At 34.7% G+C, this 72,089-nt stretch overlaps 2 protein-coding genes and 1 non-coding gene across 6 annotated transcripts; 1 reads left to right on the forward strand and 2 right to left on the reverse strand.

Annotated features, from left to right (window-relative positions):
* Nucleotides 1-2,654: 2,654 nt before the first annotated feature.
* Nucleotides 2,655-35,941, reverse strand: bcas1 (brain enriched myelin associated protein 1). Of its 4 annotated transcripts, none has more exons than XM_056450033.1 (13): nt 35,686-35,941; nt 33,839-33,915; nt 33,358-33,433; nt 31,016-31,344; nt 24,535-24,687; nt 21,159-21,215; nt 20,526-20,561; nt 18,916-19,095; nt 18,695-18,769; nt 14,666-14,791; nt 10,439-10,516; nt 6,965-7,174; nt 2,655-3,942 (listed from the first exon to the last, which is right to left on the reverse strand). In XM_056450033.1, the coding sequence occupies exons 2-13, from the start codon at nt 33,875-33,877 to the stop codon at nt 3,877-3,879; spliced, it is 1,425 nt and encodes a 474-aa protein (XP_056306008.1). In that variant the 5' UTR covers nt 33,878-33,915; nt 35,686-35,941; the 3' UTR covers nt 2,655-3,876. The 4 variants fall into 4 exon arrangements, with proteins under 4 accessions (XP_056306008.1, XP_056306009.1, XP_056306012.1 ...); XM_056450034.1 differs by lacking the exon at nt 18,695-18,769 and adding an exon at nt 16,077-16,115 and having other exon boundaries at nt 35,686-35,922; XM_056450037.1 differs by lacking the exon at nt 18,695-18,769 and having other exon boundaries at nt 35,686-35,922.
* Nucleotides 35,942-47,792: 11,851 nt separating this feature from the next.
* Nucleotides 47,793-54,501, forward strand: pfdn4 (prefoldin subunit 4). The gene is made up of 4 exons (XM_056450039.1): nt 47,793-47,893; nt 49,411-49,518; nt 49,594-49,734; nt 54,133-54,501. Exons 1-4 carry the CDS (start codon nt 47,867-47,869, stop codon nt 54,262-54,264), a joined length of 408 nt encoding a protein of 135 aa, XP_056306014.1. The 5' UTR covers nt 47,793-47,866; the 3' UTR covers nt 54,265-54,501.
* A 1,833-nt stretch (nt 54,502-56,334) lies between these two features.
* trnat-ugu (transfer RNA threonine (anticodon UGU)) lies at nt 56,335-56,407 on the reverse strand. Its single transcript has one exon. It is a non-coding gene; the product is annotated as a tRNA-Thr (tRNA).
* Between the last annotated feature and the right edge of the window lie 15,682 nt (nt 56,408-72,089).

A 72,089-nucleotide genomic window follows, 5' to 3' on the forward strand; every position in this document is an offset into this window, starting at 1 on the left:
TTAACATAGACAAATTCATATATAGGCTAAAGATGGATGAATGGATAGAAAAGGGGTAAGTGAGGGTGGATAGATTGATGGATTACTATACATTAATATATAGACAAATTGTTGTATAGGCTTAAGATGGATGATTGGATAGAAAAGGGGTGAGGATGGATAGATAGATGGGTGGATGGATTCCTATAAATTAATATATAGACAAATTCTTATATAGGCTAAAGATGGATGAATGGATAGAAAAGGGCTAAGTGAGGGTGGATGGATGGATGGATGGATAGATGATGGATGAACAGACGGACAGACAGACGGATTACTATAAATACATAGACATATTCATATATTGGCTAAAGATGGATGAATGGATAGAAAAGGGCTAAGTGAGGGTGGATGGATGGATTACTACACATTAATATATATAGACAAATTGTTTTATTGGCTAAAGTTGGATGAATGGATAGAAAAGGGGTAAGTGAGGATGGATAGATAGATGGGTGGATGGATAGATTATTATAAATTAATATATAGACAAATTCATATATAGGAAAAAATGGATGCTTTTGAGATAAATCATTATTTTGTGGGTATATAAATCTATAGATAGTGTGGAATAATTCTGGGTGTTTTTCTTCCGTGTGTTTCTGCAGTAATGGTGCCTGGGAACGTCTTGGCCCCCTGAGGCTCCAGGAATCTGATCCATACTCAGATCTCTCTTTCTATCAGCAGTGACACACATTAGTGCTGACAAGGGTCCCAGCAAACCCTTCTCTCCATCCCCAAACCCCCACTCCCATACAACACACTGCTGGACAGAGAAACACAAGCACACTCACGGTAAATGCACAGAATAACATGCAGCTTCTGTTATTATCTTCATTGTTTTCCAAACTTTTTGTTGACTGTGGGCGGTCCTGACAAAGACTGACATAATGCTCTCTGCAAATATCTGCCCTTTAAAAGTAAACTATTGCAGAAATGAGCTTTTGCCTCAATCGTAATTTATCATGAGTGACTAACAACCACATACACTGTAAACAAAAATAGTTTCTGCCTTCATTACTTTTAAGTTAAATCAAATTTATTCAGCTTACATTATTTTACTTGACATAAGTCTTGTCGTCATGGTTTGGGGTTACATTCAGTATGGGGGCATGCGAGAGATCTGTGGAGTGGATGGCAACATCAACAGTCTGAAGTAACAAGACATTTGTGCTGCCCATTACATTACAAACAACAGGAGAGGGCAAATTCTTCAGCAGGATAGCGCTTCTTCTCATACTTCAGCCTCAACATCAAAGTTCCTGAAAGCAAAGAAGGTCAAGAAGCTCCAGGATTGGCCAGCCCAGTCACCAGACATGAACATTATTGAGCATGTCTGGGGTAAGATGAAGGAGGAGGCATTGAAGATGAAACCAAAGAATCTTGATGAACTCTGGGAGTCCTGCAAGAACACTTTCTTTGCCATTCCAGATGACTTTATTAATCAGTTATTTGAGTCATTGCAGAGATGTATGGATGCAGTCCTCCAAGCTCATGGGAGTCATTAACAATATTCATTCTTTTTCCACTGCACCATGACTTTATATTCTATATTGTACATTATTTCTGTTAAGTGACAAGACTCATGTCTAAGCAAAGTCAGAACTTACTGTCCTATTTCAAAATCAAGGCATGATTATATTTTATTTTGGTAAAATAAGCGTAATCTAAAGGCCTTTGCCTTTTATATGAGCCACTTCTGATACCAAATGATCAACTAGATTAAAAAAATAACTAAAGTTATTATTTATTTATTTAGTTATAAAGTTACTATTTATTGTTCCTAAAACTTGCATTTGCGCTATATATATATATATATATATATATATATATATATATATATATATATATATATATATATATATATATATATATATATATATATATATATATATATATATATATATATATATATATATATATAAATAATTCTTTTTTAAATATTTCCTAAATTATGTTTAACAGAGCAAGGGAATTTTCACATTATGTCTGATAATAATTTTTCTTCTGGAAAAAATCTTATTTGTTTTATTTCGGCTAGAATAAAAGCAGTTTTTAACTTTTTATGAACCATTTTAAAGTCAAAATTATTAGCCCCTTTAAGCAAAAATTTTTTTCGATTGTCTCCAGAACAAATCACTGTTATACAATATCTTGCCTAATTACCCTATCCTGCCTAGTTAACCTAACTAACCTAGTTAAGCCTTTAAATGTCTCTTTAAGCTGTATAGAAGTGTCTTGAAAAATATGTAGTCAAATATTATTTACTGTCATCATGGCAAAGATAAAATAAATCAGTTATTAGAAATGAGTTATTAAAACTATTATGTTTAGAAATGTGTTGAAAAAATCTCTCCGTTAAACAGAAATTGGGGGAAAAATAAACAGGGCTAATAATTCAGGGGGGCTAATAATACTGACTTCAACTGTATATTTATATATATATATATATATATATATATATATATATATATATATATATATATATATATATATATATATATGTATATATATATATATATATATATATATATATATATATATATATATATATATATATATATATATATATATATATATATATATATATACAGTTTTAAATATAGAATGAGTCATTTTAAAGAGGAAACAAATGATTTTTTTATTTGTATAAATTGGTTAAAGATGCAACAAAGGAGATACAGAATGTCTAAGACTGATAGATATCGTCTGAATTAGGCCCATCTATTCTTTACAAATGTAGACAACATTAGAAAGGAAACCGTATAACATACAGTATGTGACTATAGAAGAGAGTTGGATGTACATTGTATACTGCATAACTGTATAACACTTTATATAATGTTCTAATAGCAAGTGACGTGTTCATGGGGGAAAAACATCTTGAACATTTAAAAAGCTTCATTTTCTATTAGTCTCCCCTGGTCAGGACAGTCAAGCAAGAAAAAAGACAAACGGATAAAGCTTTTTAACAAGATAAACTTAATAACCTATTTGCTAGCTTTTTATAAGTGGAAATGAAAGCAAAGTTTTAAAAAAAGATGAAATCTGGGTAGCAAATAAATGACATATATGGTTTTTCCAGTATAAATATCTAAACATTCTGAAAACAATTACTAAAAAAATGGCTGACCCCATTCATTGACAATGTTTTTCATATTTTAAGCATTACATGTTAGTACTAGAAAACAATGCAAGAAAGAAAAATAACAGTTGCATTGAAGCAAGTTGTAATATATGGTGTTTCTATGATGAGCAATTCAGGCTTTATGCACTTACAGTGGAGTTTCAATGAGCACATCGATTGAAAAAAGCTATTTATGGGTCATAGTTTTTGCAGTCAGATGTGTGTGATTACAGAAATACTTTTCACGTGCAAACAAGCATGTTACATGCTTTGTTCAGGTGAAAATGAAGTTTAATGTGCAATGCAAGTATAGCGTTAGTTGACATATCTTATATATTTTTACATTTGAACATGCACAGAATATAAGGAAGAGATTTGTATCTTAAAAGTAGAGTTACATTTTCACTTTCACTTTCCCATCAAAAGCCACATTACGCAACTCTGACATGTTTCTTTGTGGGCAAACACCACAAGTTAGTCCCTCCATTCAAAAACACAAATAGCACTTGCTTAACAGGAAATATCCAAACACTTACTTTTGCTCTCCATCAACAATGCATGGCGTAACTTCAGATTTAGATTTAGATAACTGAAATTAATTGCTTTAAATTGGGCCCAACGTTTGCTCGTGACATTTAAATGAATGTTTCTATTTGGAAGCTCGCCAAGGGTTTTGGCAAAGATGAACGTTCAGAACAAAGTCGGGGGTTTTATTTGGCCTTCTCGGGTGCCACAGGCTCCGTTTGCACTCCGGCATCAGAATGGCGTTTTTGGCCCTGTGAGACACACCAACGCATAATGCAACATTAGTGATCCCAATTCAGCAAGGAAGTGTTTGTTTTTTTACTGCTCGTCGTCTGTAATGCTGCCTGAAGCAAAACCCCTCGCAACCTGTCTGACAACTGCTGCCTTATTTGCTAAAGTGTCAACAGTAGATCCTGCTCCAACACGTCCCTTTAAGCGCAGATTTAGTATAGCATGTGAATATGTATGATTTATTATTTGGGTTATATATGAAGCGCAGGGTGAGAAATTAAAGTCCCTTGGGTAGTAGTATCAGTATGTTAGTGTTAAGGTTATTTATAAGCAAGCGTGCTCCATAAAGGCTGATTTATATTTCTGTGTCAAGTGATCAGCGTACCCCAAGGCGCATACTTTGCACGTAGCCGATGCTGTTTTGAGCATTTATACTTCTGCATTTTGTTTTACTTTCGAAGTGATTGTAGGCAGAGGAGTTTCTCCATAAGGAAACATTGCTAATATATGTATGGTCAGAAAAGTTACTAATTCATACAAATACTACTTAATTTGTATGAAAACCTAAAATATTTAAAAAGAGGCATGGCTCCATAGCCCACCCTAACCCTCAGTGGGGGATAGGCAAATCATACTAAAATATTCAAACGAGATTGTACAAATGAATACGGTTACGAAAGTTACGAATTGTCGACGAAAATGTTATGAAATATTCCACTTTTCAAAGTTTCTTTAACATCTTAAAATAAACACAAAACAAAGGTATCCATCCCATGCTTCTTTACTTGCTCCACCCCTTTGGGCTCTTGGTCCCGCCCACACTCGTTACTTTTATGTACAATTTTTTAAAGGGGGTGTGCCTCCAAAACCACACACCTAACCCTTATTGTAGGATGAGCAAATCATACTAGAGTGATAAATAAGACTGTACAAATTAATAGGAAGTAGCCACTAAATCAAAAAGTTACGAATTGCAGTAAGATTGTGTTGGATTTCCATGTTCCACTTTGCCTTTGTTTAATGTGTGTGATGCTACTGTAGCAGTAGCTCAAACTCATTCAGGGAAGAAAGAGGTGAAAACCAGTAAACATTTACCAACTTAAAATAAACACAAAACAAAAGTATCTATCCCATGCTCCTTCACTCACTCCATCCCTTTGGCTCTTGGCCCCACCCACACTCGTTACCGCTACCAAGCCAGCCAATTTCTCTGCCCGATCTCACAAGCAAAGTAACTATTTTACGTATTGTCAGAAGAGTGGCTAATTTGTACAAATTCATATCACTTAATTTGTATGAAAACATACTATTTCTAAAAGGAGGTGTGCCTCCAAACCCTACCCCTAGCCCTCATTGGAGGATGAGCAAATTGTCATAAGATGTACAAATGAGATTGAACAAGCTAAAACGAATTAGCCACTAAATCAAAAAGTTACGAATTGCTGTAAGATTGTGTTGGACTTCCATGTTCCACTTTGCCTTTGTTTAATGTGTGTGATGCTACTGTAGCAGTAGCTCAAACTCATTCATAGAAGAAAAAAGGGGAAACCAGCAAATATTTAACACCTTTAAATAAACACAAAACAAAAGTATCTATCCCATGCTCCTTCACTCGCTCCACCCCTTTTGCTATCAGCCCCGCCCACACTGGTTACCGCTAACAAGCTGGCCAATTTCTCTGCCCGATTTCACGAGGAAAAGTAACTGTTTTAAGTATTGTCAGAAAAGAGGCTAATTCGTACAAATTCAAATCACTTCATTCATATGAAAATGTAACATTTTTAAAAGGAGGTGTGCCACCAAACCCCACCCCTAACCCTCATTCTGGAAGACTAAAATGTCAGAAAATGTACAAATGAGATTGTACAAATAAATACAAATTAGCCACTAAAAAAAAACTTACGAACTGCCGAAGATTGCATTGGGTTTCTATGTTCCACTCTGCTGCAACTTTTGTAACATTAGTGGTATCGTGATTGGTTACCTCTGGCAATTTCTGGCCCTGATGCAATGATAATTTCATACCTTTAACACTTACTGTAATCATCACATAACTGTGCATAATTACACGACACAAATGACTTTTTATTTAGGAACTTGAAGCACATGGCAGCAAGAATTTGATTAATATACACAGATGATGAGATTTCATGCAATATTATTAGATTTCATGCAACAAAAATATAACGTAATGTTTAGTCTGCACTTTCTTTTACATTTTGTGCACTTAAGAAACTTCTAGTAGCATAAACCAGGTTAACATTAGCTTTAGGGTTAGTACCTAGTTATTACACAGCAAAAACAAACGTCTTACTCTGTACTTTTGAATTGCTTTACAGTTCAAAAATCGAAACATTTCTAAATCAAGATACAAGATGAGCAAATTAATCAAATGTAATGGATTTACATCTATATTTACAAATACCTAATAATAATTAATTATATTTATGCTTCTGGGGCCACTAGCAGACATTTCTTTCTTGTTTTAATAATTAAATGACTTAAAAAAATGAATAAAATGCATTAAGTTATTCTACTTGAATGCAAATGTATCTTGATTTAAGAATGTTTGTACTGGAAAAGCAATAAAATCACCATCTGCCATGAGTAATTAATACAACAAGTACACATAACTGCAAAATAGAGTGCTATTATATATATTTGTTTGTGCTTAGTTTAATTAAAGATTCTTACAAACCTTTTAAAATATTTGAATCATCATTTAATACACATTATTTAAATCAGAACTTATTAAAGCAGAATAATATAAATAAGGGCTGGTGTTTATGTGATGGTGGAAACTGATGCCATCTAGTGTCCATACACTGTCAATGTTGATTCTAGTGTTAAGTTCATCACCTCGAAGATCATTACGATTATTTTATAGCTAACAAGCACAAACCAAAATAATCAGGATGGTTAGATGTCGGACAGAAGGGCTAAATGTTTTCTCGACAGCATTTAACTACATACAGTTAAACTACACAGATTGCAGATGTGTCCTGGATCAACTCTCTCTACTCTCTTGTGTTTCTACTTAACCAGGTTTTTGAAGAAGAGCTGCAGCGAGTTCCTCTTCTCCAGTTTTCGGGGCATGTTGGGGGAGGCGTCTGTGCTTGCGACTGATTTGTTGTCCTGGGCCGGTTGTGGTGCTGATGGAGCGGCAGGTTTTGGCTCTTCTTTGGCTTTTACAGGTGGAGCAGCTTCTGCCACTGGAGCTGGAGCTGCCGTCTCCTTCTTGGATTCTGATGCCTGGGTTAATATACATTTATTATGGTTAATGAAATGCATACTATATATAGACAGAGTCAAACCTGAAATTATTCACATAGCTGGAAAATTCTGACTTGAAGTTTTTGCTCAAATCTAAATAAAAACTGAAATATATATATACCGGCTACTTTATTAGGCACACCTGTCCAACTGCTCGTTAACACAATTTCTAATCAGCCAATCACATGGCAGAAATTCAATTCATATATATATATACATACATACATACATATATATATATATATATATATATATATATATATATACATACATATATATATATATATATATATATATACATACATATATATATGTATATATATATATATATATATATATATATATATATATATATATATATATATATATATATATATATATATATATACATATATACATATATATATATATATATATATATATATATATATATATATATATATATATACACATACATATATATATATATATATATATATATATATATATATATATATACACACACACACATATATATATATATATATATATATATATATATATATATATATATATATATATATATATATATATATATATAAATATAAAATGATGCCTCTTGTCCATCATCTAAATATTTTTTGGGAGAAGCCTGTGTCATTTCTGGTCAAAAAACTTGCTGGTTGAATAAATGTAACTTTCACTCCGAATCTGCCAGGGGTGTGAATAATTTTGGCCTTGACTGTATATATATATATAACACAATCATGTTAAAAAGTTTGGTGTCAGTACAAGTTTAAAAAGAGCATAACACAAATATTACTTATAAGTTAAAACTGTTTACATCCTGTTTACAGGATGCATTAAATTGTGCAAAAAATTTATTTGACAAAAGATGGAATGTATTTTAAACTTCAAGAACTTCTAAGAAATATTGGAAATATAGAGAAAGCAGCACAGAATGAGCATATTAGATTGATTGAAATAGGGTACATGTATAGCAAGTGTTTCCTTCCATACCCATAAATTATCGGTATCAAAAATCACTGATTTTGAAAGAAAACAGACTTTAAAAGCGTCGATTTTGTAACTGCATATAGTTCACCAAAAGCGCTTGGCACAGGTTACTGAAAAATTAAAAGTCCTTCAGGATACGTCTGCATATACCCTATAATATTCAAATTTAATGGTATTTGAGAAAATTACCTTTTTTATCAGTTAAATGAGTCTTCTATGTAGATATATAATCTATGTGAAGCTGCTGACACAATCTACATTGTAAAAGCGCTATACAAATAAAGATGAATTGAATTAAAAAATGAATGTATCCTTTGTGAGTAAGACAAATATGTTTCAATTCAATTTTACCGACCCCAAACTTTTAACATACTGAAAAATAATGAATAAAATTACATGTAATGACATATATAATAGCATATTTAAAAAGTCACAAAAAGATAACAGCAAAGCTGCTGCACAAAATATACAAATATATTACACCAATTTCATTAGCAAACAAATCAAAGCACAAACACAAAAAGAAAAGAAAGCAAAAGAGAAGGAAAAAAAGGAAAATAATTAATTTTAAAGAATGAAAGAAACGGAACAAACCAATAAATAAATAAAAGAAGGAATGAGGAAATACTGATAAGTATGAAAGAAACGAATGAAAAAACAAATAAACATTAAAGAAAAGCCAGGAAGAACACAAAAGATAAATAAATTAGTGAATGAACACATATGAATGAACAAATTTAAGAATTAAAAACAAAGGAAAGAACCAAATGAAATCAAAATGAGAGAAACAAACTGCAGACAGGTGTATCAAATTTAAACAATAAAAAGTGAATAAAAATGCAAGATCAAATGAAGGAAGAGCAAAAACTGAAAAGAGTGAAATGGAAGAATGGACTGATTGATGAAAGACAGACAGACAGACAGACAGACAGACAGACCGACTATAGATAGATAGATAGACAGACGGAAGACAGACAGACAGACTATAGATAGACAGATGGACGGACAGATGGATGGAAAACAGAAAGACAGACAGACAGACAGACAGACAGATGGATAGATAGATAGATAGAAAGATAGATAAACGGACAGACAGACGGATGGAAGACAGACAGACAGACAGACTATAGAAAGATGGACGGACAGACGGACAGATGGAAGACAGACAGACAGACAGACAATACTGTAGATAGACGGACGGACGGACGGATAGAAGACAGACAGACAGACAGACAGACAGACCGACTATAGATAGATAGATAGACGGACAGACGGATGGCAGACAGACAGACCAACAGACTATAGATAGATAGACAGATGGATGGACGGCATACAGACAGACAGACAGACAGACAGAGAGAGAGAGAGAGAGAGAGAGAGAGAGAGAGAGAGAGAGAGAGAGAGAGAGAGAGAGAGAGAGACAGACAGACAGACAGACAGACAGACAGACAGACAGACAGACAGACAGACATAGATAGATAGATAGATAGATAGATAGATAGATAGATAGATAGATAGATAGATAGATAGATAGATAGATAGATAGATAGATAGATAGACAGACAGACGGATGGAAGACAGACAGACAGACAGACAGACGGATGGACGAACGGAAGGATGGATGGAAAACAGACAGACAGACAGATGGATGGACAAGAAAAAGCATAAAAAGTTAGACAGACAGACAGACTGACAGACAAACAGACAGACAGACGGACGGACGGACAGACGGATGGAAGACAGACAGTTAGATAGATAGATAGATGGACAGACAGACAGACGGACGGATGGATGGAAGACAGACAGACAGACAGACAGACAGACGGACAGATAGATAGATAGATAGATAGATAGATAGATAGATAGATAGATAGATAGATAGATAGATAGATAGATAGATAGATAGATAGATAGATAGATAGATAGATAGATAGATAGATAGATAGATAGATAGATAATTTGAAAAGAAAGTAAACATACAAGCTTAAATGGACAAAAGAATGACAGAAATGAGAGTGACAGACTTCATTAGAGCTGAATTACTCAGAACAGGCTCTGTTACACTGCTGAAATACTGACATACTTTTAATTATTAATAACTGAACCACTGACACTTCATATGAGGCTTGCAGCAACACAAACATGAGCTGGCGCAGCAGAATCAATCAATCAATTAATCGTTCAATCATTGGGTCAGTGAGTGAGTGTGGTTAGATCTGTGGGGCCACTGTATCTGGTGTGATTTACCGCTCCAGCAGACATGAGGGACACACGAGCGCTGGACGCCACTGCCTGGATCCTAGAGCTCACCTGACCTAGCAGTACCTCAAATTCACACAAACCTGTTACTGCACGCACACACACAACCTGAGACTCACTCACACACACACAGGGTTTCTGCAGGTCCCAGTTAAACACTTTTTGACACCATTCTAAAGTAAATTGGAGCTTTTTGTAATGTCAAATTCTGTGCTATGCTATAGCTTAGTGTGTCTGGCTGGCGCTTACAGTTTTGAATGACTTTTTAGTTCATTATTTGGCGAAAAACCATACATGGTAACTTCATTGACCATCATTACAATAGAATTGTTTTTTAGGTCATAAAAAAGTTTTGTAATATCCCTTAGTAAAACTCCAGGGTTTTTCCTGATTAGTATTTCAACGAGTGCCCTATAAAGGGCTAATATGCAGTGGTATAAAGAGTACTGGAAAATCATACTTAAGTAAAAGTACCGTTACTTGCCGAAAATGTAGTGCAAGTAGAGTAACAGTACTTCTGTTGTAAATATTACTCAAAGTATGAGTAAAAAGTAGACCTTTCAAAACTACTCAAGAATAGTAATGAAAATTATGTAGATTATGCTGTAAAAAGCTGGTGCATTTTCATGTAATTTATGGATGTGTGTAAACGTAACATTCTGTAGTGCATTTAGTTATAGTCCCGCAGGCACACAACGTCATAAGACGTTATTATTAGGTTTGATTTAGGTTTTTGACGTCAGGTGACCAAAATTTAATGTCTAGCCAGCGTCTAAGGACAATGTTGTTTTGATATTTCCAATAATGACGCCAAATGATGTTGATATTTGGTCAATTTTAGGTTGTTAGAAACTGACGAAAATCCAACGTCGAACCAATATCTTAAACCAACGTCATGTTGATGTCAGATAAAATTCAACATCTGATAGACGTCATAGTGGTAACGTCCACACAGCGTCAAGTTGTAACATCCTTAGACATAGATATTTGGGTTATTTTTTTTAGGTTGAATGTTGGACATTGACGTCAGCCTGACATTGAGTTCTGACCTTAAAGCAATTTTCCTTTCCAAATAAAAATGTTGGGGTACAACGTCAATCTGAAGTCATGTTGACATTTTGTGCCTGCAGGGTGTTTAGGACCATTTCAGTCATCATACTGTAAACATCTGTCATCTTCTCATCAGTGATGTGCACCTAAACAGTCTCTGGGTCAATGCGTGTAAAGATCTTGGACATCTTCTTGGACACTTTTAATCCTTCCAATCAGTTTGCTGCATTTATAAATCTCCCATGTCTTGAGGTAGTTCATTATAATGTGATTTATCTTCTATGTGTGATTTGATTGGACAGGAATCACAGGACTGATTTTTCTAATCCCCATAGCCAAGAACAAACAAAGTAGTGACTGCAGGTTGAAGGAAAATAATGGAATAAAAGTACAGATACTGCACTAAAAATGTACTCAAGGGAAAGTAAAAGTACACATCCTTTAAAACTACTTAGTAAATGACAACTCCTAAGAAAAACTATTCAATTACAGTAGTTTGATTATTTGTAATCAGTTACTTTACACCATTGCTAATACATTATTGCTGATCCAAGCTATTTTGCGGGTTTAAAGGCTCATGAAATTCTGGACTAAAGTTTAGATTAAGAGATTTGTGTCTGTTGAACATCAACAAACACAACAATAGCATCTGTCAGTTTTAATTGTAAGGAACAATTGGTTAATAGCTATTGCTTTAATGATGTGTATTACTGAGAGCAATTCTGATGGTGTGTCTGTGTCTAATTATTATTTATAAGAGTAAACGTTTTCTTATCCTATGAGATATGGGCCATGGTGATGACTTCTACAAGTCTGTACTGAAGCTTGTTTTAAAAAACAGGATTCCTGAACAGAGCTGATTGGCCATTGTGCAATTGACCGCCGGTTAAAAAAAAAAAATCACAGACACTGGAGCTTTCGAAAGCTGTATCTATCAGCTGATCTGACAGAGGATTCACACGCCATTCAAATGCTCCAGTGGGTAAAGTCTAGAAGGGATAAGGCTGTAGATACTCACATCAATATAGCATTATTTTGGTAAATCTGTACAACAATAATGATTGTGTTTACATTACTGTGAGGGTTGGGTTAATGCTTGGGGTAGACATTAATACAATACAATTTAATAGATAATTTATTAAATAATAGGAACAATTCTCTGTATAGGTACTGTTTTTATATTACTGTGAGGGTTGCATTTAAGGTTGGGTTGGGGATAGACGTTAATAAAATTCAAATTTTGTGTAGTTTAATAAATAATATGAATAATTAGGGTTGGGTATCGTTTGGGGTTATTTCGATACCGGTGCTAAACCGATACTTTCAAAACGGTATCGGTGCAAAATCGTTGCCTGAACCGATACTTTTGAGCCACAAAATTATGGTGGATGACTCTAGGAAAATCTTTTATTTGACAAAATCTTTTTAAAAATAATTTTCAAAGAACAATATAATTAAAGTAAACATCAATTCATATTTTATATATTTGAGTTACATTAATATATTTCCTTTGATCATTTGTTTGTTAGCAGGAATTTATGATTTGCATTATGAAATTACATTAGCTTACTACTAACCTGTGAAATAGCAAAATACTGAACTCCTTTTTTCTAGGGTTGGGGCTTGTGACTATGTTTACATGGTTATCAGTGATCTAATGATTTGCCTTAATCTAAATAAGCCAATAATATGATGAAGGTGTTTACATGAGTTGCTTTTTGAATGTTCCTTTCATGATCCCGTCTTACATGTTATAGTACATAGCGCGGTAACGCAATGACATTAATCGATCTATCCATGTTTCCTCCAGAGTTTCATGTAATTTCAGGTGTTTCATTTTTAATTTTTCGAGTTTAACTGCAGTTTTATTTTCATTCAGGAACATTTCATTCATGCCCCCGTGACAAACTGAAGTATTTGATGCGAGCATTAAGTAAGGACTGGTGGAAGAGTGCTCTTTTAATGGAATTTGATACCACACGGAATAGAAAGAAAAAAAACGTGTCTGTGGTCCTTTAAGGTAATCAAAAATCACTGTTTACATAGTAGTCTAGACTCTTAATCAGAGTATTGTCTAAATCATATTAAAATCAGAGCATTGGTGTCCATATACAGACTCATTGAAAAAAGTGCCAGATGATGTCGCAAGCTTTCAGAGACAGTGCATTCCTCTGCCTTTAAGTTGATTCCATGAGGCCTCAAATGTTTCTTTAAGTTTGACGTGTTTCCCCTTACACAAAACTTTTGTAAAGCGTCTGCTTCACGTTGCTGTGTCAGAATCCTTGCTTGTAAAATACTCTTTAGAACGCTTAGTTTAAGAGAATTTGATGAACGCGATGATGCGTGTTGATCTGAAGAGAGTCGCTCTCCGAATGCGCTGTCTGCGTGTGTTGTGTGTTTCTGTTTCCTAAGCAACAAGAGCAAACACCTTACATCACCTGTCCGTATTCCTCAAAGTTGTTTAGAACTAAATGTTTAGAGATGGTGGGACACAATGCGTATCTATACGTGCCTTTGATGGACCCCTTGATGCTTCTTACGTCCTTGTCGCAGCACCAATGACACTGAAATTCATATGCTGATTCGGTGCGGTACATACCGGTTACAAAGGTACCAGTGCTATAATGGCACTGGGTTTCGGTACCCAACCCTATAAATAATTCTCATCAACTTCCTCAACTTTTAGGTACCTTAGGTATGTAAGTATGCATGTATCAATTTTCTTTTTAAAATGAGCACTCTTTAAATTGAAAAATCTTGCATTTTCCTCACATATTGGTATTGGTTCAGATTTTGCGTCAGTATGGGCCACTGATAAATGACGGTTGCTTGCTCTCCTCTTTCTTTCTTCTTCTCACAGGTTTCCACTCATTTCTCAATTCTAAGGCAGACTTGAACTGAAAGAGGGGGGCTTTATGATCCTTCAAACAACACCATTTTAGTAAAAAAAAAACTAAAACTGGAAGACTGTTTTATTTGATAAAAAATCTATTACCCAGCTATAATTTGTGGTTCTAATGTCAAATTTGTAAAGGTGACTTAGGTATTAAATAATTGGAAGAATTTTTAAAGCCAAATAATTTTTTTTGTTCTTCAAATTTAGACTTTTCTTAAACACCACAGAAACCCTGCACACAGATGCGCTGGAGCTTATGAGGGATTTACCTTGGGTTTGAACATGTTCCCGAAAGTCGACTTCTTCTCCAGCTTCTTCTCTTCTGGTTTTGGCGCTGGAGGCTCTTCAGGTTTGGCGGCCGCCTCAAGAGTGCTGCTCTTAGATGAGTCTACCTGCTGTCATAGACAAACAACAGACACGCACAAAAAAGATTATTTCAGTAGAAGCACATGAGAAGAGCAGGATGAAAGAAGGAGGTCAGTTGATTGTGGAGAAGTTTATGATTAAATGGTCAGTTAAAGCAGAGGATAAAGCAGATCACATCCCACTAAACTACTGATTACTGATGCACTCCGGCAGATGTTGATTTGTTCATCTAAACGAATACTGCTGTGGCACTTTCTAAATGAGGGTTAAAAAATGTTTATACTATACATATACAGTGGGGGAAATACGTATTGAACACGTCACTATATTTCTCAGAAAACATACTTCTAAAGGTGCTGTTGACTTCCTTTTCACCAGATGTTGATAATAACCAAATGAATCCATATATGCAAATAAACTATTTTAACTTAGTTTACAAATAAAGTTATGTGCAATCAAATTAAATGAGGCAGGGAAAGATATTGAACACATGAAGAAAGGGAGGTGTAGAAAGGCAGTGAAAGCCCAGACAGCTGACCTGAATCCAATAGAAAATACAAAATAAAGCTCAGATTTGATAGATGACACCCACAGTATGATCAAGATTTTTACACTGTTGAAGTCTGTGAAAAACGGACACCTGAGCAATGCATGTGACGTCATTCTCTATTTGAGAGGCGTCTTTAAGCTGCCATCACCAAGCCTTTTATATAAAGTATTTAATATGTTTCAGTAGTTCAGTACGTTCAATTCCATGTCAATAGCTATCTATCTATCTATCCGTCCATCCGTCCGTCCGTCCGTCCGTCATTTTATTTGTCTGTTGTTTTGTCCAACCATCCATCTTTCTATCCATCCTATAGTTCTATCTATCTATCATTCTATTCATCGTTACATCCACCCATCCATCTATATCTATTGTTCCAACCAACTATCTACTGTATATCCCTCCATCCATCCAGTTTCTTTCTTTCTATCTATCTATCTATCTATCTATCTATCTATCTATCTATCTATCTATCTATCTATCTATCTATCTATCTATCTATCTATCTATCTATCTATCTATCTATCTATCTATCTATCTATCTGGTAATCAACAGACACTATTTTTTTACACTATTTTTTTATCCTAGTCGGTCTGTCTGTCTGTCTATCTACATATCAGGTAGAAAACAGACACTATTTTTTTACCCTGCTTGTAGAAAGTGCCCACTGCATAAATACGAAGAGCAGACAGATGATTTTATTCATGAAGACATTCCCAAGCACCGCAGCCCACAAACAGACAATCGATCATCTTAATGTATTTACCTGAACCTCAACCGGCTTTTTCTCCTCCACCTCAACAGGCTGCAGGCAAGCAAATATTAGCATTAATTTGGCAATAACCTACATCTCCCATGGCACTTTACAGTGGCCATTTCTTCTAGCAGAAGCAAACACAGAGTCACTGGTTATAAAGCGGCTGAATAATCTGATGTAAGGATGATGGTTTAGTTGGCCGACAGTTGAGCATGAGGTAATGACGGCTGCTAACATGAGCTCACCATTACAGACATTCACTCATGTTTATTTACACTCAGCTTCCTGTGCTACACAATGGCATTACTGCAGACACATTTAACACTGTAGCTGGAAATAATCATATTTGAGACTAACTTGACCACTTAAAAATTCTAAATTTGTCAGATTTTTTTAGATAAGGCTTTGAGAAGAATGTTAATATTTGCTTTAGGTCTGATAGCATTTCTTTTTTTAAATAAAATAAAGCTTTTCCCATTTAGAGCATTTTTTCCCAAAAGGCCCCAACTGTTTTTTGTTTGTTGTGATTGAAAACAGATTTATTTATTGCCATTTAACACTCAGAAATAAAGGTACAAAATCTGTCACTGGTGCAGTAACTTTTTAAAAGGTACATATTTGTTTCTAACTGGTCCTTAAACGTGCATTTTAAATGGCACCTATGATGAAAATCATCTTTTGTAAGCTGTTTGGACAGAACTGTGTGCAGGTATAATGTGTCCACAGTTATATTGGGGTGATATAAACACAATAAGTCTCTTTTTCAAAATTTCCTGACGTTAAAATTGGATCCAAATCCCTCCCATTTTGAGGCCCATTGCAACGTGATGTAGGAGACAGCCGCATACTGCCGCATATTAAAATGTCTCTGTAGGAACGCTTATAATCATATAAACAAGACAGAACGTGTGCAAAGCAACTGGGTTTAAAAGATCTGTTCAGCTCTCTGTGATCATCAACCATTATCAAATGTGATCAAGAGTCAGTTTAAAACCTTTTTAAATGTATTTGTAAGGAATTACAGCGATTTTACCGTCTTTATCACCACAGCCGCATGTTCAGTTATGAAAGATGTTTCAATCACGGTTTTTAGATGTAAATCAGGTTTATTTTGCTATTAACATAACGGATATCCATAAAGCAGTGGATATTAATGTGTATCCTGTCACATTTCGCTGTGTAAAAACAGTGCAAAGGTAAATGCGCGCACTGTGTGTGTGTGTGTGTGTGTGTATATGACTCATTGTTGCAGAAAGGCTTGAATGAACTCCACAACAAATACATCAAATACTCATTAGGGAAGTTCTTACTGTACTATTGTACGATCTGCTTCCTTCATGTCTGTCACTGTGCTGTTTATCTAACACAGCCAAGACAGAGATTGAGGCACACTCTGACAGGCATGTGGGAACGGTGGTAGGGGAGAACTTGCATTAAAGGCACAGGCCACAAAAATTCCAATGTTCTGAAAGGTATAATAAATAAACTGATGGGTTTTGAGCTGAAACTATAAAACCCTTTAATACCCAAAAAGTACAAATGCTTACCTCATAGTAACTTAAAGGTACAAAAGTGAACCTTAAAGGTACAAAAGTGTATCCTAAGGGTACTAATGTCCACCTGATTGGCACAAAAATGTACCTTTTGAAAAGGTACCACCCTGGTGACCGATTCTGTACCTTTATTTCTGAGTGTGTAGCATCATTGGCTATATTTGTGGTGACAAGAATTCAATATATAATTTACAATAAAAACTTTAAAAAACACAGGTATTGTGTCTAAAAATGAATATAAACAAGTCTGAAAATTTTTTGCGCTAAAATAAATACTCTAAATGAAAACAATTTTTGGTTCACATTTGTAATAAAAATCTACTCAAACACATAATTAATAAAGTGGTTTCCACTGGGTCATTGAGTGTGTGTGCGTGTGTGTGTGTGTGTGTAAATATACAATTGAAGAAAAAATCATTACCCCTCCTGCAAACTTTCTATTTTTTTTTATATTTCCCAAATGATGTTTAACAGAGCAAGACCAATTTCACAGTATTTCCTATTATATTTATATAATATCTTCTGGATAAAGTAATTTCTTTTAGTTTGGCTGAAAAAAAAAGTCACATTTTTAGCATTTAGACATTTTTTTTTAGAACAAACCACAGTTGTCCAACGACTTATTCAATAATTAGTTAACCTAATTAACCTAGTTTACATTTACATTAAATTTAGTCATTTAGCAAATGCTTTTGCCCAAAGCGACTTAAGCCTTTGAATTGCATTCTAAGCTGAACACTAATAGCTTAAAAAATATCTTGTAAAATCTTCTGTACTGTCATCATGTCAAAGGCAAAAGAAATAATTCAGTAGAAATTTGTTATTAAACTATTATGTTTAAAATGTATTGGAAAACATTCTCTCAATTCACAGCATTGCTAATAATTTTGTCTTCAACTGTATAAATACACATATACACACCTTTTAAATTACATGAAATAGTTGACATAAATATATCACAACTTTCTCTTGCAAAAAAACAAAATGGGCAAAATAATAGTAGCTCTTTTGATTAATTTGCCTTGAGACTTGAGTAATGAAAGTGTGGTCAGTTCTGTTAATATCATCATTTACCGCTCCTGATGTCTGAGCGCGGCCTCCACCGGTTGTCACCGCCTGAACTTTTGACACCATCTTGCCTAGCAACACCTCAAATTCACATTACTCTGTTACGGTGTGCCATTTACATTAAATATGTATATATATGAGATGAGTGTAATCAGGGTGTCAGGCTCAGCTCAGAGGTAAAGGGGGAGGTTTATTCCTGTGGTTTTCTGTCACCTGTGTGGCCTCACCTTTGAGCGGAAGAGTTTGCTAAATGCACCGTCTTTAGTTTTGCTCTTGGCAGAGGGCTCTGCTTTGACTGCTGCTTTACTTGCAGACGTTTCCTCTTTCTTCACCGCCGGCTCTGCTTTGCTCTCCATCTTTGGAGGTGCAGGGGGAGGAGGAGGAGGAGGAGGAGCCTTCGGTGCTTCCTGTACCATGCAAAACAAGCACTTCTGTTTATTGGGTGAAATTAGGACAAATATGGACAATATTTGATACATCAATCAATAATTCAATCAAATCATTACAAATTTCTTTTTTTGGATGTTTGTTATACTTTAATCTTTCAGAACATCAACCAAAACCAAGCCCTTAAACCTAATAACAACTGGAGTTAAATGTTTTCGATAACTTCCAGTCTGTTACAGCACTGTGGAGGAATTTTGGCCCACTCATCTTTGCCACATTGAAGGGGTTTTCGAGCATGAACCACCTTTTTAAGGTCACGACACATCATCTCAATTGGATTCAGGTCAGGACTTTGACTAGGCCACATCAAAGTCTTCATTTTGTTGTTCTTTGGCCATTCAAAAGTGGATTTGCTGGTGTACTTTGGATTGTTGTCCAGCTGCAGAAACCAGAGGTCACTAACAGATGGCTGGATATTGTTCTTCAGCTTCCAATATAATCACAGCAAGTCTTCCAGGTCCTGAAGCAGCACAATAGCCCCAGACCATCACACTAACACATTTTACTGTTTCTATGGAGTTCTTTTTGTGAAATACAGTGTTACTTTTACACCACACATACTCCAAAAGTTCAACTTTTGTCTCTTTAGTCCAGAGAGTATTTTCCCAAAAGTTTTGGGGATCATCAAGGTGTTTTCTGGCAAACTGAGTCGAGCCTTGATGTTCTTGCTACCCAGTAGTGGGTTTTGTCTTAGAATTCTGCCATACAAAGCTTTTTTTGCCCAGTATCTTATGGCGGAGTCATGAACACTCACCACGAATCAGGTCTGGAAGTGACTAGAGAAATTGAACTCAGGTGTGATAAACCAGAGTTAAGTTATGTTTTAACAGGGGGGCAAATAATTTTTAACACAGGGCTATGTAGTTTTGGATTTTGTTTTACCCCAACAATAAAAACTTTCATTTAAAAACTGCATATTGCATTTACTTGTGTTATTGTTATGCCTGGGCTCTCTCAGGAAGACAAAGGATCGCAGGAGTTTATCAAACACGTAGATTTATTGATAAACACTCACATGAAGGACATAGGAAATACTGGAGACTCAGGAACGACATGGGGTGCAGACAAACATCACTAAGAATACGGGACAATGACTAAACAACACACAGGACTATAAATACACAGGACATGATGACTCTAATCACACACAGGGGATAAACACAGGTGAAATCTAATGACACAGCGGGAAATAGAACAAAGGAGCACATGGGGAAGGTCACATGATGAAAACACAGAGCATGCCTGACAGTTATCTTTGACTAATGTTTAAATTTGGCTGATGATCTGAAACATTAAAGTGTGACAAACATGCAAAAGAATAAGAAATCAGTAAAGGAGCAAACTTTTTTTCACACCATTATTGCAACATCATATAAATGAAATTGCTCACATTTGTTGATGGTGCTGGTGGGGTTTCTTTTTGTGACTGAAGAACAAACGGGACAATAAATAAATCAGGCAGCTTCTGTATTTAGGAGAATAATCATACTGTATGCATTCATTCATTCATTCTTTCTTTCAACCATACTTAATACATTTTTATTATTATTATTATTATCTGTAATAATTATTACTTTTAATCAAGAAATGATTTTTTATTCATATTTGCTAATGTAAACATTAATGCATTTCTTTATTTGTTATTTAGTTATTTTTATTTAACAATAAATATATAAATAATACATTCTTTAGTACATTTTGATTTGTTTTTAGTTTTTTATTTGCATGGTTCATACATACTGTACATACATAATATATATGCACACACATATAAGTAATAACTACATATATTAATTATGCATCTCAAACTTAGCTCTGTATATCATTGACAACAATTCTATGCAGAAATTGAAAGATACTGGGACAATGACTACATAAATAATATAATATAATATAATATAATATAATATAATATAATATAATATAATATAATATAATATAATATAAAATAATATAATATAATATAATATAATATAATATAATATAATATAATATAATGAATAAGCAATGTTGTGCCAGTTACCTGCTCCTTTGAAACATCGGCAGCGGCTTTGGCTTCTTTGCTTGTTTTGGTGGGAACCTTCGAGCGCAGAAAAGAGAAAGGAGACAGATGAACGTTAGAGTGACTGTGAAAAAGCGTCACAGTTGCGTGTTTAAGCGTATATTGCTCCTTCAGGTACTCCATGTCGCACAAGCGGGCCTTCTCATGAGCACAGAGACCTCAGAAATGCATCTTTTGTCAGGATAATGCATGACTGTCAAAGTCAGACGCCGTTTCGGACGCACAAAGAGCTGGCTGGCAGGGGCTGCTGTGCATGTGTTTGTCGTATTGAGTCACTCATTGTTTTGTGGAGATGGCGTAGGCCTTCCCGTGCTTTATCACAACTCCGAGCGCACAGGCCTCTCTTGTGAGCTCACATTATGCGACAAACAAAAGCCTGCCACAGTCGGACAGGGCCAAAGGCTTGATTTAGCAGAATGCCAACGATAGTTTAACAGATTAAAGACGCAGGGCAACAAATACCACAATGATGGAGTGAAAAATGCACCATTGTGGTCTAGCACACTAGTTAGTTGTAGAGCAAAATGCTTGCTTATGTTAATGTTTTTAAAGTCTCTACTGCTCACAAAGGCTGCACTGAAAAAAAATGATTCATTGAATTTACTCTATTATTTTTAATGTTAGTGGTTGCAAATGATTTACATGGGATAAATTTACACAAACAAACTAAATTTAGTTATGTTCAACTTAAATTGTTTGTTTAAATTCAGCCCATATAAACCATTTAAAAACTCTAACCTTAATAAAATTGAGTAAATCCAATGAATACTTTTTTCAGTGTGCATTTATTTGATCAAAACTCCAATAAAATGCATCAGATTTGGATGAAAAACCCAGTTTCTATGTGATGAAAAGCAGGTACTAAGAGGTTGCTTTTTTGCCATAATCATTCAGAATGCATTGCAACATAAATGTTCGTTCACTATAAAAAAATGCTGAGTTATGCTGGGGACAACATAAAGGAATTAAGTTCACTTACTAGCTTCTACAAATTTAAATGGATTGAACATGGAACAGTAAAGTCGTCCCCCTAAAAAACCTCAAGAATTGTGTTGTTTCCGCTTATTTTATATAAGTAGTTTAAACAAACAGCAAACTCTCTTTTTGAGCGTGTGTCTGTTTCTAATCAAATTAAGCACAAATAAAAATGTGGTCCACAATTCAACTGATTCGCTTTAACCCTTTGAGTTTTGAACCAATTTTCTGGTTAAATTGTGTTCCTAACACCACCAGGAAATTTAGAGTTTTCAGATTTAATGATAACCTATATGCAAAAAAATCAAGCAGGCTGTTGTGATGCCTGTTGAATAGTTAAAAAGGTAAATTCCTGTCTTTCAAGCAGTTAATTCAGCATGTGTGAATTTAGAAAACCATCCAATTTTGACCAGGATTGATAAAAACCCTAATGTACCTTATATAAATATGGAATTTGGCACAAATTAGTTGCCAATAAAACCCCATTTCCATTAATGTGTAATAATGAAATGATCACCTCCTTGAACTAATGATCAAAAATAAATAATTGACATTTATAAACCAATGTAGCTTTTTCACTTGCATTACAAATGAGATGACACATGCAATGAGAAACGTTTTTTTGTTATATTGCATTCATATGCATGTTTTTCTGAGGCGATTCTGGAGATTTTATATTGATTCATTGATGACAGACTTTGGATTGTGCAATTCAGAATGACTAAAAGAAACTTTTTGAGATGTTGTGCATTGAAATCTAATTACTGGTTAGCCCAGTTGTCCAATCATCGCCGCGTCATCATTTTTTTTGGACATCAAGGAATAGGGTATATGCAGAAGTATGCAGAACGACTTTTAATTTTAAGTAAGTTAGGTCAATCGCTTCCGGTGAACTGTATGTCGTTACAAAAGCGACACGTTTAAGGTCTGTTTTCTTTAAAAATCAACAATCTACACTGGCTAATTGATATACGATATAAAGTGGGTCTCAGAATGTGCAAGAAACACTGCATTAAATTCCATATTTCTGTGTCATGTCTTTAAAAATATGAACATTACTTTACTATTTTACTAATTTACTTGTGGTTTTAGTTTCTGCGCTAGCCTGCTGATACTGACAGTGCTTGCATATAAACAGCTTTTCATCTCGTTTTACGCTTGAACAATTAAATGAATGCTTTAGTCATTGTATTTTAATTACATTACATTGTCAATGCTGTAAAAGGAACCTTGAAAATAAAAGTCACATTAACCAATCTCTGGAAGTTTATTGGTATGGAAGGAAAAACTAGCTGTGCATATACCCCATTAAAAGAATGTCAATGTTTATTGGCATGCCTTCTTTTTATATTAACAGTGCTGGGTAGAATATTTAAGATATTGTAGTCCACTACTAATTACAGATTACATTAATGTATCATTGTAGTTAGGAATGTAATCTAGGTTACTTTAGATAATGCAATATGACTACTTTTAGATTTTTTTTTAATGTAACTTATTTTAAAGGGAACAATTTGTGTACCCTGTTTGTATATAAAAAGCAAAAATATCAACACAAAAAAACCAAACAAATTAAACATTACATCAGAGTTTTCCAAAATGGTGTTAAATATAAAACTGCAGCTTAAAATTAATTAAAATGTACTCATATAGTATTTAAATAAAAAATAAATTTATTATTTTATTTATCATTTCTCTGCAAGTCAATTTAATAACATTTAGCAGCATTAAATAAACTAAATGTGTTGTTAAATGATTAATCTGGGTATATTGAGAGGTGTTTTTTTTTCAACAAATTCAGAAGCAATGATTGCAAATTACTGTACATGACTGTTCAATATTGTGAATATTCCAACCATAAAAATAAAACTGATAAAGTAGCATGTTTAGAAAGGAAGTTTTAAAAGAGAAAATCATGCAATAAATTATGAATAATTTACAGCTATTGTATGAATCACATGCACTCATGTAATTCACAAAAAAAGTAAAGATAATCTGATTATGAGCATTTTAAAATGTAATATACCGTAATTGCTGTTTATTTAAAGGGATAGCTCACCCAAAAAGAACATTTCCAACCATATACTCACACTTAAGTGGATCCAATTTCTTTCTTGAGTTAAACACAAAGAATAAAAGCAGCCATTGACATCCATAGTAGGAACAAAAAATACTATGGATGTCAATGGAGGATTTTTGGGTGAACTATCCCTTTTCACTAACTTTTTTCCCAAATGCAAGCTATAAACCACTATATTATAACTCAACATAGCCAGCAAAGCACTTGAAGCACTAATGTGAGTGCTTTCAAACCCCCCAAAGCCATTAAAACATTATAAACGAAGGTACATGTCATACTTACAAAAGTTTTGAAAAAGTTCATAACTGTCTTCTCTGCTGCTTTGGCCTCCTCTGACAGGTTGTTTTCTTCTGTGGTTTGCACAGGACTGGGTTCGAGGGCTTCAGCCTTGGGCTCCGGCTCAGGCTCTGTGCTGATCTTTATGTCCACTGGATCCTATAGACAAGTCCAGAGAATTAGCCCTTGGAAATGTGTTACAAGCCTTACAGCTGATGTGCAATAGATGCATTGAACTGGAGGCACAATTCCATCCATGCCTCTGCCTACTCGATCCAGCGGCAACAATCAGCCTTTTATTAACGCCGTTTCCCCCCCTCACTCATTGATATTCAGCAATGCGCAGGACTTAAAGTCTGTGTGTGCTTTATCTGAGAAAGTCATAATTACAGTTGAAGTCAAAATTATTATCCTCTATTTTTATTCAATTGTTTTCAAGTAATGTTAAATGGAGGAAGGAAATTTTGACAGTAATTCCTATAATATTTTTTCTTCTGGAGAAAGTATTTTAGCTATTATTTTAGCTTGGTTGGAACAAAAGCAGCTAAACTAATTTAAGGTTAATATTATTACCCCCTAAATAAATAATTTTGTTTGATTGTCTACATAATAAACCAATGTTAGCTAATAACTTGCATAATTAACCTAATTAGCATAGTTAAGCCTTTAAATTGCACTTTAATCTTGCAAAATAACAAGACAAATAGTATTTACGATTACCGTGGCAAAAAATAAGTTAGTTATTAGAAATGGGTTATTAAAACTATTAAGTTTAAAAATGTGTTAAATAAATCTTGTTAAACAGCACTTTGGAAACACTTTTAAGATAATTAAAATGTCACAGAGTTTGAAAAGTTGGTGAAAATAAAATGGTGGATAAAGATGACTGGTGTTCAGTTATAGTAGTTTTTTCATTTGCTATTAGATATTATTTGCAATTTATGCAACTGAAAAACACACAAGAAAAAAGACAAAATATTTACACCTGAGACAGTTTGAAATAATAATATATATATATTTTTTTTTAAAAAGATCAAATGTATTTAGCCAAAATCACAGTAAAATAGTAATACTAAAACATTGTTAAATTTTAAAATAAAGATTTTATATTTAATAACATGTACTGTAATATTTTTAACAATATGCAATAATAATATTTTATTTCTGATATTCTCAGATATATTCTCTGTGAATATCAGAAATAAATCATATTATTCAAAAAATGTTGCAACATGATTCCTGAGAAATCAGTCTAATTCTAATTTACTGCTCAAGAAACGTTTGTTATTAATATAGTTTTTTAAAATATTATTATCATATCAATGTTGACTAAAGTTGCTATGATATAGTACTGTTCAAAAGTTTGGTCAGAAAAGAAGAAAGCGAAATCTTTAATATGACAATAAAATTGATCAAAAACTCAACAATAAAATTGATCAAAACGGCAATCATTTATTTATATGTTAAAACAGATTTGATTTAAAAATAAATTAAGGAAAGAATGAACTTTCTAATTCAAAAAATAATCCTGAGAATTAAAATGTTTCACAAAAATCAACATTTCAAAAACAAATTAAGAACCACAAATAATGACTGAGCACCAATAATAACTGATCATAACACAGCAGCAAATCAGCTCATCGGGATGCTTTCTGAAAAACACTGAAGACTGGGGTAATCAGCCTGAAAAATAAGCATTTGATCACAAGAATTGAAATATAAATATACATTTATTTATTCATTCATTTTCCTTCAGCTTAGTCCCTTATTCATCAGGAGTCACCACAGCAGAATGAACCATCAACTATTCCGGCATATATTTTACGCAGCGGATGCCCTTCCAGCTGCAACCCAGTACTGGGAAACACACTCATATACACTCATTCACACACTTACACTACGGATATTTAGTTTATCCAATCCTATACTGCATGTCTTTGGACTGTGGGGGAAACCAGAGCACCCGGAGGAAACCCACGCCAACACAGGGAAAACATACAAACTCCACACAGAAATGACAACTGGCCCAGCTGGGACACGAAACAGCAACCTTCTTGCTGATTAGAATGAACTTTTTATTCATGAAATAATCCTGAAAATTTAAATGTTTCATAAAAATCCAAAAAAAACAAATTAAGGACCACAACTAATGACTGAGCACCAATTATAACTGATCATAACACAGCAGCAAATCAGCTCATAGGGATGCTTTCTGAAAAACACTGAACACTGGAGAAATCTGGCTGACAAATCAGAATTTGATCATTCATTCATTCATTTTCCTTCGACTTGGTCCCTTATTTATCATGGGTTGCCACAGTGGAATGAACCGCCAAGTATTCCAGCATACAATTGAAAACAAAATTAAAAGCCCCCCTTTGAATTTTTTTTTCTCTTTTAAATATTTCCCAAATGATGTTTAGCAGAGCAGGGAAATGTTCACTGTATGTCTGATAATATTTTGTCTTCTGGAGAAAGTCTGATTTGTTTTATTTCAGCTAGAATAAAAGCAGTTTTTATTTTTTAAAAATCCATTTTAAGGTCGAAATTATTAGCCCTTTTAGCTATTTTTTTCAATAGTCTACAGAACAAACCATCATTATACAATAACTTGCCTAATTACCCTAAACTGCCTAGTTAACTGCCATCATGGCAAAGATAAAATGAATGAGTTATTAAAAGTATTATGTTTAGAAATGTGTTGAAAAAGTCTTCTCTCTGTTAAACAGAAATTGGGGGAAAAATAAACAGGGGGCTAATAATTCAGGGGGGCTAATAATTCTGACTTCAACTGTATTTTTTTACACAACGGATGCCCTTCCAGCCACAACCTAAAACTGGGAAAAGCATTTGATCACAGGAAATAAAATATAAATAATTAAACATATTAAAACAGAAAACACTCATTAAAAAGAAGATTTCACATTATTACTGACTTACTTTTCAGCAAATAAGTGCAGCATTATTTAAAAATAAAAATAAAAAGTTATTTCAAACTTAGCCAGAGTATATGAAGAAATAATCAAGCATGCTGATATATTTTGAGGTAGCAAGCATCAACATCACATTCAGCAACAACTCGTGTGCATTTTCTGTTAATGGAAGACAATCATCTTGAGGAAAGGCATCAGTTAAGTCACGGTGAGTGAGTTATCATCGAAGGTCTCGTAAATGACCTTATTTCTTACAAGTGAACTCATCCAGATGAACCCCAATGGTGATGTGAATACTGTTTTCATCAGCACACACATCTATACCGAGCGGTTCACATGAAGCATCCTCTAAAACCTTAGTGCAAACAAACCTGAGTTGGGAGAACAGTTGAGCAGAGTCTACAGAATTGCATTTACTTTCAGGTTCTCCAAAACGTTGAGCTTGTTCTTCAATAACCACCCAACTTTCTTCATCTGCAGCTGTGGCTCTGCTAGCAGTTGAAGCTAACTCAAATGCAGCAGGAGTGGCTTCTTCTTCTTCTTCTGCAACCATTGCTTGTTCAACAGATGATGTTAATGGTTCTTCTGCGACAACCCTGAGCTTGTTTTTCTGAAGATCACCTGATTGTTCATGTACATGGCTTATGGTTTGCTGTTCTTGAGTAATCTGGAGAAACTGTTCTGGAGGAAATCTCAAATCTTCAGTTGCACTGACTGGTTCTTCAGCATGAGATGAGATCTTCGAAGGCTCTTTAGAAGCATCTGCATCAGTCAGATGCTTGGCATCATTTGGCTCATTCTCGGATGTTAATTCCTCTGATTTTATGCTTTCAACTATTTTTATAAGCTCTTTGTCTTCCGTCAAGGCTTTTTCGGCATCCAAAGTGTTTGGTTCTTCATCTTCTGGAACGTCAGGATTCACCATTGCAGCTTCTTCAGACTTCAGATGTCCCACATGTTTGGCTTTTCGTACAAATGGTTCTTGATTTTGTAGCTCTTCAGCAACAACTACTGGACTTTGTGCAGGCAAATCTAGTATAACCTCCAGGTAGGTCACAGCTTTATGCGTGCTTGATGGCTTCTTGGTTGAGCTTGAACTTATCGGTTGCGCAGGAACACCGTCAACCGTCTCCGTCTCCTTTTGGTCTGTGTTAATGAAGACTTTATCCTTTTAGAATGAGAAATTGGTAGATGTGAATCAGCATTATCAGTATGTGATTTTGCAATTTGTTGTTGTTGGATGCTCTGGTTGATGCTCTGCTGAACACTTCAGGTATCCATGTAGAATGAACCATTCTCAATAGAAATGCAAAGTAAAAGCAACAGGTTTGGCTTGCAGTATTATAGTGAATGTGCTTTTCTGTTTGTGGCTTATTGTAAATGATCTGTTTCATTGCAGCTATTTACCAAGGAAATACTTTTCATAGGGATGTAAAATACGTTGGCTACCATATTGGTATCAGTATAACTTTTTTTAAATTAGGTTCATTTTTATTAGATATCTTATATTATGTTATTGGACTAATATTATTTTATACAGTTAAGGATTTAAAATAAAATCATTTGTCCACTGTATTTGTTTGCCTTTTGTTTTTGCAAGCAGGCTAGAAATAGGCCCAATCCCAATTCTACCTCTTAGCCCTTCTGCTTTTCCTGTCCCAATTCTCTTTAGCTTGAAGGTGTAGGGCTAAGGGGAAGGGCTAGATAGCCCTCGTGAAAGAGATTTTTCAGGACCACACTTGAAATCAAAAGGGTAGGAAACTTTCCCAGTATACACCATCTACAACGGCAACAGGGCTGCACATGGAAGTCAGGAGATGCATAAATTAGTATTTATTGTCATTATTGTACATTTAATTTTTACAACAAAAAAGCACATGTTTAATACATTCATAAAAGTATTTGTGTTTTACCGCAATGCTTTAATAAAAAAAAAACGATTTAAAAATGTATAATCCATAATAATAACTCCTGTATAGCAGTTCCACAACATTCTGACACTCAATGACACTCAAACACCCTGTCAGAATAGTTTAGTGGCTGTGAATGAGCTTTTTACAGTGTCTGCTATAACATTAATGTTGTTTTGTGTGTTTACATTGATGAATATGGCCATGGTGTAAATACACAGTACAATTATGATCTTATTGCCCCATTGTATTGTTACGATAACATGATATCGTTGCCTTCAGTGATGTCCTAAAGATAAATATGAAAAATGAATGCAACTGGAATAACTACAACAGTCGCCATCATCCGTCTCATATGAAGCAAGAGATTGCGATGACATGATGACGTGTGCAGGAGTTATAGTGCTGTCCCATTACTTAGCGGTAAAATTTCAAGCCTTTCCCCTTCACACAAGGGCCAAGGGGAAGGGTTAGGAGTAAAAAATGGAATTGGGCCATAGTTTACCTCCAGACTGGCCTATATATCGGTTATTGGTAGGATATCGGCTAAAAAAAAATCCACAAACGTACGTTCCCAATTTCTAATTTTCATGGAGCTGAAGTACTAAAACTAAAATTGAAGGGGCTATAAGACAAAGTATTAATTACTTCTTTAAATTGGCTAATATGTTAACAGCTTACAACAAAACTTTATAAACAAGCATTTTTTGTTGCTTGTTCATACTGCTTATGTAAAATGAGCTGAAACGACACAATTCTTGAGACTTCGTTGGGACAACTTAATTGTTTTATGTTTAATCCACTTAAATTTGTAAAAACTAATAAGTTTTAACTTAATTCCTTTATGTTATCCTAACACAAATCAATTGTGTGGAACCCAGCCTTTTTTACAATGTAGGTCTGAATGTTTGTTTTCAATATTTCATTGCAAAGTATTTTAGACTTCTTTAGATCTTTACCGTGAAATATCAGAACATTGAATCACATTCATTCTCTTCTATGCATAAATGAAAGCACTAGAAATAAATTTGTGACAACCACCAGGGTCACTAATAACAAGGGTTTTTGAATTAGAAATAAAGGTACGAGAGCTGTCACTGAGGTAGTACCTTTTCAAAAGGAACACATTTGTGCCTAAAGGGTACATATTGGTACCTCAAAAGTACTATCACTACCTAAAGGTTACAAGAGGTACAGTTTTGTATTTTTTAGGTACTAATATTCAGTGTTGGGGGGAACAGGTTATACAGTGTGTCGTTAAACACAGATCTCCTTTATTTAAGAAAGAAAAATACCCTAGAAGTTCTGAAAGAGATCAAGCCTCAGCCAGGTCAGAAAAAGTAACTCAAAAGTAACATAACTTATTATTTTCCATAAAAAGTAACTAAGTAACGCAACTAGTAACTTTTTTGGGGAGTAACTCAATACTGTAATGCATTACTTTCTAAAGTAACTTTCCCCAACACTGCTGATATGTATGGAGATACCAATATGGTCCTTTTAGGTATAAACATGTTCTCTTCTGAAAAGGTACCACCTCAGTGACAGCTCTCGTACCCTGATTTCTGAGAGAAAAGTGAAAATATAAAAACATTCTGGTTTTTGCAAGGCTTTTGTTTTCAAGTATATGCAAGTTGTACTTACAGGCTGTGCATCAATTTTCAGCTCCAGCACGGTCACTGGTGCGTCCACTGTGTCATTCTTTTCTGATGCAGGCTTTACTGGTTCAGGCTTCTTTTTGAACATTTTACCAAAGAAGTTGGGAGTCTCATCTCCACTAGACTTTGGGGCTTTTTTTGGAGGCTCTGAATCTGTTGCGACTGTGATTTTTTTCTCAGGTGTTGTTTCCACGTGTGCAGGTTTGTTGGCTTTACTGTTGTCAACCTCCTCCTTTTCTGGTGGTTTTGGTTCCTCTTTGACAGCCACTGGTGGAGCTTCACTCTTTTGCTCTACCGGGGCTTCTTTTTTAGCAACTAAACAAAAGATAAACAAATGAACTTATATACAGTTGAAGTCAAAATTATTCTCCCTTTTTTTCTTTTTCAAGTATTTCCCAAATGATGTTTAACAGAGCAAGGATTCAATAATAATTCAGGAGGACTATTAACTCTGACTTTAACTGTATGTAGTGCACAGGAATACACCTTTAAATGTGGCATTGATGGTTCAACGAGGTAGCTTTAACATTCACAGAATAGTCCATTTATGAAAAGACTTATTAATAATAATAATAAAATATTCTTTTATAAAAAAATATCTTTAAATCTTTTTTTTGCAGAGTGCACTCTTAAAAAAATAAAAGATATTTATCTGTATCTATACTTTCATGAAGAACCTTCAACATCTATATTAATTTTGTATTACAAAAAATATATATATATATATATACATATTTAGAAAGTTGTTATTATAAGAAAAAAATAATTCTTTAAGATCTGTTGAATAAAAGGTTTATTAGAGAACCAAAAAACATAATCAAGATTCCAATTGGGAATTTTGTAACAATGCTATTGAAGAAATATTTTGGGTTCTTTAAAGAATTTTCTTAGCATGAAGAATATAAAATATATCTAAAAAGAACCCTTTTCAACAATCTAGAACCTTTTGTGGAATAAAAAATATTGATGTTTAAAGATGGATGTTAAAGATTTTTCATGGAACTATCAATCCCAATAAAGAACCTTTATTATTTACTTACAATCTTATAACCTTTATTAACTTTTTAAAGGTTCTTTACTGGAATATATACAGAAGGTGTTTTTTATAGTGGGAGTTTCTAAAAGTAAAAATGAACTTTTATAATCATCTCAACTTACATCAGTCAAACTGACTAAAATGTTAAGTTAAACTTTGTATAATTAAAAAAATTGTACATTCATTCTTTTTTTTGGCTTAGTCCCTTTATTAATCTGGGGTCACCGCAGCAGAATGAACTACCAACTTATTCAGCATATGTTTTACACAGCGGATGCTTTTCCAGCTGCAACCCATCAATGGGAAACACCCATACACTCTCATTCACACACATACACTATGGACAATTTAGCCTACTCAATTCACCTATAGCGCATGTCTTTGGACTTGTGGGGGAAACCGGAGCACCCGAAGGAAACCCAGGCAAACACGGGGAGAACATGCAAACTGCACGCAGAAATGTCAACTGACCCAGCTGAGGCTCGAACCAGCGACCTTCTTGCTGTGAAACGACAGCGCTACCCACTGCGTCGCCCTAAAATTAGTAGTTAACTTATTAGAATAAGTTAAAGTAATATAAAAACATTTGTCATAATTCTTTCAGTGTATGATTTTTTTTTTTTATAAAAGCTTCTTTGAGGAACCAAACAGTTTTATCTTATTATTCTTTCGTTAATAATGTTTATTTTTTGTAATAGTAAATAATTTATTTTATCTTTTTAGCTATCAGTTTTATAATATGTCTGACTAATAATAAATCTTTACACACACCCACTTCTTACAGCTTGGGCGTTATTTATTTTCAGTTTAATGCTATTGACAATTGAAAGTGACTATATTGCTTCCTGAAGTTACTGCCAAAATAACACAAATATGCTCTCAAACAACGCTCAGCATTTGCATATTGCATAAAGTATTTTTGGCCTTATTTCAACAAGTATAATAAATAAGGGAAGCAGGAAAACATCTACTGCACATCTAGCTAGTCGACAACAATCAGAAAGCATGGAAAATATACATTACTTCAGCAAACGCTTGAAAGCAACTACAGTACAAAGTAACAACGCACACAGAAGTCAAATTAAACATTGCTTTATCCACTACAACACCCATAGTTTATACAGAGCTCTGCAGCATGTTCTCAATTGTGGGTGGACTTGCTGAGGTAATCCAAACAATGTAAATGTCAGGTTAGTTTGAAATTACTCGTGCAGATCTTTATTTGAAGATTATAAGCAAAGACAGATGTAGTCATAAGAACACAATAAATGTGCCATGTATCACATACATACCAGGTTCAGTTTGATCTGGAGTCGGTACAGCGTGTCCATTTAATTCTCCATTATGGACTTTTTTCTCAGGATTTGCCTGGCAAACAATATTGATTAAATTTATGATGTGTAGTTGTTTTACATTTCTGGCAAGCACTATGGATGATGGGAGCTTGTTTTTAAATATGCAGAGTTGACTTAGTAAATAATACGCCGTCACCTGATCAATAAAGTCAAGAGTGTCAAAGAGCAACCAACAAATATACAGTACCAGCCCAAATTAGTTTACAAGTATATATACATAAAATGTAGACATAAATCTTAAAATAAACTAAAAACAAACTAAAACTAATTTAAACAAAATAGTTTTAGATCTATACAAATAAAGACTATTAGCTTCTGTTCAGAAATTCTAAATAATAGATCAATAACCTGATAAAAACAGATCAAAAAGATAATAAACAATACAAAAATAATAAAGAACCACTTCAAAACAATTCACCTTTTGTCGTTTTTTCTGGGCTGATTGTTCGTTTCCCATGTTTGCTTCAAGTCGGCAACTGAATATTTGCACTGGCACTGAAAATATGCAAAACACATCGTTACTGAACATTAATATTAAGAAAATACCCACAAAATATTTGTTTCACACTGTTGCAAGTCTTGAATTAGATCATAAAATCGTAAAAAAGACAACAAAATCACTGTAAATTATTATATTTTGCTTTGTATTTTTGACTTCTTCTGCATTAAAAACACGACATATTCTTACTTGAGAAGCCACAATAAATCAAATCTTGTTTTAAAATAAATAAATAAAATACACCAAATTTGCTTAATAATAAATAATCACTGTAAAAAAAAGCTGGGTTCCACACAATTGATTTGTGTTGGGAAAACATGAAGGAATTCAGCTAAATTTAAGTGGATTGAACATAAAACAATTAAGTTGTCCCCAAAAGAAAAATCTAAATAAGTAGTTTGAACAAGCAGCGAATGTCATTTTTAAGTGCAATTCACAAGAAAACCTATTAATTTTCTTAATCGAGTGGCAGGTATTTTCTCCCATTCAAAGTATAAATGCACTTAATACTTTTTTATTAGCATTTTAAGCAAATTTATTTTAATTTAAGGATGCGCAACCAACAAATAAATAGATTTGATCTACTAAAATACACTCAAAAAAGTTGTTCCTAGTTTGAAATACTTATTAAAAACGAGCTAAAACAACAAAAATCTTGTTCAATCCATATAAATTTGTAAAAACAATTAAGTTAACTTATTTATTTATTTTTATTTCGAACAATTAATAAAAATCATACACAAAACAATTCTCAAAATGGTCAAAATGGACTGAGATGAAGCGCAAGCTTATTATTTTCCCCACCCTATTACCACACACATCAACTCATTTCTTCTTTTACTTATCTCTACTGTTTACATGAGACATAAATCAGCTTTACATGAGACATATTTCATCCTTTTGGCATCTTTAGCTTATTATATGGTTACTTCATTTGTACATTCACATTTTATAACATAGACCCAAAAAATACGGTCACACTTTATTTTGATGGTCCGTTTGTTGAATTTAAGTTACATTGCATCTACATGCCAACTAATTCTCATTAGATTATAAGTAGACTGATTGTGGTTAGGGTTTGGGTTAGTTTAAGTTGATATGTACTAGCAAAGTTACAGTATCGTCAGTTAAATCTGTGTTTAGCAGCAGTATCAGCAGATATTAAGCAAACAGTCTACTAATACTCAACTGGACCATCAAAATAAAGTGTTACCCAAAAATACGTAGTATTGCAGACAGCCATTAACTGAAATGTCATCATTCCTTTCTCATGTTGTTCTTATTTCAATCATCTCTATTCATCAAAATATTTCTTTAATACTATACATTTACATTTTTATTTGATACATTGTCCCTATTTTTACAATAACCTCTATTAATAATTATATTCCTTTATTAATATATATCTATACAACTTTTTAAATGGATTAATATGCTGACATTGTTTGAGTATCTGGTCCAGACTGTTCCATACAGGCATACACAAACTATTTAAACTTGTCTTTGTTTTCAACCTCCTAAGATTTTGTTCTTCTTTTAGATTATATCTGAGATAACTAAGTAATCTAACTTGTGAGGAACCCAGCATTTAATATACACTATATCAATCCCTGTATAGGGTGGAGTCGCTAATAATGTTTTTCTAAAATATATACATTCAATCCCAAGTAAGGATGATAATTAAACACTAATCAATATTTCAAATTATTACATCCCTTAAATCTCTCACATTAACATTCGATTCATTAAAAAATATCTGTATTTACCTTTCCAGCGTCAATTATATTGTCCGTGTACAGTTTCCACAAGCTGTATTAAAGTACTCTCAGTCAGCGCGAGTGTGTGTGCACATATACCTGTCCTAGTAGAGGGAGGAGCTCAAAACTGATCACCTTAACAAACCCGAGAGACCAAACAGTGGGACGAAAACCGGCCTGTGACCCCACAATCACTGATCCACTCACAATCATCTCCTATTGTTCAGCAGTGATCGGCTCGTCCACCTTCAAAAAAAGTGACAAGATTATCAGTGATTAAGCATCTGACTGTATTGAAAGCAGTGGAGCAGAGAAAGCGTGGTGCTGATCTGAGAACAGCCTGTTTTTTTGGTAGGTGTGGTTGGCCCAAACAGGATGTGTGTAGAGGATATAAAGCTAAAAAAGTTTATTTGTGCAGTGTGACTGTGCTTGAGTACAGAGTACATGTTGCCGAGCTTATAAGACTAAGCCTTTGTTTGTTTAATGATACCTCAAGCTGTTGGGTACATGGGGAGGGATGTGAAGAACTGCTAATTGCAAGGGTGCTGCTGTGAGTAATGAGACAGGAGAGTGTGAAGACGTTTCGCACATTAAAGAGGATTTGATCAGCATGCAATAAGAGTTTACGAGTGCCTTTCTTAAGAGCGAAACAGAGAGAAAGAGAGAGACTTTTACTTTTGGGTCAAAACTAAGAGACCTAAATTAAAAACTTTTGAAGAATTGGGCAGCACGGTGGCTCAGTAGTTAGCACTGTCGCCTCACAGCAAGAAGGTCGCTGGTTTAAGCCCAGGCTGGGTCAGTTGGCATTTCTGTGTGGAGTTTGCATGTTCTCCCCGTGTTCTTGTGGGTTTCCTCCGGGTGCTCCGGTTTCCCCCACAAGTCCAAAGACACGCGCTATAGGTGAATTGGGTAAGCTAAATTGGCCGTAGTGTATGTCTGTGACTGAGTGTGTATGGGTTTCCGCTGTGTAAGTTCAGTCTGCTGTGGCGACCCCAGATTAATAAAGGGACTAAGCCAAAAATTAAATTAAATGAGAGACTTTTACTTTTAGGTCAAGAAAAAACAAAACAAAACAAAGGGACCTAAATGAAAATCTTTTGAAGAATTAAAAACACAATCAAAAATAAATTAACATTTTCATACACACGCACGCACGCACACACACGCACACACACACGCACGCACGCACGCACACGCACACGCACACGCACACACACACACACACACACACACACACACGCGCACACACACGCACACACACACACACACACACACACACACACACACACACACACACACACACAGACACACAGACACACAGACACACAGACACACAGACACACAGACAGACACAGACACCGAAAAACAAGATCGAATTCATACAGAGGCACAATTTCATTTTTGTCATATCGTTTTGAGACAGAGAAAGATTTTTTTCATAAAAATATTTATGCAGTAAAACTACTACTACATATTACATATTTATTGCCACATCAGCAACTTATGGCTATTTCGTGGCCAAATGGATATACATTAAAATATTACATGATAAAAACAAATTCGTATTATATTAAAAGAAAAAATTAAAAAAATTACTTAGACAAATATATAAAATATAAATAAATAAAATTTACAAAAAACATTTATTCAAAGTCAAATATGTTTTTTTTAGTTTTATTTTTGATAAAAAATGTAAAACTCTTCCTGGTGGTACCTTTTTAAAAATGTCCATCAAAGTACTCTCCTTATAAAAATTTTGTCTAAGGGAATTTAAACTTCTACATTTATGCAGTGAAACAATTCATAATCATTTTAAATAGTATATTTATCAGAATTATTTCTTTTTTTTTTTTTTTACTTTATTTATAGAAGTTTTTATGAAAACATAACACCCAATAGTGTACATCATGTATATGTCAACAAAATTATCTCAGTGTTATTACTTGATACAAACTAGAACTTGCACCAAAACTGTAGCAAACAATACAGTAATTATACAGCACCATCTAAAGAATCTGAGCCAGACTAAAGGAATAAGAAACAAAATATAATGTGTGAAAAAACTTCTACAGAAAAAAAATAATTACAGAGGCATTGTTAACATATCCATCTAAGGAAGGGGCCCCATATTTTATCATATAACTTCTGTTTATGCAACTTAGAGAAACGTAACCTTTCCAGCTTGAGGGCAGAAACCATTTCAGCTGAAAAAACTTGGGTGTCATGGATTTCTACTCCATCAGAATGACTCTGTTGGCCAGCACCATGCCAAACATATGGGAGAGTTGTTAAAGCTTGCTGTTAGAGGCTGAACATCCAAACAATGCTAATTCCACATCAATTTTAATTTCCATTTCAAAAGCCTAAGAATAAAGTCCAAAGACACTTTTCTAAAATTCATTTCTAAAAAGTATCATGAGACACTGAAGACAGAAATAATGATACTGAAAATTCATGGACTAATGGGGTTTATGGATCAGTTTCCCTGACCTTTACAGTCTGTTAAACTGATCAAACGAAGCTTGTTAGGGAATTTTGATTATTTGTTTGAATACTGTGATGAACGATGGGTTGGATGAGTCAAATAAATCTGAAAGTAAAGTAGGGGAGAGCGGGGATGAAAGTAACATCTAATCAAATCAAACTCTAATGTGGAAGTAATGAATAAGGTATGGCTATTAGCAGTGGGACATAAATAACAGTGTTACTTTCGTCCACACAGGAACTCTTGCCATTTAAACCTGATTTACTTTTAAACTGAAAAACTCAGACATTGCAAACTCAAGGATGTGTCATTGCACTAAATAATCTGTATATTGATTATTATTGTGATACATGAAAAGAGAAACACAACTTGTAATAAGGTAAAAAGAAGCACTCCAATAATTTACTTTCAGCACTTAAAAACTGAAATTAAGACCTAACCGCGGCACACGGTCCCGAAATCACATGATATTTGGCAGCTCCATCAAGGGTTTCATGCAGAATGTGCTGTTATAGCCTGGAAAGCAAATGTTGTCAGAGCTTCGAGAAAATTGCTTTGTTACTATCATCCCATTAATCCCATTACATTAATTCACATTAAATAATCGGTATATTAAATAAGACTAATACAGACAAACTACATTGATACAAGATTTGACAAGAAGAAAATATCTCTGATAAGGAAAACAGACAAATGTATGTAAACTTACACAAATAAAAAAATTATAAAGATTTTGGACTAAGAAACAGACATTTACTGAATTTCTTGTGTAAAGAACCATTTTGCATAAAGTATATTAAGTGTAATGTAAAAGTTTAATTGATTTTAAAGGTTTTTTATGGACCATAAATGGCAATAAAGAACCTTTATTTTTATATTTACCTTTATTTATTTGTAGTATTTTCTAAAGAACCTATTATCCACTATAAAGAATCTGTTGATGAAGAGAAAGGTCCTATGGATGTTAAAAGTTTATGGATCCATCATTGGAAATTAAGAGCCTTTATCTTAGGGTTTTTAAATGAATCTTTTTTATAACAGATCTGATGATCAATGGAAATGTTCCACTGAGGTTAAAGGTTCTTCAATAGTATATTGAATCTTTATTTTCAAAAGTGTATTGTTTATTTTTGATGTGTGTTAAGTAATGTTAAGACTTCACTGATGCCCCGTTTACACTAATACATTTTAGTTTTAAAACGCACAAGTTTTGCTGCGGTTACGCCATCCGTCCACACTATGCCGTAGTATTCAAGCCCTGAAAACGAAGCATTTTGGAAATGCTGAAGATGTCGTTTTCATTCTAAAACGCTGCTGCTCCGTGTCAGTTTGGATGGGGAAAAACGAAGACATCTGAAAACGAAAGCGCGGCTGCAGACATTCTGATTTGGACTTTTCCCTCAATATTAAGTAGTCTACACACAGTTCAGTCTTGCATCCTCTCCTTGTAAGTTCAGAATTCGCAAGTTTGATATGGAAAACAAGCTCCTGAGGACACGTCAGGTAAATCTTCAAAGGGAAACGTGTACTTTATAACCTCATTCACATCACCCAGGCTATGCTGTTTTACTATCTTAACAATAAAATGAAAATATGATGTGAGGAACTGCCTATTTTAATTTTGATATTAGCACCTTAACAGACACCAGAAATGTTGAGGCGTCGTGTAGCTGCATAATATGACCGTCATCTTCATGCATATTTTTAAAAAAACGGAGCCTATAACATTACTGCCTCCTTTCATTTACATTGAAAATACAAAACATACCCTCTCTCTCATTGAATATCAGTTTTAATAATCAATAATGGCCATTATAAAAGAATAAAGTACAATAAGTTCTCTCATATGGGTATGTGCTTAAAGCACGCTGCAGTGCATGCTAGAGTGTGTGTATGGTCACGTGATGTGCGTTTTCACCGTATTAATGTGGACGCAGAGTTGTTCAGAAACGCTGGGTGAAACGCTAGTGTGTCCCTCCCCTTAGCAGGGCAAGAGGGCAGTTTGAGCTCAGGTAGATCTCGAGAACTCCCCTGCGGTTTGAAGCTAGTGAGCAATTAGGGATTGATATGAAGATAAAACTACTAACTAGGAGCACGTCTATAGAGGCGGTTTGGATTAGTCAATTAACTTAAGTTGTATGTTTTTGGATGGTGGGAGGAAACCGGGGGAAACCCACGCGAGCACAGGGAGAGCATGTAAACTCCGCAGAGAAAAGTTGACTGGCTTGGTAAAGACTAGAACCAGTACCGTTCTTGCTGTGGGGCAAGAATGCTAATCACTGGGCTACTGTGCCGCCCATCTTAGAAAGGAGGAGGAGAAGGGGAGGAAGGGGGGATTCTTCAAAACAAAGATGACTATGGTATGGAACTTAGGTTGTTTATGGAGACTTAGGAATCGTCTGATTGGTGAATCATAAATTGAATAATGTGGGACCGGCCGCAAGTAAATTAGTTTACAAATAAACTTCAATTATTTTAGTGATTAGTAGTATTTTAATTAACCATTTTCCAATCTAAACAATCTGTTAATCAATGGAAAGGTTCAACTGATGTTAAAGGCTCTTCACAAAAACAATGTTGGCAATTAAGAACTTTTATCTTAGTGTTCAGTAATGCTCTAAAGAACATTTTTACCACTATAAAGGATCTGATGATCAATGAAAATGTTCCACTATTGTTAAATGTTCTTCAAGGGCAATAAAGAACCATTCTTTTCAAAAGTGTAGCGCTTACATTGTCCTAAATAATCTTTTTCCACTGATAAATATCTTCATGTTTAGACTCCACCGATGTTAATGTTCTTTACGGAATCATCAATGTCAGTAAAGAAAGTTTATTTTTAAATAACCTGTTTTCCAATATAATGAATATACTGATAAATAAAACAGTTCTACTGATGTTAAAGGCTTTTCACAGAACCATCATTGGAAACTATAAGAACCTTTATCTTAGTGTCTATTAATGTTCTAAATAATTTTTGATCTGAAGATCAACAGAAATGTTCCACTATTGTTAAATGTTCTTTAATGCCTATAAAGAACATATTTTTTCAAAAGTGTAATGTTTACCATTGGTCTAAATAATCTTTTTCCACCAATAAGTATCTTCTAACCAATGTTTAGACTCCACTGATGTTCATGTTCTTCATGGAATCATCGATTCAATTCAATTCAATTCAATTCAATTCATCTTTATTTGTAGAGCGCTTTTACAAAGCAGCTTCACATAGAAGATTATAGTTAATTGAAACAGTGACAGTTCAGTTTTCAGAGTTTAAGTTCAGTTCAGTGTGTTTTAATATTTACTGCTGAGAGTCCAAACACTGAAGTGTAATCCATCGATGTGCAGCTCTACAAGTCCCAAACTATGCAAGCCAGTGGCGATAGCGGCGAGGAAAAAACTTCACCAATTGACGAAAGTGAAGGAAAAAAAAACCTCGAGAGAAACCAGGCTCAGTTGGGCACGACCATTTCTCATATGGCCAAACGTCGATGCCAAAAACAAACCTGTATTTCAGCGTTTATCATTGTTCTAAAGAACCTTTTTTCCCCAAAATCCTATGAGTGGAATGTTCCACTGACATTAAACATTCTTCAATGCCAATAAACACCTTTTATATTTAGTGTTTATTGGTGTTCTAAAAAACCATTTTACCAATTTAAAGAATCTGTTGATCAATGGAAAGTTAAAGGCACTTCACAGAACCATCAATGGAAATTAAGGACCCTTATCTTAGTGTTTATTACTGTTCTAAAGTATCGACCCCTGATAAATAAGGGAATAAGCCGAAGGAAAATTAATGTTGATCAATGGAAAAGTTAAAGGCATCTCATGAAACCATCAATTGAAAATTAAGAACTTTAATCTTAGTGTTATTAGTGTTCTAAGGGATCTTATGATCAATGGAAAGGTTCCACTGATCCTAAACACTCTTTAATGCCAAAAGAACTATTATATTAAGTGTTTTTTAACATGCCGATTTTCCACTTTCTGTTGGTCAATGGAAAGGTTCTATTGAAGTAAAGCCTCTTCATGGAACCATCTATGCAAATTAAAAACATTCATAAAATCTAAGACAAAGGTTCTAATGGATCTTATAATCAATGGAAAAGTTCCACTAATGCCAAACGTTCTTCAATGCCAATAAAGAACCTTTATATTAAGGAGTTCAACATAAAGCTGACTGTTCTCCTGCATGAAACCCAATGTAATCACAGCATCTATGATGGTAAATGCGTGTCATTGTGATTCCCTACTTAAATTCTCACCACATGTCATGATTTATCATAAATTACCAGTCAACTTGGCCTTTAAGACCATTTCTTGAACATAATATAATCCTTCACATTGCTCAAGCCATCACGCATGCAGATTGTCTCCCACAGGCCCTGTTTTAATCATTCTCCATTCCTCAGACCATACTCACTGCATGTATTTGATTCACATGTTTGTTTGAGCTGAGGAATCCTCTCTCTTTGCCAAAGTGTAAAATAAACTCTGTAATATCTCATAAAATAATGTCAAACAGTGCTCTCTAATATGTACAGTGCTCTGCGTTTTCCTACTCAACAGAAAGCATGACAACGAACAAAGAAGCAGATCAGCAGAGGGTGAGATTTTGTCATGTAAGCGTCGTTCGTGGACACAGAGTCACATTGTAAATGTATACACTGGGGGCGAAAAGCAAATTCCTCTGTGGTCACGGTGAACTTGATCTGCCACCATGAAAGGAATTCTTGCAACATGCTTACAGTGAAAAAAAAACTTTAAATAGTTCATAAAAAAACAACATGCATGGAATTATCCAAATGCAAAATCGGTTTGAAACGACACACATTATGACAAAAAAAGCAATAAATTTGTAATATTTTCGAAGCTTTGGAGTTGTCGATTTGCAATTGTTTTTTAATTGTTTTTTTTTTTTTAAAGATTGCTTGTGTGTTCACATTTCATGAAACTTACCAAATAAACCAAAATGTTGCATTTTTTTTTTATTGAAGAGGACCTATTATGCCCCTTTTTTACATGATATAAAATTAGTCTCTGATGTCGCTAAAGTTTCATCTAAAAAAAAAAAAACCACACACACACAAATATTATTTATAACTCTTTGAAACTGCTCCTTTTAGGCTTTGATTCAAATTGTGCCGTTTTGGTGACTGTAGCTTTAAATTCAAATGAAATTGTGCTCTTTTCAATAGAGGGTGGAGCTACTCCAATGTTTCAGCATAGCAGCAGATTCAAAACTATAATGGCAGACGGCTGCTTCTCACTCAGGGCTGTTTATGCTAATGAAGGAGAGATTGTCACAAGTGGGCAGGGCTTTCCCCCTCTGACAGCACGCCTTTCAGATGAGATGTTAATCCGAGGTACTGACTCTCTGTGGTCATTAAAAATCCCATGGCACTTCTTATAAAGAGTAGGGTGTAACCCTGGTGTTCTGGCCAAATTCCCTCCATTGGCCCTTACCCATCATGGTCTCCCAATCATCCCCATCCACCGAATTGGCTCTATCACCGTCTCTCCACTCATCTATAGCTAGTGTGTGGTGAGCCAGCACTGGTGGTGGTGTGGAGAGACCCCCCATCATCATTGTGAAGTGTTTTGGGTGTATGCCTATGCACATTAAATGTGCTATATAAATACACATTACATTACATTTTGTACAAAGGGTGAATGTCGATCAAAGAATTTCTGCAGATCGTTTTTATGTAGTGTGATTATAATAAATAGAATTAATTAATATTTACCATTAGACGCTGGCCATTTTCAGACACTCTTACCACCCAACTGTGTTTAAACTTCTTATAAAAGTGATTTTTGCATAATAGTTCCCCTTTAAGCTAAAAGTTCAGTGGAGCTATTCTATTTCTTTTCACTTTTATAGAACTATATAATTTCATTCCATCTCTATTCAAAATTAAAACGTTAAACTAATGACAGTTATTTTTAAAATGCTCATAAATGATTAATAATATAACAATCATTATGTTGGGAAAAGGGGACAATTGCATATATTATTTCAATATTTGTCTTTGGGCGTAACGGTGTTTACTAAGAGGTTGTTTAAGAAACTTCAATAGCAACCACAGTGAGTTTGTTCAGTCAGGTTGTGTCCACTGTCATTATGTTATCTAAATATTCAACAGCTTGCATCCTCTGGTTTGACTGTTTTACTTACCAGAAGAACTTTGGACAGCTGGTCACATGCCTGTTGTGGAGATGAAAGCGATACTTCACCTGGAAAATTAAAAGAAATTCTGTTATGGTTTTTCGGTCATGCATTTTGTTGTGAATTTGAAGAGGAGACAAAACCAGGAGGATTTTCATGTATCTTCAAAGTGGAATCCTTTAATAAGAACTCATCGTCACTGTGGCGTTCATTGAAAAATCTCTCAAATATTGCAGCTGACACGCAGTTAAATACACAATTTAGTAGGCAGTGCTAATTAGTAGAAACAGAAACTGCCATTACAGGTGTAGTGAAGAAATCCTGTTTTCAGGGCCTTGCCTGAAAGTATCCCCCAGCTATTTGTTAGACAAAAGACACAGCCGTGCCTGGAACTGACAATATGCATTACTTTGGATAAACAATACTCAGAATGCATCTTACAATGTAAAAAACTTATGAAGAGTTTAGATGCAAAAACCTCTAAAAGCCATTTATTTTCTTCTAAAATTTTTATTTTTGTCCAACTCTTGTGTGTTGGCTCAGTAATTTTACATCTATAGTGACGGATAAGTTCTTTTCATTGCCTTTCAAGTGAAATAACTGAACATAATCATAGGAGGTTGAAAAAAAGGCGATTGTTCTACCCACTGCGCCACCGTGATGCTGCCTCTGTAAATGTACAGAATGTAAACAAGAAGACCTGCTGTAATGTTAATAAATAAAGTTTACAGGAGCAAACTATTTTTTTGGAAGGGTTGAAAATAACGGGAGACAAATATATCACAATAAATATGTAATTATATATCAAATATTCTTTAATAGGTTATCAAACTTTTTGATTTATTTAAATAAATAGATTTTTTATTTATTCTTAGGCATGGCCTAAGATTGAGATAAAGTTAGTTTTATATTCACACATTCGGACGTTCTCCTTAATATTATAATTTCAGAAAAGTTTTTTTTGCAAATGGAGTATATGCACACGGACTTCTGATTTCAGTCACCCAGCCCCAGGGCTTTCAGTTAATTGTGATCCCATGTTTAAGATCTGATATCTTAAAAAAACAGCAATCTTCACTGCCTGTGGGTGGGTATCAGACCAAACAAGAAGCACTGCATTAAATTATATTTTTCCACACCATGTCTTTAAAATATGGAAATTCATTTTACCCCAGTATTTTCAATGGAATTTCTGTGCTCGCCTGCTACTAATGACTGCGCCTGCGTTTAAATGGTCTTTTGTCTCTTTTTATGTTTTAACAACCAAATGGATGCTTAAGTCGATTTAACTGATTATATTTGAATTACAATACAACATCAAACCTTATGAAATTGAAAATAGTCACATAAAGCTTTCACCGGAAGTTCATCATTGGCTGAAAAACACTAGCTGGGCATATACAGAAACTAATAAAAACTACACTAAAACTAAGCAATTTCAAAATATAAAAACTAATAAAAACTAGCAAATTTACCTCTATAAACTAATCAAAACTAAATTAATTTGAAAACAAAAAGTCAAAATGAAATAAAAACTAAAACAAATGACAAAAATAAAACTTTTATAAGCTTGGCGACATCACATTAACAGCCAATGACTATTACAGTACAACAATGTTCACAGTCAAATAAATAGTGCTGAAGTTGTTTTCACGTCATACTTATATGTTTCCATACTTCCAGACCGAATATTAAAAGTACCATGGTAAACAATATAGAGAGCATGTAATGTCACTAAATGAATGTGCAACTATAAAACCAACTTTACCTCAATTGGCTACAGGTATAAAAGTGGGACACAAATCCTCTAGAAATAGACTATTGAATCCACATAAATTCAATTAGATAGTTTATTATTAGGTTGGCTTATGAATACTGTATCAAACTTTAAGCTTAAAAATAACCTATAAAATCATAATAGTTTAAATGGAAAAGAAGACAATGGTTTACTTTTTATAGGCTACTATAAAATGTTTTTGTTGTTTGCTTTTAAGTAAAAATTTACTTAATTTAGATCTAGTTTAGATTTAGTTTTTCAACATTTTTTTTGGTCGTTTTGCATCTCAAGTAAACAGATAGGCTTGTTAACTTTACAGTTTTTCTCAGTGGCTTTGGTGCATTTCTCACAACACTATTTACATTTGCACAACAGTTAATGCATTTCTCAAAACAATTAGTCATTTGTGCACATCATAGTAGCAGTTTTTCACTCCTTCCAACACATTGCAAATGATTTTGGACATGCATCAATTGCTTTCATACAGCTCTCTGCTGTTTATAACATTATCATCTGCTTATGTCAGGTCAGTCAAAATGAACTAAACTTGTGAATGCTGAATAGTCATTCCATATAAAACTAATAGTCCTCATTTCATTACTTGAGTCATTACATACAAAAATGTTAAACTAGTTGTTAAAATCTGTCAAGCAAATTTTATTAGAAATATTAAATCTTTTTTCCTGAAAAAGTCTTCTAAATTGAACAATTTGATGAATGATTTACAGACCTGTGCATGTTGTAAGTTCAGTTCCAATATGTACTGCAATATTGTTTACAGTTGTGCACAGCTCTACACAAAGAGAGTTTATGTTTGTTGTAAATAAAGGTGTATTTATTCTTTTGCACAATGCTGTGAATAAATTAGAATTGCAAAGAGCATATGCATTAAAAAGTGAAACATACATATTCAGTGTCTTGTACTCAGATACCTCATTAAATGCAGTGATGTCTAACTTTACTGTGGTTTAGTATATAGCAAATAGTATATAGTGCCATCTTGAGCATTTTCAGAAAGTGGCACCAAAATCTTTTTTTTTGCATTGAAAAAAAATGTACAGAGTAAACCGTCCTAAAGAAAACAGGACAAAGCCATTTGACTATCTTGTTCATAAACAATGGTGACAGGACTTTTCAACTTGATGACACTGACACTTTCATTGACATCAATACTTGCTTTTGAGGAATGAGCTATCCATTTTGAGCAAGTGACAAGCTTTTGCAGGTCATCAACTAGGTTTGTACAGTTTGTACTAATTGTTTTGAGAAATGCATTAACTGTTGTGCAAATGTAAATAGTGTGAGAAATGCACCGAAGCGACTGAGGAAAAACTGTAATATAAATATTATATATTTTCAAAATAATAAGGAAACCCCATTTTGTATTTCCATTTCGACGTAAACATCCATTTAAATGATACAACATGTGCATTAACTTGAATTTGAACAATAAACTTGTCAAAAAAAAAGACTGAGTGGAAGTAAATCTACTGTTGTCCAGAAGATGTCAGTAAGTGTGGCTAACTAAAATCTTAGCCACAAAAAACAACCACAACGGATAATTTGAAGAAAACCGATTTCAAAACTCATGTAGTCAAGTGAGTTATTAGGTTTAAACATAATATTTCACAATTTCTTTGACAAACGTACCATATTTTCGAAGCAGCAACAGAAACACGCAACAAACGCTCAAACACCCACGTGCTCCACTCAGACGCTGTTCACGCGCGTGCACGCAGCTCGCTTCCCGTTCAAGATGGCAGCCACCATGAAGAAAGGAGTGGTATGTGTTCAAATTATCGGCTTTCTGTCTACATTCACGTTGTTTTGTTGCTCGTCCCCGAGAAACGCGTTAGTGATGCTGAAATATCTAAAACAATAAACGAAAGAGACAGCTGAGGGTAACTGGAGACGGTTTATTGTTGATTTTTTACCGGCTAGATGGCTAACGTCATATTATTCAAGCCTGTCTGGTACTGAGTTTTGTTGTTATTATTTACGTTTACGTTCATCGTTCTGCTGCATTGAATCTATCTATCTATCTATCTATCTATCTATCTATCTATCTATCTATCTATCTATCTATCTATCTATCTATCTATCTATCTATCTATCTATCTATCTATCTATCTATCTATCTATCTATCTATCTATCTATCTATCTATCTATCTATCTATATTAAAATTTAGGTTTTTAAATCACACAATTGTATTGTAATTCATTAATATTTATAATACATTGACCAGATTAACAACTTGTATATTGTGTTGTTAATTGAGTTATTTTATATAGTCTTAAGTTTACATAAAAATGCTTATTTAAAATGTATAAAAGGCTAAGCAAACTTATATTTGTGTTAAATCACATTTGCAATTGAGTCTGAACCACAAAGAGTCATGTCAAGATTCAAATCAAAGATTCATGATTTGCTTAGCATTCATATTGTAATTTTTTTTAAAGAAAATCTAAAGATACAAAGATATGTATATTATATGCACATATAGCAATGTATACTTTTTGACAGAGCTTACCGAACATCCAAAACAATGCTGAGTGTTTTTTTGTGTGTGTGTGTACATGTGATGGTAACTTCATAATTTGAGACCATGTAAAAAGCTAATAAACATGTGTAAAGGAGTCAAAACAATGACAGGGATTCCTATTTTTAAATGAACATTTCTGATACCTGTATTGGTTAACATTGCAACTACATTTTTACAACGCACTTTTGAGCATTCTATCCTTTTTATTGTCGCATCTTTATAAAACACATTTAAAAATAACAAAGGTGGAGATCATAAGATCTCAATAATCGAGAGGTGGTATATGGACAGAGCAAGTCTGTAAGGTACTGAGAAACAAATAATAAAATTTTAAATGAATGATTAAATGCATGAGCTTTTAAATGGTGAGTTAAAAGCAGGTTTTTACGACAGTACTAATCTATTTGTCAAATTTTAAGTTTTTATCAAACATAACACCGAGATTTCTTGCACACTAGGTACTATGTAGGGCCAAAGATTGACATTTAACAGATTTTACTACATCATCATGCAATAACACCAGAATTTGGTTTCAATTAATTCAAACCATAATAAATAATGCACAATGTTTAATCAAAACTACTGCTTGAATCATAACTTAAATAATTTACCTTTATTTTTATAATATATTTATTATCTGTTTTTTGTCCTGTCTCTATAATTCTGTTGCACTTTAGAAGCTCTGCCATGAACACATTCCTCGCATGTATGAACATTCTTGGCAATAAAGCTCTTTCTGATTCTGATTCTGAACAGGCAGCAGAGGATGTCAATGTAACATTTGAGGACCAGCAAAAGATAAACAAGTTTGCCAGGAACACAAATCGGATGTCAGAACTGAAAGATGAAATTGAGGCCAAAAAGGTAATATTGGGATGCTTTTGATTTATACCAGTTATAGACTGCATTTTACTGACACGTAATCTTTATTGTGCGTAGAAATCTTTACAGAATCTAGAGGATGCCAGTGATGACCTCATGATGTGCGAGGATGATGCTATGCTGATCCCGTATCAGATTGGAGACGTGTTTATCAGTCACTCGCAAGAAGAGACGCAGGAGATGCTGGAGGCAGCGAAGGTGACTTTATTTACACACTTTATAGGGCACTCAGTGAAATACACACTGGAAAAACTGTGTGGAATGTCATTGTGGGCTATTACAAAGCTTTAAAACAATTCTGACTTGCAAATCACAGGGTTCCCACACTTCTTAAAAAGTACTTGAATTTCAGACATATGGATTCAATGCCTGGAAAGTGCTTAATAACAAACATAGGTGCTTGAAATAAATTTGAAATGAAATTTGTTTATGGTGGTATTTCAACAATTGTACCCTGCTGCTGTCAAAACAGAACAAAAAAGAGAGAAATACTCAATTTAAATCTTGTACAAGAACTATGAGAAAAATAATGCACATTTTAGCAATATTTCAGAAATCATGTTTGAATATTTCCTGTATTATTAATTATTATTAAAGATAACAATTAGTATTATTATTATTATTATTTTTATTAAAGTTCTTTGAAGTTCTTTTAAAGCAGTCTAAATTTCTTGATATTGTAATGTCAATATTAAGTGTAAGTGAAATGTTAAGTACAGTAAGGACTTTCATGGCGCTACATATGCTGTGGGTATAAATTACAAATGTGCTTCATTTAAAATTAATGATGCTTTAAAAAGTCCTTGAATCTGCTGTGTATGAAAGTGTGGGAACCCTGAAATCAAGGTCAATGAAGTTACCGAATATTGTTCTTTGCCTGATAAAGGGTTAAACCCAGGGGCTTTGTTTTGTTCACATCTGTTAAAATGTGTTGATCTGATTATAAGTGGATGATGGTAAATACAGGTGTAAACAGAGTCTGAAACATTTTGAGCACCTCCAGAGCTAGTGGACATTTACATTAGATTGGATTACTTTCATATGCTAAACACTTGTGTGGTTAAATGCAGTCAAACCACCAGGGGTCTTATTTTTAAACATGGCGTATGCACTAAATGGTGGCGGAAATATGCACTTTCCACTTCCCACGCAAAAGTTGTGATCTATAAAAAAAACTAACTTGATGAGAGAATGTGCGCTGCTGGAAGTAAACACTGAGGGCAACATATTTAACAAATGTTGACTTAATTCAACTACTTTATATCATCATATGAGCCATAATCATTAATACATAAATTAAATTATTCTGGTGTATGTTCACATTTAGGAAGGGTTTTACTGCTCTCACTACTAAGCTACCTTTTAAATAGTGTGCTATCCAGACACTTTTGGCCATCTGAAACATCATAATGTGTCTTCAAAATATCAAACTAGTAAATTTGATTTATTTCTTTGTAGAAAATGGTGGTTCATTCCGCTGTGGTGACCCCTGATAATTCAGAGACTAAGCTGAAGGAAAATGAATAAATGAATGGCAATAGATCAATATAAAATACTCAATTTTTTAAGACCTTATATATATACGTAAAATATAAATTAAATGTGTAAAATATACATATTTTTCGCAATATTTAAAGTGAAAACTTGGAATAATTTACGTTGAATTATCATAAATACATTAACAAAATGACCAATCTCACTGGTTGACTAGTTTTTAGCATGGCGTGACAAACCAAAAAATAAATGCCTGAGGTGTAAAATTGACTCGGATTAGCACTCACATTAACGCACTTTGTTTAGTCATGTGGCATTAAACGTCAACAACGTCATGTATCGCAATAAATAATGTGATAATTGTCCCAGTGTGCATGAGTCCTATGGGTCATTCACATTAGACCTGCCTTACATGAGTAAACCGCAATTTCACTTGCTTCATTCGCAAGTTAATTCACGTGAATATGCTTCAGTTTCATAGCAAAAGGGCTGATATGGATTTTGTTGAGAGGGGTAGCTGTGATTTATGTGATATGGAAGGCAGGAAAATGGCATGGTCTCATTCGGCACCATGTCTGGGTCTCTCAAATCCTTTAGAAGCGCACATGGCTTTGTGAGTTTTTACCAACTCCTCCAGGATCTGCGTCTGGATGAAGAACACTACTAGAGCAAGCTCCTGATTTGTTAACGCTAGGACTGCACAATATATCGTTTCAGCATTGATATCGCAATGTGTGCATCCGCAATAGTCAAATCGCAAAGATATGTGTAGGAATGGGTTTTAAACCACAGCGGTTCGAACTGTAGTTCTGCCGAATGACTAAAGTTATCAGTATTGATGGTAAAAAAACTGTACATTCTAGTCAAACCATTCTTCTGCAATCTTATACCAAAAACAGACATAAGGGCAGTATTAATAGCTATAAATGTGGGAGAGCGTTGATATTATGTGATTGTATTGTTTTGCAATATGGAACGATTAAATGTTGATGTTAAATCAAAAGTAATTCACAAATACTTGATAATGAAATGATTTAATGACAATAATTCTTTATGGTTACAACTGAATTAGTTACAAAATAATTGTATAAAATAATAAAATATCTTAAATGTAAAATTAAAGTTACCAGAGATAGAAGGAGAGACACAGGGGGAGGGAGAGAGAGACAAAGAGAGCAGGCCCAGAAGTTAGCCTGGTTGCAGTAGAGTCAGAGAAGATAGACCCCAGAGGAGGAGAGGAGCAGAGCAGGAAAGCAGACCAGGAAAAGACAGGGCAGGAAAAGAAAAGAGCCAGAGCAGCGTTTTACCACCTATTTTGTATCTTTCTTGACCATGTGACTAAAGCCCAAATGCTGAGACAAAATGCAAACTGACCAATCAACATGTGACCACATCATAAAACCCCCAAAGTCCACATACCAGGCCCTGATCTTATTAGTATCTGCCTTTGGAGTCAGTATGGACCTTCTTGAGTCAAAAAGACATATTTTGCCATATAAACAAAAGCATATGATAATTTAGCCTCTTACATATGGAATGTCGAGTCTGAATTATAGTTGACCAGGAGCTACAGAATTGTATTTAATCACTATATGATTTAATCACACTCATTATATGGATTTTATATGATTTATTAAAAAAAACATTTCTTACTTATTGTTTTTGCTTTGAAATGTAGATATTTGGACTAGAAACAAGACAAAAATTCTATTATTTCACATACCCCACAGGCAGATAATTTCCTTAAAACAAGCAAAAAAAACCTCTTAATTTTCTCTTATTTCTTCTGATGGTTAAAACTAAACAATATTTTAATAAGTAATAAAATAATTTTTAATACGTTTTTTTTCACATTTGGACTAAAACCAAGACAAAAGTAAGAAAAGCATATTTTTTGCATTGTGATTATTCAATTTCGGTACCTGAATACTGTTAGACTCCCCAGAAAACCGTCAAATAGTGCTTTTAATGTTAGCAATATTTATCGCTGAAAAATAAAATATCGCAATATCAGATTTTTCCAATATCATGCAGCCCTAGTTAACGCAGTGTGAATTTTCGCCAAAATTCAGATTTTTTTTTTTGTTTTATTTATTTATTTATTTATTTTTTAACTTGAGCAATTCGCGCAAAATGCACCACAGGATGTCTATCATAGACTTAACATGCAAATCACTCATGCTTAACGATATATCCACATCTGACGTGAAAGCACCATTAAAGCTGTTGGTAAAAAACAAAATTTTTTTAAGAGTAAAATTTTTTGTTTTGTTATTTAACATATTGGACATTTGTATCACATTTTCTGCAATCAATAAAGAGTTCACACAAAAAAACAGTTCGGTCACCATATTCTTCAACATATTTATGTTAAATAAAAAAAGGAGGAGGAAAATCTTAAAGGCAAGTGCTTGATCAAGCCAAAGGGGATATAAAAAGTAAAAAAAAATTGTCTTTAGATAAAAAAAAGAAGCTAATTTAATAATTAACATTCATTCATTAATTTTCCATCAGCTTAGTCCCTTATATATCAGGGGTTGCCTCAGCGGAATGAACCTCCAACTATTCCAGCATATGTTTTACGCAGCGGATGCCCTTCCAGCCGCAACCCAGTACTGAGAAACACCCATACACTCTTGCATTTACACACGCACTCATACACTACCGCCAATTTAGTTCATCCAATTCACCTGTAGCGCATGTCTTTGGACTGTGGGGGAACATGCAAACTTCACACAGAAGTGCCAACTGACCCAGCCGGGACTCGAACCAGCGACCTTCTTGTTGTGAGGTGACAGTGCTAACCACTGAGCCACCATAATATTAAGTTGCAGTGTGCCAATTTTCTAGACTCTTCCTATTGAACAAAAGAAAGCAGCTCATATGACATATTGGTTTGAAAGAAATTAATTAGCAGCAAATAATGGCAGAACTTTCCATTTCAGGTGAATTTCTGAAACTCTTAAAAACAAAAATAATAAATAAGTTACCAGACAAATGGCCTCTACATGTCTTTGCTTTGCAGAACCAATTCTTTTTTCCATTTATTGCTATCTGAGTGTCTGTTTTGAACCCTGTTTGCTGATCTCCTGTTGTCCACAGGAAGCTCTGCAGGAAGAGATCAAGGCTCTGGAGGGTCGTGTCTCATCCATACAGGGGGTCCTAGGAGATTTAAAGGTTCAATTATACGCCAAGTTTGGAAACAACATCAATCTAGAGGCGGACGAGAGCTGAAACCTCCAGCAGGTGGACTTGACCTCATAGACTGTCCATCTCTAACAGGACAGGACATTTCTACAAATCTTGTCCGGTTTTCTCCAGTGATGTCTGTTCAATTTCACATCTTGTTATGTTTAATCAAGTTCTTGAGGTGTTGCATTCAGGTGGTTTGGGGGCCGAATGAAGCGTCCAGCATGAGAGAATGAGAGGCACTGATGTCAAAATAAAAAAGAAGCAACATTTTTTTTTTAATGGTTTCCTTCAATTTGAGTTCAGTATTGAAGCGAATGTTTCTTGTTGGCACAGTTATAGAGTTTTGAGCAAATAACAAAAAGGTTGCAGGCAGTGCTTAATTTGTAAATGAACAATTTCTGGAGCAAAGCCAGGGGTCTGTTCTTCGTAGGTGGATTACTCAGTTAGCTGGATTTGGATGTTGATGATTTGACATGATCCAGGATCGTTTCGTTCTTCAAAACTCATCTAAGATTTTGTTGTCATAGCAACAGTTTTGCTAGCTCAAACCTGGTCGGGAGCAGGCTCATTCATATAAACAGGATTAGATCGGGTCATTTCAAGCAAAGATAATACTGAAAGTATGTACCAAATGCTGATATTTTCCTACAGTAGTTATATACACTTGGGAAAATAGTAAATATAATTTTTTTAACTATATATATATATATATATATATATATATATATATATATATATATATATATATATATAAATAAAACGTATGCAATCTGCACTCCGAAATAAAGTACAAATACTGCCACCTGGTGGTTCAAAGAGAAAATTTATTGATGTGAACTTTTTAGATACAAATGCGTATGCACAATATTTAACAATTTTATTTTTAAAAGGATAATAATTTATGCAGTCATGCACGTGTTTTGACCGCTAATATGCCTGTAATTTGATGCTTAGCAAAAGTTGCAGACATCTTTACCGATATAAAATGCTTTTTTGATGAAAATTTTTTTATATTATATTTATATTAATATATTCCTTACGTCGATTAAAAAAACTTGAGTAGGCCTAGGCTATTATAATAAAGAAAATCTTCTCTAAATGTAGAACTAAATGCATTAATATGCACTGAAATACATGATGAATACTCTTGACACATGAAAGTGTAAAGCCTGCAGCTCACAACAAATGTGGAAAGTTATTGCGTGTCATATTTAACAAACGTTTATCGTAGAATCCAAAAAGAGCCACATATTGATACATAATGTTATGATAACTGTTTTAACATGAAGTTATGATTGAATTGCCTCTTCTTACAGTGAAATGAAATAGTTTGACAACAAGCAGGAAATGTTCATAGGCCAATTACATGACCACATTAAAATGGTCTATTCAGCAAGGATAAACTAAAGGGATAGTTCACATCAAAAAAATAAAATTACATTATCAATTACTCTCCTTTTACCTGATCAAAACTTGTTTGAGTTTTTTTGAATGCTGATAGCTGGCGCACATTGACTTCCATTGAAGGAAAACAAATTATTATGGAAGTCAGTGGGTGCCAGCTATCAGCATTCTTCAAATTGCCTTCTTTAGTGTTCAACAGAAGAAAGTCAAACATGTTTCAAACAACTGAAGGTTGAGTAAATGATGGCAGAATTAAAAATTGTAGGTGAACTGTCTCTTTAAGTTGACTGAAAGGCATAAAAAAATGATTGCAAATCTTTTTAACACACTTTTCTTTGTTATCAGAATATTGCTGCGATGTGGAAGACTGGAGGAATGATGTAAAAAAATTCAAGCTTTGCATTACTAAATAAATTACATGTAAAAATATATTAAAATTTTATTTTAGGTAGAAATATTTAACATTTCTATCTTTTTGGGCAAATAAATACAGCCTTAGTAAGCAACAGTGATTTTAAAATGCTGATGTTAAATGGTAGTGCTTTAGAAATAGTTTTGTATCCAAAATATTTTGATACATTATACTTTTTTATTTATGTGTAATATTATACATTTATTAATTCATTTAGCATATATTGAGATATGGAGCACTGATTTGTTTGCAAATTTTATTTTATTTTTTTCAACTAAATGATTGCAATCACCCACAGGCCCCAGCGAGGATCGAACTCGCGACCCCTGGTTTACAAGACCAGTGCTCTAACCACTGAGCTATGGAGCCAGCTGACATCCATTAGCTCTTAGCTGCAGTTTTGGATGACAAAGCTTCTTCAACCCCTCACAGGTAGTCACATCACCAATTTACAAGATGCTTTTAACACTTAGAAACAAAAGATCTATTACAAAACATACTTCTCTCAAAAGTGAAAACTTATTGTTCATTTACTCTGACCATCCAAGATGCAGGTAAGTTATTTCTTCAGTCGATTTTTTAGCTGAAACCATGTTCTTTAGGCAATCATAAAATGAATTCATAAAAAAAGTCAATGACTATCTGCACATATATATATATATATATATATATATATATATATATATATATATATATATATATATATATATATATATATTATAGGTGGGCATAGATACATTTTTTTAATCAAGATTAATTTAGATTAATCTCGAAATTAATCTAGATTAAAATGGCTCATTTGAATTTTGCCGAAGGCATTCAGAATATGCGTGCTACCCAAATAATAAATCTGAGAACGGGTTTTTCAAGCCAGGTGGCGCATTAGACCAAGGGCTTATCTCCTGTTACCAAAATGCATCACAAACTGCTTGAGAAACTGTTCTACTATAATAATTGGTGATGAAAATAAATGACGTTTAATAAGATGTACTTGTGTTTTACTAATATCCAAGAGGATATCCAGAAGAAACACTGTCTGCGCAGAGCACGCAGTATTTTTAAGGACACCTCTCACCCTGCTCACAGACTGTTTTCTCTCCTGCCTTCCGGCAGGCGCTTCAGGCTCCCCCGAACAAAAACCAGCAGACTGAGGAACAGCTTTTTCCCCAGAGCTGTCTTCCTTCTGAACGCTGCCCCTCACTGACTCTTTGCCCCCCCCCCCCAATACACCCCCCACACTCCTCTAACTTATACTCCTCACAATCACTGCACTATTTAACATTTGCACATTTAAAGTTTGCACATATTCATTGCACTGATTCATTTATTTGAACTGGACATACCCACTGCACATGGACATTTGTAATTATGTTTATCTGCACACTTCTGCTATTAATAGCATCCTGTACATATATTCATTTATTGTAAATCTGTTCATAGCTAATACAACCTGTATATAATGTTGATAGTACATCCATCTGTAAATATTACCATAGTTTTTCTATAACTGCACTTTATAACTTATACCTGTATCCTGCACTTGCTGCTATTGCACTGCTGGTTAGACCTAAACTGCATTTCGTTGCCTTGTACTTGTACATGTGTAATGACAATAAAGTTGAATCTAATCTAATCTAACTGTAGGCCTACATGAGCTCCAAACTGCGATTTTATGCTTGCTTTTGATGTACGAACATACAGAAAATGCTGCTTCTCAATGCCAAGTTCACAGAGCCCTGACGGTGTGTCAAACATTGAGTATGTTTACATGGGCAACAATACTTTAATATGAATACTACTCTGATTAAGAGTCTACCATGTACACCGAGATTTTTTGATTACCTTAATGCGACTAAAGTCATTACTGAACTAAACAGAAATGGAATTAAGACATGTGGAGTATGCATATATTAGTGGCATTATTGAAGTAAACACAGCAGTCAAATTATTACCATCATGTAGGACTTTGCCATAATTTCCGACAAGATCCACACAGGCAGTAAAAGACCCACACACACACACACATACCGTGAAATGCGGAAGTTTTTTTTCTTTACGTTATTTTTTACTTGCGAGCGTTATTACTTTCTATAACACTCTCACCAGTCGTGACTCATTATTAGCGTCTAATACAGGCATGGGCAAACTTGATCCTCGAGGGCCGGTGTCCCTGCAGAGTTTTGCTCCAACACTAATCAAACACACCTGAACACCCTAATTAGTGTCTTTAAGACCACTAGAAAGCTACAAGCAGGTGTGTTTGATTAGGGTTGGAGCAAAACTATGCAGGGACACCGGCCCTCCAGGATCGAGTTTGCCCATCCCTGGTCTAATACCCCAGTTTGTGACAGCGTATGAATAAAATGTTTATGAATTAAAGTGAAACTGCCGAACTGCAGTTAAAGTCAGGCATCCTGCTGATTTGATTCAGAAGGGCGCTTGTTTGTCAGACGGCTCACCGGTCAGGTATACATCCGCGCTAAATATCAAGGTGAAAGTCATCAGAGCTTGCGTAGAACAGACATAGGCTCCCAACCCAACTTTGAGATTAGATTAACGGCGATATTTTTTTTTATCGCACGATAAGAGTCTCGCGTTAACGCCGATAACGGTCCACCACTATATATATATATATATATATATATATATATATATATATATATATATATATATATATATATATATATATATATATATATATATATATAAGCTCTAATGTGAAATTTTCTCAAGTGTCACTTCTCAAGGTCTAGTAATTCAATCTTCAGCTGAATACAGGAAAAACAAAATGAAATACCTGTGACTCCTGACAATACAATGAGGTCTTCTGAAGCAAAGTGATTAGTCTCTGCAAAATAAAAAAATAAACAGTATTCACAACAATAATAAAACCACATAACAAAAGCACTTTAACATACATTTGACTGCCGTTTCTAGGTAAAATGAACACTAGGGGGCAGTATTACAGCAACAGCTTTTGTTCTTTTTCATATTATTAATATTTACCGGCAGGGCTTGACAATAACTTTTTTGATCACCAGCCACTGAGGCTAGCAGTTTTCCAACATTACTAGCCACTCTGTATTTTCACTAGCCACAATTTTGTTTTTGGAAAAATATATTCTATTTGCATATATATATATATATATATATATATATATATATATATATATATATATATATATATATATGACTTTGACATGCTAAAATCAATTGATTTAGATTTTGTGTTATGTCCACAAGCCTCCTTATTCATTTCACTTTGTGTGTGTCGTGTATGAGCTTGCTCAATGTGCATGAGCAAATGGGTCATGGTTTCATAGTATTACAATTAGTTTTTATTTCACAAGACTTTTCAGAGCTCAGAATTAAGGATTTACCAAATGTATCTCTGACCACACCAAACATAAATGAATAAATATTTCTTATCCACAAATGTTAAATGTGCCAAAACAAGCTAAATATAGCTGTGTACTTTTTATTTAACAAAACATTCCTTAAAACAACAAATCAAACAGTTGACATTAAAGAAATAATTATTGTCATGTCTCTACAACTATGCACAGTAATCTGTCCTGGCTAAAAGTCTCAGATCACCAGTTAACTACACATAAATGAGGAGTTTATCTCCCATTAAAGCAATGTTATTGTAAAAAATTATAATTAAAACACATTAACAAAAATAACAGTAAGCAAAAGAAAGCAGGTCAAAAACATACCGCCTGATAATGAAAGGTTGATCTCACGCACAAGGTTAACTTTAGGCCAATTAATAATCTGTTCAAATAATGGCTAAAGCGAAAGCAACTGGCGCTGCTTACAAAAACACAAATGTTACATTTATAGGCACTGTTGCTTCACGCAAGGAAACGGGAGCGCGCACGCATTTTAAACAGTCACATCACATCAGCTGTTAGCACGAATGATCATCCTCTTATTCGGTATTCACCTGCTTTCTTTTGCTCGTGCGGACACAATTAGTTTTGTCTGTCGTGCTGCTTCTCGATTCTAAAATCACATTTGCACTCATATTGGCCCATCTGTATTGTCAAACCCTGCTTTTAAGAAAACAATCTAAACGTTATTTTCAACCAGCCAAATGGGCTAGTGGGAGTGTTTGTCTAACCCACCACAGGTGAAATCTACCCGCATTAGGCAGGTTGACGAGTGTTAATGTCAAAACCTGTTTACCGGTACATATTAATGTCAAATAAAGGATTATTTTCATGCAGTTCTTTGCTCAACACCAAATAAATACCACAAAACAACGTAATGCCTATTATTTGTAATGGAATACGTCTGCTGCACCAATCTATCTCCATATGGACAACTTTTCTGGCGTGGTCAGTTTGCTCGTATATAGCTCAATTTGTACGATGTTGTATTCGTAATACAGAGTGCTCGGTTTCACAGTTTAAAATGAAGTGACTATGTGATTGCGGTGCACTTTTCTCTTATATTTGGATTTGAAACCACTATTGGTTGGGTTTAGCAAAGGGTTTATTCAGCAGGGATGCATTAAGGGATAGTTCACCCCAAAACTTAAATTTCCTCATCATTTACTCTCTTTTTACTTGTTCAAAACCTGAGAAATGAGTTTCTTCTGTTGAACATAAAAGAATATATTCTGAAAAATGCTGGTTTCTGGCATCCATTGACTTACACACTGAAAAAAAATATGTCTGCAAAACTGTTGCAAACTATTTAATTGGGTTTAATTTAAACAAACAAATTAAATTGAGTAATGTTCAACTTAATTTGCTTGTTTAAATTAAGCCCAAATAAATTGTTTACAACCCCTTAACTTAAAATAATTTAGTAAATCCAAGGAATCATCTTTGAATCATTTTTTTTCAGTGCATATTTTTTCGTAGTATGTTTTTTCAAAAACATACTACGAAGGTCATTGGGTGCCAGCTATCAGCATTTTTCGAACCAGTAAAGGTTGAGTAAATAAAGGCAGAATTTAAATCTTTGTTGGAACTGTCCCTTTATGTTGACGTCATGGTAAAGACATAAAAAAAGTACTGCAAATCTATTGAAAATACTATTCTTTGGTGATCTGTGATGCTTTTCTAGGACGTGTATCTGAAACCTACAACAAAACGTACCATATTTTAAATTCGCAAAAAAATGTAGACGGCAACCTCTAGTGGATTTGTCATCTGAAACGTGCAACGAAACATACCCGGAGCATTGTATTTTACATTTGGCTGGGTTAATCCACAGCCAATAACAAAATTCGTTGGCTTTCCAACAAATCAACAGAAAGTAGAAAGACAACCACAAACAGACTAAGGATAAGGATAATACCCAGGGTGCAAAATTCTACATTGACGATCGGGGGCGTCAACATTTTCGGTAATGTTAGTTTGTGTTACACATACCTCCATGAATTAAATTGTATTTAATAATTGCATTTATGTATTCATTTAAATTACTTCTATTTTATTAATAAAACATATTTAAGATTTCAGTGTTTTTGTGAGATATTTAGTGTATTCTGACCCACGGTATCATTTAATTAGCTATTTCAGAGGTTAATGTAGGTGAAACTATACAAACTATGCAGCTAATTTGACTTTACTTTTAGGCTATATGTAAAAACAAACAACTATTAACAAGAAAAGTGTCTTGTGAACACGTACTGTGTCTATAGGTGTTCTAGATCTAGGTTCAGACTGCTGAATTAATATTTTCTTCAAATAATTAGCGCGAACTTCCATTCACAGTGGTATGATCAGTTATAGGGGTGGTCAAATGTACATTTATATGATCGGTTGGAAAAGCATCCACTTCATAAAACATATGCTAGAAGAGTTGGCGGTTCATTCCGCTGTGGTGACCCCTGATAAATAAGGGACTAACCCGAAGGAAAATGAAAGAATGTTTTGTACTCTGGATACATTGGTTACATCGTTATGTACACAAAGCCACATCATGACAAGATGTTGCTGCGGTTTTTAGAGCAATCTTCATGACAGCATCATATTCAATTAAACCTTCACGATTGTGTTTTACCAAAGCGAGATGTATAATTATTAGTCATCCTAATTGCATCATTACAGCATAAACGCCGTCACTCCACGGTGGCGAACTGCGTTAATTGGCCCAGAAGAAGTGATTGTTGAATTCCAGCTGTTGTGATTTCTTCATCATCTGCATAATCAGATGTTGCTCGGGTCCTGCTGGAGCACCAGTGATTGTTCTGGCCTAATTAAAGCGAGTCGGTGCCGTCTAATAAAACATCACATAAATTAAGGAAAGTCAGAGGCTCTGGAGGATACGGATCTCAATTAACAAGTTGCTCTGCGGACATGGAGAGATGCAGAACCCTCTTTTATCTTGCAGAACATGAAGCCTGATTCGCCCTCAATATATTCAATGCTCAGAATAAATGAGTACACTCCTCACAGATCTCTCTTTTAAGTTAATATTTTTCTTTAGGATGCTTTACAATAATATATTTGTGCATACACATTACTCTGTAAAAACTGGGTTCCATACAATTCCCTCATGTTGTTCCAACACAAATCGATTAAGTTAACTTAAATGGTTTTTACAGATTTAAGTGGACTGAACATAAAACAATTAATCATATGAGAGTCGTTGGGATAATTAGGTAAAAATAAATGCATATTATAAGACAATAAAAGTTGGATATGCAAACCTTGCATGCAAATTAGCCTGTTGTTGGAGACCCCCAAAACCAAAATATAACTTTTTATAATGCATAATAGGGGGCTCTTTAACAGAAGTCATTTTAAAGAGCCCATATTATGGGTTTTTGAAAATGCCATTCCATGTAGTGTGTAACACAGCTCTAAGTTAAGTGAAATGTCCAGCCAAGGCTTAAATCTGTAAGTGTACAGTGTTTAAAACTATTGATTCATCCATAAAAGAGTCGACTCATAGTGCTTCAAACGAGTCGTCTTGATAACGAGTCATTTGATGTTTCGTGAGGACGCGGCTACGAAACACAAGTAGTTGCGCGCACAAACCTGGGAGATTTGAAACCTGCAGCCCCGCCCACTAACAGAAAAAAAGTCTCACACACACACAGAGACACACACAGACACACAGACAGACAACGGTTGAATGAAGTCACGCTGTGCAGATGGATATTATTGACAGTTCACCCAAAGATGAAACCTCAGCAATCTAGCCTAGCCTTGAGCAGATTGAGTGCTTCTGGAAATTACATGCTTACAAAGAAGACTTCATCAGTTTGTTAAAGGAAGGATCAGTAAAGACTGTCAGAACATGGATCAGTGCATCATGAATCAGTTTCTTCCCCCATTTCACAAGTGTAAGTACGTGCGATTAAAATTGTTGCCTCGTTTACTCTAGCTTGCACATTATGTATTTAGTTGTGTTTTGTTACTTGTAACCGCGTGTACTGTATCAGGTTAACTCTTTATTTTCATATCGCGTGTAAAGCCACGTTGAAAATGTGATGCGTGCCGCTTTGTTTACGGATCGTCAGCTGTTGCTACACGCATGCAACGGTCAAGTTTCAAAATATTTCAGCTCAGCTCATATAACTGAGCGCAGCGGATATAACGGAGCGATTCGCGAATATAACTGAGCGCTGCGCCGTCTCTATTCTGCCGCCCTAGATCTCCTCTATGGACGCGCCGGCCCTGTGTGTGTGTGTGAAAAGAGCAAGTAGACTGCGACGGGCTAGGAGATCTCCTCGCCAGTTCTTGGACTTTTTGCTCAATAAAATAGTTAGTCGTCAGTATTTTCTAGTCCATCGTCTGTATTTACATTCACCCACTGGCAGCCAAAATCCACTATGAAGCGTGTATGCACTGTGACTACTTTTATATTGTTGATTAGCAGCTGGGCATTTCACTCTGTCTCGCGCTGAAGCCTGTCAGTGTCGACCAATCGCAGCAGGCTGTCATCGGTCCAATCAGCGCAGATTACCTTTGCGCTGAGGAGGGGTTTGGGAACAAATGAATCGCTGTACGATTCATATGGGAGTCGCTGGGATAATTAGGTAAAAATAAATGCAGATTATAAGACCATCAAAGTGTTTTTTGACCTTGCATGCATATTAGACTGTTGTTGGAGACCCTTACAACTTAAATATGACCCTATTTCATGTATAATATGGGCTCTTTAAATAACTGTAATAAAATTATCTAAAAATAAAAGTTATATTTTTTCCATGGATAAATAATTTGAAAGTGTTATAAGAACTTACTCATAACAGATTTTTACTGTAGCATTTCTAGTTTTAAAATCATGGTCATTTTCACAGTATAGACTAGGTCATATAAATTACCATACAAAGACTAGGTAATGTGCAGGCAGTATTTTCTATTACAGATTGATTTCTTCTACAGATTAATTTGCTCTTATTCTTGCGTCCTGTGTCTTTTAATTATTATTCTGAAGTGCTTGTTATTTCCTGGGTTATTTTCAGTAAACACTTGTGAAGCTGCTGGAGTATCAGTGTTCAAGTGTTGAAGTCCTCAGTAAATTACACCTTACGAGACTTTAAATCAAGCCCGCTTTATTCAAGAGTGCTGTTTGTGGAACTAGATATATATTTATTTATTAAAAACACACTACATATTTATTTTTTTCTGAGGAGTGAAAGTTCTTGTCCATGCCAAGACCACACCGTCTTTTATAGATGGCATTATTGTTTACTACTACACACTCTAAAAAATGCTAGGTAGTTGTACCCAAACTCTGGGACAAATACTGTAAATAAATTGGGTCATAAAAAAAAAGCTTCTTTTTTTTTTTTTCAATTAATGTAAATGGCACTTTTTAACCCAATGATTGGGTTTGTGCCAACTGTTTAGACACAACAACTCTTAGAGCAGGGGTGTCCAAACTCAGTCCTGGAGGGCCGGTGTCCTGCATATAGTTTAGCTCCAAATTACTTCAACACACCTGCCTGGAAGTTTCTAGTACACCTAATAAATAAAGAGCTTGATTGGCTGGTTCAGATGTGTTTAATTGGGGTTTGAACTAAAATATGTCAGACACCGGCCCTCCAGGACTGAATTTGGGCTGCCCTGTTTTAGAGTGTACTATTCTACTTTGAAACTTCTTTGCTTCTATGAAGGAAGATCCAGATCTGGATCACTTTTAGGCCAAGTGTGATTTACAGAGATTTATGAGAATTAAAGGTTAAGATTTTTATTTTAAATTGTCTTTTTTATGAAATGTTAATAGTTTTTGGTGTAATTAGTTACTACTACACAGTCCTAAAAATGCTAGGTAGTTATACCCCAATGTTAGGTCAAATGTGAAAAAGTGGGTCATAATAAAAAACAATGTTAATTTGGGTTTGTGTCTATTTGACCCATTGTTTAGACACAACTACTCAGCATTTTTTGTGGACTATTCTACTTTGAAACTTCCACTACTTCGAATGCCTGATAAACCAAAATCTAAACGCATGATCTTATTTTTGGATGCTGCAATTTTGACATACAGTTGAAGTCAGAATTTTTAGCCCCCCTGAATTATTAGCCCCCCTGTTAATTTTATCCCCCAATTTCCGTTTAACAGAGGGAAGATTTTTTTCAATACATTTCTAAACATAATAGATTTAATAACCAATTTCTAATAACTGATTTATTTTATCTTTGTCATGATGACAGTAAATAATATTTGACTAGATATTTTTCAAGACAGCTTAGTGACATTTAAAGGCTTAACTTGGTTAATTAGGTAATTTGGCAAGTTAACAATGGTTTATTCTGTAGACAGTCGAAAAAAAAAATTAGCTTGAAGGGGCTAATAATTTTGAACATAAAATGGTTCATAAATTTAAGCCAAAATAAAACAAATAAGACTTTCTCCAGAAGAAAAAATATTCATACAAGACATACTCACGCTTTCAGCTTTAAGCTGCTTCTGTGTTCTACTTTGCCGGCATTTAATCAATAGAGTCTCTGCAAGAAAGTGATGTCATGCCGCACACGTTGTTGTTTCTGTGTGAAGTCAAAAAAGAGGTTAACTCTGTGCTTGAGTCCTGATCGGGAGGTAACATCTGATTCGATCGAGTCTGAAACTGCGTGATTGGGCCCGATTTCCAATCATGTGATCAGATCTGAACATCCCAATTTTTTTATTTGTTTTTTAATGAAATGTTACTAGTGTTGGGTGTAATTAGTTACTACTACACACTCTAAAAATGCTAGGCACACTGAAAAAAATTATTCAAAGATGATTTCTTGGATTTACTCAATTTTTTTATGTTAAGTGGTTGTAAACAATTTATTTGGGCTGAATTTAAACAAACAAATTAAGTTGAACATTACTCAATTTAATTTGTTTGTTTAAATTCAACACAAACAAATTGTTTGCAACAGTTTTGCATGCAACACTTTTTCAGTGTAGTTATACCCCAATGTTGGGTCAAATAAATAAATTGGGTCATAATAAAAAACAATGTTGGGTTCATTTTTTCAGTTAAATGTAAATGACACTTTTTAACCCAATGGTTGGGTTTGTATCTATTTGACCCACTGTTTAGACACAACCCAGCAGTGTACTATTCTACTTTGAAACTTCCACTACATCGAATGGCAAATAAACCCCAATCTAAATGCATCATCTTTGCTTTTATGAAGGGTTTTTTTATGAAACTTTTTAAAGGTAAACCCCAATTTCAAGCCCTTGAGTTTGCTTAATCCGTCCCTGACTATCCCTTCAACACAGACCGTGATCAACAGTTTGCTTTGAATGTACTTCAACAATCCTGCCACTAGGGGTCTCTGTTTTTCAAGTAATTCCATTCCAGCCGCATTATTACTTTCAGAAACTTCCCATCAGCTAGTCTATGGGGGTTACATCCAAAGGTCACCACCGCCAAATCAAGATTTCTGATTGAATCCCTCATTCTAACAAGCTGCTGAAAACGTGTCCTGTTTGTACATTTTGATCACCATGCACCGTTAACCGCCTGCAAAACAGATGGTGCACCGAGCCGCCCATGAGAGGGAAAAAAAAAGGCACAAATCTGTCTCCCGGTGCACTGTTTTCCTCCAGGGAGATCACAGCTTTCGCTCGGCGTCTCCCCGGAGTGCTATAAAAAATATAAAAGCAGACAGAGACGTATCACACTTGCTGCTTTTCGTGTCAGAGGTAATCTCAATTGCCAGGGAACAAACATCACTAATTTTTAATGCTCTTTTAATGCTGCATGCTGCTACTTGTGGATTATTTAGCAGTCTGAGGATCCCAGAGCATTGCGTTCCCAGTGTTGCCTTCGGTCTATGTGGGACTAGGCAGTATTGGGGTAGATCCATGTTCAATTTTAAAGTATGAAGTTTTGGCACATGCTTCTTTTGCAATGTCTCCAGCTAGAAATGTTTTATGTACGATAGAGCAGGATGTCAATTGAAATGGCAAATCTCGACAGGTTGCGTGATGAACTTTGTCTTTTACATTTTTTTCATGTGCTCAGAGATTGTTTTAAGCCTTGAAATGCATTTACCTGCAGAGTTTATAGTGGATTTTCCAACTTTAGGAACAACAGTGCAATCAATGTGCATTCCTGAGAGAAAAATAGAGGATAATTTCAGGAAAATTGACATGTTGATTTCAGACATGCAGACAGAAAGCTTTGCCGTATGAATTTGAATGATAGATTCAGGATGTTAAAGTGACTCCAAATGAAATACACAAAGTGTATAGTCTAATCAACAGGGCAAATGAACTACAGCATCGCCTGGTGAATGAAAACGAGGGGGAAAATATTTACATTCTATTGATTCTTATTCTGCTAATCGATTCTAATTCTTAGGGTTGCAGAGTTGCTGAAAACTAATTCATTTTCCATCGACTGAAGTCTCTGATTTCATCAAAGGTTGCTACAGCGGAATGAACCGCCAACTATTCCAGCATATGCTTTACGCATCGGATGTGCTTCCAACCGCAACCCAGTACTTGGAAACACCTATACACTCTTACATTCACTCATACACTACGGCCGATTTAGTTTATTCAATCACCTATAGCGCATGTCTTTGGATTGTGGGGGACACCGGAGAAAACCCATGCCAACACGGGAAGAACATGCTAACTCCACACAGAAATACCAACTGACCCAGCCGGGATTGAAATCAGCAACCCTCTTGCTGTGAGGCAACAGTGCTAACCACTGAGCCACCATGCTGCCCTTGCTGAAGATTAACTTTTCATTAAAAAAAAATCCACAGTTTCCACAAGAACATACTGTCTATACTGTTTAGATTCCACAGAAAACCATAACATTTATTTGTATTTGTTCAATATCAAATGTAAAAATATGAATTCATTCCAAATACAGTTATACATGAGCTTGTGAACTTATATTCATATCTCAATACACAGTTAAAGTCAGAATTATTAGCCCCCCTTTGAATTTTTTGTTCTTTTTTAAATATTTCCCAAATGACGTTTAACAGAGCAAGGGAATTTTCACAGTATGTCTGATAATATTTTTTCTTCTGGAGAAAGTCTTATTTGTTTTATTTTGGCTAGAATAAAAGCAGTTTTAAATTTTTAAAAACCATATTAAGGTCAATATTATTGGCCCCTTTAAGCTATATATATTTTTTTTCGATAGTCTACAGAAGAAACCATCATTATACAATAACTTGCCTAATTACCCTAATCTGCCTAATTAACCTAGTTAAGCCTTTAAAGGGCACCTATGGTGAAAAATCTACTTTTCAAACTGTTTGGACAGACAAATGTGCATGTATGGTGTATAGACCGTCATATTGGGGTTATATAAACACACCCAGTCCTTTTTTTTCCAATTTAACAACATAAAAACAGACCAACCGCAACTTTACGTAGGAGTGCGGTCCCCCCGCCCACCAAATTGATTGACAGCTGCGCGTATTAACATGTCCCGGTAGTCACGTGCATAATCATATCAACAAGAGAGGACGAGTGCAAAGCAACCGGGAATAATTCAATTCAATTCAATTCACCTTTATTTGTATAGCGCTTATACAATGTAGAGGAACAGTGTAGTTCAGTTTGTAGTGTTTAAGTTCAGTTCAGTTTAGCTCAGTTCAGTGTGGTTTAATAATCACTACTGAGAGTCCAAATACTGAAGAGCAAATCCAACGATGCGCAGCTCTACAGATCCCGAAACATGCAAGCCAGTGGCGACAGCGGAGAGGGAAAAAAAAACTTCACTAAAGGTGGAAGTGAAGAAAAAAAACCTTGAGAGAAACCAGGCTCAGTTGGGCACGACCATTTTAATTTCTCCGCTGGCCAAACGTCTTGTGCAGAGCTGTATAAAAGGTCTGTTCAGATCGCTTTGCAAAAAGAATGCAAAGCTAAACCCGCGCTCTGTCTGTCGGTCTGTCTGTGCGTGTGTGTGTGTGTGTCTGCGCTGTGTATCTGTGTGTGTGCGCGCGTGAACTTTGTAACGACATTGTGTGTGACTCATCGATGCAACTGCACAACAAATACTCATTGGTAAAGTTCTTACTGTAGTATTTCTCACAAGCGCTACGTGAGATCTGCTTCCTTTAAGTCTGTCTGTTGTCTGACGCAGCCGAGGGAGGAGATTAAGGCACGTAGAAACGGTGGCGGGGAGGACTATCCTTAAAGGCGCAGTACGACAAAACAACCCCCTAGTGAAAAAATGTCTAAAATAGAATCTTGAAAAAGGTATAATGAAAAATCTGATGGGTGTTTTGAGCTGAAACTTTACAGACACATTCTGGAGACACAAAACACTTATATTAAATCTGAAAAAAGGGCTAACCTAGGTGCCCTTTAAATGTCACTTTAAGCTGTATAGAAGTGTCTTGAAAAATATCTAGTCAAATATTATTTACTGTCATCATGGCAAAGATAAAATAAATCAGTTATTAGAAATGAGTTATTAAAACTATTATGTCCAGAAATATGTTGAAAAAAAAATCTCAGTTAAACAGGGATCGGGGGAAAAATAAACAGGGGGGCTAATAATTCTGACTTTAACTGTATATCGCAGACAAACTAAATATTGCAATATCAGTTTTTGTCCAATATCATGCTGCCCTACTTCAGACTGACATTAATGCATATATACGCATCAATGAATGCTGATCAGCTCATAAAACCTGTTCAACAAATGTTTGCAGAGGCAGGTATGTAAAACGCTGTACATGATCTTCTCTTTTGATGACTCTACACCTGTGTAACACATGCTGGTGCTGCACTGGCTTGTTTATCCTCTGCAGTTTGGTTGCTTGGAGACTTTATTAACCAATCAAACCCCTGCGAAGTAAACAATGGCACTGTAAAAATGGTTGGATTTTGTATGGGTTTACTAGGTTGCACAGAACTGATTTGTGTTGGGACAGCTGGAATAAAACCAAAACACTATAGGCTGTTTTTTATTAAAGGGGAGGAGCTAAACTGTGTCCCACCCTCTCTTCATGTTTCAAATGAGATTAAGTCAATCATTGAATAGAGTTGCACATTTCGAAGCACTTCACGGGCCCTTCCAACACAATCTCACGGCAATTCGTAACTTTTTTTTTAGTGGCTAATTCGTACGAATTCGTATGATCTAATTCGTACAATTTAGTACGATTTGCTCATCCTCCAATGACGGTTGGGTTTAGGGGTGGGGTTAGGTGCCACGCCTCCTTTTTAAAATCGTACCATTTCGTACGAGTTCAGTCACTACTATTCATACAAATTAGCCACTAAACTGTCAAAATGTAAAATACTTACATTTTTTCGTGAGATCAGGCTGGACCTTCAACTAGTTAAAGTTGTTAGAAACATGGTTAACCTGCAGATATATAACATATAGGTGATGTATGTGTACATGTTCAATGAAGTGTATTAAGTGTAATTAAATTCAATTTTCTATATTGAGAAAATGAATGGATCATTTCCCATGCTCTGAGCTTCCTCTAGTATATACTTTAAGTATGTAGCATCAGTACGAGAGTTGGCACATTTCCACTTGAAATTGTCAGACAGGTGTTTCAGACGGCGTTAAGATGACTTCACTACGTCTACATTCAGACTGACAGCGCAGAGTGTGCTCGCAAAAAAAGCAGAGAAATCCTCTGCATTCCCTCTGCAAAAGCAGAGAAACATCCTCCACACACTCGACGGAAAACAAGACCCAACACTTGACAGCTCATGTAGAAGAGATTATGACAGCCTGACATGTACGCGAACGCTGGGGGGATTTGTGGCAGATTATAAACCTTGGCCCACTGCTGGAGAAGAGCTCAGGGACGCGTGATGCGACATGGGCCGTGTAAAGGGAACTCATTGAGGATTCGGCGTGAAAAAGAGACGCTTCGCTGGTCCAGATGGACTTGCGGTGGGGAAGCAATCACTGGCGCGGACTCGGAGATGAATTCATTTGCCAATAATTACATTTCAATCACTGCAGCTTGGGACGCTCTGCTAGGATGCCGGGGGCTCGCTGAATTAACTTATATTTATGTGCGTTTGAAACTCCCTTTCAAAGAGTTTGTTCCCTGCAAAGTTCAGAGCCGTGTCTGTCATTATTACTCGTCTGTCATTGCCTTTGGGAGTGTTGTTTTAAAGGTGTAGTTCATAGTACTGAATTAAAATGATGCCATTGTTTACTCAGCTTTAGTTTTTTTATAAACTGCTGTTACTTTATTACTTGAGTAGAGCAGGAATGGAGGATGAATATCCTGGACTTCTTTTTTTCACCAAACTAGGAGGCACACATAAGATGTTAATATTAGGTTAGATTTAAGTCAATGTCAGTTGATCAAACTTCAATGTCTAGCCAGCGTCTACGAACAACGTTATTTTGACGTCCAAGAACCTCGTCAAATATTGTTGATATTTGGCTGATTTTAGGCATACCTATCAAGATTGAGATGTGATAATATGGGATAATAATATGGGATAATGATATGGGATATGCCCCCCCAAAAAAACATACCCAAATTCCTAAAGATGTTCTTCTGGTACTGTTCATTGTAAATAAACAGTTAAATGGTCAGTAATATGTTTTATTATTATTATTATTTACAAAAGACAAAATAAATAGTATACATTAGTAAATACATTAGCAAACAGTTCT

The sequence above is a fragment of the Danio aesculapii genome, chromosome 23, assembly GCF_903798145.1.
Source record: "Danio aesculapii chromosome 23, fDanAes4.1, whole genome shotgun sequence".
Lineage (NCBI taxonomy): Eukaryota > Metazoa > Chordata > Actinopteri > Cypriniformes > Danionidae > Danio > Danio aesculapii.

What these genes read in the sequence shown, in the direction of transcription:
- bcas1 (XM_056450033.1), bottom strand. Translation starts at nt 33,877, where the DNA reads ATGGGAAACGAACAATCAGCCCAGAAAAAACGACAAAAG. An exon ending in TCCAGATCAAACTGAACCTG is followed by an intron (nt 31,345 to 33,357) that starts GTATGTATGTGA and finishes TCTTTTGTTTAG; the next exon opens with TTGCTAAAAAAGAAGCCCCG. An exon ending in GCGCTCAGACATCAGGAGCG is followed by an intron (nt 14,792 to 18,694) that starts GTAAATGATGAT and finishes TGTCTATGACAG; the next exon opens with CAGGTAGACTCATCTAAGAG.
- pfdn4 (XM_056450039.1), top strand. Translation starts at nt 47,867, where the DNA reads ATGGCAGCCACCATGAAGAAAGGAGTG. An exon ending in CCACCATGAAGAAAGGAGTG is followed by an intron (nt 47,894 to 49,410) that starts GTATGTGTTCAA and finishes GATTCTGAACAG; the next exon opens with GCAGCAGAGGATGTCAATGT. An exon ending in AGATGCTGGAGGCAGCGAAG is followed by an intron (nt 49,735 to 54,132) that starts GTGACTTTATTT and finishes TGTTGTCCACAG; the next exon opens with GAAGCTCTGCAGGAAGAGAT.